We start from the raw sequence: 72,089 nt of genomic DNA, 5'->3' as shown, positions 1-72,089 counted from the left end.
AGACTTAGGATTCGTTCCATAACTATATGGAACCCTATGATAACTAGGCACATCCTTCTTAGCTTTTGGTTTGTATCCCAAACCTTTATGGCCATTGGATGTCTTTGATTTTCCTAAACCTAAGTTATGCTCACTTTGCCCTAATAGGATATTTTCCATCATTTTTAGGGTCTTCTCCATTTTATCAAGTCTTGACCTCAAGACTTGATTTTCTCTCACTAAGTCCTTAGTATTTGATTCATGAGCATTTTTGTTTCTAGGCTTGTATCTTACATCCTTAGAGTTATTGCCTAGGTTTTTACCTACAATCCTAGCCTTAGGTGTAGTAGTTTTAGCATGAAAAGCTATATGTTTTTCTTTAACGCTATCATGCTTTCTATTTTCATAGTAAATAGCATTAAAATGATATAAATTTGAACTATCATGCTTTTTACCATAATGTAAAGGAGTAGGCTCAATAAATGTTACCTTCTTCTTTACCTTAGAGGCTCCCCCTTGACTAGAGCTTCCTCCATGAGCCTTGACCACCTTCTTCCCCTTAGGGCATTGACTTCGGTAATGCCCCTTTAGATTGCAAGAGAAACACACGATGTGCTCCTTGCTCTTCTTTGTTCCGGGGATGGTCTCCTTGGGCTTCTCCTTGCCCTTTTGTGCCACTTTGCCCTTCTTCTTGGCCAATTTAGGGCATTTGCTCTTGTAGTGCCCACTTTCCCTACACTCAAAACATATTATATGATTTTTATTTTTAATTGAAACATTTATACCTTCTTGTATAGGGATGGCACTTGCTCCTCCATTTGATATTTCTTGAATTTCGGAGGTGGCACTATCTTCTTCTTCTTCACTTGACCCGGATGTAGACGCTTCTCCTTCTTCTTGATCCGGCGTCACCAAGAATTGCTCCCCCTCAATCCTAGAGGTGGAGGCTTCATCATTTTGAACATGAAACAAGGAGTATGCTCCCTCCTTATTCCCTTCGGTGCATTCCCTTGAGGATGAAGCTTCTTGGATTTCCTCTTCTTCGGAGGTTGAACATCTCTCAACCTCGGAATCCTCCTTTTGGTCTTGCTCCAAAGAGTCACCCTCTTTGGATTCTTCATGATCTTGTACAGTGGAGGGGATCTCTTCATGAAGCTTGGCCAATTTGCTCCAAAGCTCCTTGGCATCTTCGAATTCTCCAACTCGAGCCAAGATGTGGCTAGGCAATAAGTTGACCAGAAGCTTGGTCACTTTGTCATTTGCCTCGCCCCTTTGAATTTGCTCTGAGCTCCATCTGCTTTTCTTTAGAAGCTTGCCCTTGGAGTTCGTTGGAGCTTTGAAGCCTTCCATTAGAGCAAACCATTGCTCTATCTCCATCATCAAGAAATTTTCAATTCTTGATCTCCAAGAATCGAAGCTTGTGGATGTGTATGGTGGAGCCACCCTTGTGTCAAATCCAAGTCCATCTTGGAATTGCATCTTGAAGTTGAGCTTGATAGAATCTTGAACTTGAAGAATTTGCTCCAACTTCTTCACCCTCTAGCTTTTCTTGATATGTTTGCCCCTTCCGGCGGTGATTCCGGTGAAGAGCAACCTTGCTCTGATACCACTTGTTAGGACCAAAAGTAGCTAGAGGGGGGGTGAATAGCTCGTCGCGTTCGCTCGTTGCTCGGCGTTGCTTGTTCCTTCAAAGATGTGCAGCGGAAAATACAGAAACAAACACACAACGCTAACACGGTTGGTTTTACTTGGTATCCACCTCACAGGAGGTGACTAATCCAAGGATCCACACCAACACACACACCCTCCACTAAATAAAACTCTCCTTTGTGGTAACTACCAAGGGCGGAGAAGCCCTACAATACTCAATACAAGAAGAGAGGGAAAGGATACAAGAAATACAAGCTTACAAGCTTACAATGAGTACAAAACCCTAACCCTAGCTTCTCTTCTTGGCTTTGATCCGCCTCTTGACTTGGAGAGCTTCCAAGATCCTTCAAGAACTGGCGATCTGAGCTTTGTGAGCGCTGTGGAGGAGTTGGCGAGAGCTCTGGAGTGAATCGGAGAAGTGATACCGCAGCCATCGAACGCCTGCAGCTATAAACGACGCCAACGGTCGGATCCCGATCGATTCGAATGTTCCCAATCGATCGGGGAGGCTTTGGATCGATCCACGGATCGATCCAGAGCGCCTCTGTGCTCTGGAAACGCGCCTGGATCGATCCACGGATCGATCCAACGCAGCCGCGTCCCAATCGATCCACTGATCGATTGGGACCTCTGGATCGATCCACGGATCGATCCAGAAGCTCTCTGTTCGCTGGGACAGGTCTGGATCGATCCACTGATCGATCCAGAGCCTGGATCGATCCACTGATCGATCCAGCACTTGGTTTTTGTCCAAAACCAAGTCCTAAACCTCCCAAACCAACATCCGGTCAACCTTGACCTGTTGGTATGTCATGCCTAGCATCTAGTCACTCCCTTGACCTGCTAGGACTCCCTTACCAAGTGTCCGGTCAACCTTTGACCCACTGACTTTTCTCTACACCAGTCAATCCTTCGACCTACTTGGACTTTTCTTTCATGCCAAGTATCCAATCAATCCTTCGACCTACTTGGACTTCCCAACACCTGATGTCCGATCATCCTTGATCCATCTGGATTTTCCCTGCCCGGCTTTACTCACCAGGGCTTTCACCTAGCTTCACTCACTAGGGTTTTCCATCTGCCTAGCTTCACTCACTAGGACTTTCACCTAGCTTCACTCACTAGGGTTTTCACTCTGCCTAGCTTCACTCACTAGGACTTTCACCTGGCTTCACTCACCAGGATTTCCATCTGCCTAGCTTCACTCACTAGGACTTTCACCTGGCTTCACTCACCAGGATTTCCATCTGCCTAGCTTCACTCACTAGGACTTCCTTCTGCCTGGCTTCACTCACCAGGACTTCCTTCTGCCTGGCTTCACTCACCAGAACTTTTCTTCTGCCTGGCTTCACTCACCAGGACTTTCATTTTGCCTAACATCCCAGTTAGGACTTCCCAGTCAAGTATCCAGTCAACCTTGACCTACTTGACTATTCTTCAATCAATATCTTATTGTCAAACATCTAAACCCAAACCAAGACTCAGCTTGGTTACCCAGGTCAACCTTGACCTGAGGGATATTGCACCAACACTTCTGAGTGCACAACATCCCCCTTAATCCTCAGATTTTTCATTATTTTTACTATCCCAAGCAGTCCGAGATAGGCACCTTCTTGTTTCAATCTCGGATCGACTTGATTTTCTTTGATAAGATGCCTACCTCCAACAAGCACTGGAAAAACTATTTTTTCTTTTTGAGTCTTCCCGAGTCGCCACCTTTCCGAACCCAATGGCAAACTTCTCCGCCACCTCCCCCCGACCTGAAAAGGTATAGGACCGAGTCCGCTTTTCTACACGTGGCTAACCTGCTGGTCAGCCTGAAGCTGGACATCCACAAGCCGCTGCCTGAAGGGATGCTGTATCTGTTTGGCTTAAGCCCAATCCGAACGCGGCTTCCGAACGACCCTGGTAAGAAATAACTTTCTCTCCTTTTTTTTGAGTCTAACTGATTTCTTTTCTCTTTCTTGCAGTTGTGACCATGATGAAGTCGGTGGTGCTCGGCATGCTAAAACGCAAGGCTGCCGAGATAGAGGCTGTTGCAGCGTAGGAAGCGGAGACACCCGGCATCGCCCCGATCGGCTCTCATGAAGGCGAGAGCGAAGAGGCGCAGACGGCGGGCGATGCGTCTGCCGCTCAAACCATCACTATCGATGCAGCAGGAGAAACCGCTCCGTCGAGTACTCAACTGGCCACTCGGCCCGAGGAAGCCGGGTCTTCCGATGACGAACTTCCGATGGTTGGACGCAAACGCCGCCGAACGGGCACACCCACCCGCTCGGCCACCTCAGTCGTACACGTATCCGAGCAGATGGACGATCCCCCTCCACTGGCTCCGTCGACTATGGAAGCGCTATCTTCCGACCGGACCCCATCTCAAGGAGATTGGCCTTCCGACCCCATCGTTGTCCAGCCCTTGAGCTCACTCCCTCCTGCTTAGTGATAAATCAGGCGGTCTCTTATACGCTCCGATCCGGTCGGCCAGTCCTCTGTCCCTTCAGCGTCTGTTCAGTCTACCCCGGGTTGGCGCAGGACCATCAAGGCCCTACTCCGCCTACCGACAGAGGAATATCTGTAGTCGACCGAATAGCCGACGAGCCCCGAGCATCAAATAACCATCAGTGGACCCCTCGTGAAAATCTGGGAGGACGCTCGAGCGCACATTGCTTTGATGCCTCCGGGGCTGCTCGGCAACAGTCACCTACAACAGGCAACCGGGGTAACTTTCATTATAACCTTCTATTTTTCGGTTCGGCTCGGTAATGACCCTTTCCCTTCCGATCTAGTTGCAGTATTGGGTGGAAAGTATTGCGGTAAGCAATGCTTGGCACGCCTTAAAGAGGAGTTCAAAAAGCTTAAGGTCTCTGGTGGGGATCCCCCTCAAGGCCCTTCCTATGCCAAGCTGAAGGCGGACCTTGACAAGACCACAAGACTGTTGGAGGCTGAGCAGCACAAATCTTCCGGTCTACAGACTAGGGTGAACCAGCTCGAGACCCAAGTTAAAATGTATGACAAAAAGATCCGTTTGGCGAACACCAAGAAGAATAGGGCCATCACCGACCTGGAGGCAAAAAATGTCAAGGTCCGAGCGCTCGAGCAGAAGGTCAAGGAGTTAACTGATCTGATGAACGCTGGGAAAGCTGGTCGCTCGGCGAAGGTGATCACTGTTCAGGTCGACTTGAAGGCCTTTCAGGACGCACTTGAGGCCTCCCGAGCCGCCCTCAAAGAATATCAGGGGGCCAAGGCGAGTCGGATGGCTGTTGCGCAGCAGAACTATATCCGTTCGGAGAAGTTCATAGAGAAAGCCTGCGCTTAGCTTGTCCATGCATTCGAGCTGGCTATCACTACCACGGCTGACTATATGAAGACAAAGGGTCGCCTTCCTGAGAATTTCACCATTCCGGTCCGTGACCATGCAAACCACCTTACCACGGTCCCTGATGAAATTTTTGCTTATCTAGAGTAAAATCGTGGATGTGTACTGGCCGTTCGGCCTATTTCACTGCGTGTACTCGTCGTTCGGCTTATTTTGATTAATGAACTTTTTTGGCCTTGTTTGCTTGTTCTATCGTTGTGTATATCCGAGCGAGTTATCTGATCCCTTGATTGCTACTGAATTCGTGAGCCTTCCGTCTTTTGATCTCCGAGCCGCTGCTCGACAATCGAGTAAAGGACCACCTCTTTTCCATAGGACCTGTCAGATTGAAATGATGCCAAGGCGGAGTTTTATAGTAGTCGTTCAACTCTGGCGTTTACTGTCGTTGCTCGACGATCTTCAGGCCGGAAGATTTATAGTCGCCGATTCAACTCTAGAGTTTAACGTCGCCGCTCGACGGTCTTCAGGCCGGGAGGTTTATAGTCACCGGTTCGACTATAGAGTTTAACATCGTCGCTCGACGGTCTTCATGCCGGGAGGTTTATAGTCGTCGGTTCGACTCTAGAGTTTAACGTCGCCACTTGACGGTCTTCATGCCGGGAGGTTTATAGTCGCCAATTTGACTTTAGAGTTTAACATCGCCACTCGACGGTCTTCATGTCGGGAGGTTTATAGTCGCTGGTTCGACTTTAGAGTTTAACGTCGCCGCTCGATGGTCTTCATGCCGGGAGGTTTATAGTCACCGGTTCGACTCTAAAGTTTAACGTCGTCGCTCGACGGTCTTCATGCTGGGAGGTTTATAGTCGTCAGTTCGACTCTAGAGTTTAACGTCGCCGCTCGACGGTCTTCATGCTGGGAGATTTATAGTCGTCGGTTAGACTCTAGATTTTAACGTCACCGCTCGATGGTTTGATAGAGCGTAGCTGTTAGGCGCAAATTTGTTATACCCTTGTGTTTCATGATTTCATTCATGCAGTCAAAGGGTACCGAAGAACAGAAATACACAACTGATTGCATCGACGCACCTTTCATTCAGCTCGGTACGGCTGGAGATGGATAGCGCTCCATGGTCGTTCTAACTGTCGTCTGTCTTCATCTTCCAGGTAGTAGGCGCCCGATCGGAGCTTCTCCATGACCTTGAAGGGCCCTGCCCAGGGAGCTTCCAGCTTGCTCACATCGCCGACCGGCTTTACCTTCTTGCATACAAAGTCTCCAACCTGGAACGCCCTGGGAATTACTCGCCTGTTGTAATTCTGCTTCATTCTCTGCCGGTACGCCATTAGCCGGACGGCTGCTTTGGCTCGCACCTCGTCTATCAAGTCCAGCTCCAGCTGCCTCCGCTCGGTGTTACTCGCGTCGTACTGTTGCACCCGATCAGATTCTACTCCGACCTCCACGGGAACGACAACCTCCGCTCGTACACCAAGTGAAAAGGCGTGACCCCCGTTCCCTCTTTAGGGGTAGTGCGGATCGCCCATAACATGCTTGAGAGCTCATCTACCCAGCTGCCCCCGACATGGTCGAGCCGCACTCGAAGAATCCGAAGGATCTCTTGATTGGCGACTTCGGCCTGCTCGTTACTCTGCAGATAGGCCATGGAGGTGAAGTGCTGCTGAATGTCGTACCCCTCGCACCATTCTCGGAGTTGCTGCCCGACGAACTGCCGTCCATTGTCGGATACGAGCCGACATGGAATGCCGAACTGACATATTATGTGCTGTCAGATGAACTTCTTGACCATCTGCTCGGTTATTTTTGCTAGCGGCTCGTCTTCAACCCATTTGGAGAAATAATCCATTGCCACAAGTAAAAACTTCCGTTGCCCTGTCGCCCTAGGGAAAGGTCCTACAATATCTATGCTCCATTGATCGAACGGGCATGATACTATAGACGCCTTCATCTCCTTAGTGGGTTGATGGATGGAGTTGTGATATTTCTGACAGGAAAGGCAAGGCAAGTGGCGACGATTCGAGCGGCATCTTCCTGAAGGGTCGGCCAAAAGTACCCGGCTAGCAGAATCTTCCTTGCTAATGAGTGGCCACCCGGGTGTCCTCCACAAGACCCTTGATGCACTTCTTTCAGTATATAGTCTGCATCTTCCGAGCTGACGTACTTTAGCAATGGTCGGGAGAAAGCTTTCTTGTAGAGCTGATCCCCGATGAGGGTGAACCGACTGGCTTTCCTTCTCAGCGACTGGGCCTCCTCCCGATCGGATGGCGTAGCTCCTGTTCGCAAAAATTCCATTAAGGTCGTCCTCCAGTCCCTTGGGAGCACGAGGCCTTCCATCCTGTCAATGTGAGTAATTAAGGCTACATGCTCAGTTGTTTGTTGGATGACGATCGGCGTTATTGAACTTGCAAGTTTGGCCAATTCATCCGTCGCCTGATTCTCTACTGGGGGGATCTTCTGTATGACAACCTCGCCGAAGTTGGTTTTCAGCCTTTCGAAGGCTTCCGTGTAGAGCTTGAGTCTGGGGTTGTTTATCTCGAACGATCCTGCGAGCTGTTGAGCGACAAGCTGAGAGTCTGAGTAGATCATTACTCGGCTCACTCCCACATGTCGAGCAGCCTGCAATCCTGCTATGAGGGCTTCATATTCTGCTTCATTATTGGTTGCCCGACAGTCCAGCCGGACGGACAGATGCATCCGCTCCTCTTGGGGAGAGATCAATAGAATACCAATATCGCTCCTGAGCCGAGTGGATGACTCATCCACATATGCTCTCCATATAGCTTCGGGCTCGGGATTCTGCACTTCGGTGAAAAAATATACCAGCGATTGTGCTTTAATGGCCATGCGGGGTTGGTACTGGATATCGAATTCACTAAGTTCGGTTGTCCACTTAATCAGCCGTCCGGTTGCCTCCAGGTTGAGCAACACTCTTCCTAGAGGGTTGTTTGTCATAACGATTATCGTGTGCGCAAGGAAATAAGGTCGAAGCCTCCGAGCGGCGAGGACTAGCGCAAAGGCAAGCTTTTTGAAGCCAGTGTAGCGGGACTCATCGTCCTTTAGAATGTGACTCAGAAAATATACGGGTTGTTCTTTGTCGTCCTGCCGCACTAACACCGAGCCTACCGCATGCTCAGTCGAGGATAAGTAGATGCGAAGCGACTCGTCGGTGTTAGGCTTAGCTAATACAGGCAAAGAGTTTAGATAAACCTTTAATTCCTCAAACGCCTGGTCGCATTCTCTGTCCCACTGGAATTTGGTGGCTCGTCGCAGGATTTTGAAGAAAGGCAAGCTTCGATCGGTCGTTTTGGAGATGAACCGCGACAAGGTCGTTATCCGACCGGCAATGCGTTGTACTTCCCTCAAGTGTTTGGGGGGTGGCATGTCCTGTAGTGTTTTCACTTTGCTGGAATTCACCTCTATGCCCCGCTCGGTAACGATATATCCCAGAAAGCGACCACTCTATGCTCCGAACAAACACTTCTTGGGATTTAGCTTATATCTGTACGTCCTCAGCGTCTGGAAGGTTTCCTCTATATCTACACAAAGGTTGGCCGCTTAGATTGATTTAATAAGTATGTCATCAACATATACCTCCAGGTTTCGTCCGATTTGCTTTCAGAACACCTTGTTCATGAGCCGCTGGTATGTGGCACCGACGTTCTTCAGTCCGAACGACATTACGTTGTAGCAGTAGGTGTCGTCCACCGTAATGAAGCTCGCTTTCTCCTAGTCTTCCCGGGCGAGCGGCACTTGGTGGTAACCCTGATAGGCATCCAGCATGCATATCAGCTCGCATCCAGCGGTCGAATCTACAATCTGATCAATTCGGGGCAACGGGTAAAAGTCTTTTGGGCACGTCTTATTCAGATCTCGGAAGTCGATGCAGACCCTCCACTTATTGCCCGACTTGGAGACCAGCACCACATTCGCGAGCCAGCTGGGGAACTGCACCTCCCGTATGTGGTCGGCCTCCAGGAGTTTCTCGACTTCCGCTCGGATGATGACATTCTGCTCCGCACTAAAGTCTCACTTCCTCTATTTGACGGGCCGAGCGTCCGGCCGGACATGGAGCTCGTGCTTCGCGACGATCGGCGAGATGCCTAGTAGCTCATGTGTTGACCACGCGAAGACGTCGTGGTTACGCTGTAGGCACCTGATCAGCTCCTCCTTCGGGCCCGTCTCCAGGTCTGATGCAATGAATCTGGTGGCCTCCGGTCGGCCATCCTGGATCTGCACTTCCTCCTTTTCTTCATATACTAAGGTGGGAGGCTTTTTGGTTATGGTGTTTACCTCAAGTCACGGCGTTTTTCAAGCGGACTTTACCTTAGCTCGAATCATCTCCACATAACATCGCCGGACGATCAGTTGGTCTCCGCGAACTTCTTCCCACCTTGTCTTCCACGGGGAATTTGATCTTCTGACAGAAAGTTGAGACGACCGCCCGTAACTCGTTGAGAGCCAGTTGTCCCAGTATCACGTTGTAGGCGGAGGGGGCATCGACCACGATGAAGTTAGCGGTCTGCGTCCTTCAAAACAGCTCTTCTCCTAGCTAGATGGCCAACTTGGTTTGCCCGACCGGCTGGACCTCATTGCTAATAAATCCATACAGCGGGGTTGTCACGGGCAGCAGTTCAGCTCGGTCGATTTGCAGTTGATCGAACGCCTTCTTAAAAATAATGTTGACCGAGCTACCTGTATTGATGAATATGCGGTGAATAGTATAGTTTGCTATTACCGCTCGGATGATTAGTGCGTCCCCATGCGGCACTTCAACTCCTTCCAGGTCTCTGGGCCCGAAGCTGATCTCGGGGCCCCGTGCCCGCTATTGACTGCAACCCACTGCATGGATCCTTAGCTGCCGAGCCTGCGACTTTCTGGCCCGGTTTGAGTCACCGCCTGTTGGTCCACCAGCAATGATGTTGATCTCGCCCTGAGTCGTGTTGCTCCTGTTTTCTTCCTCCTGAGCGGAGGATCTTACTCGCTCCTGCGAGACTCGGGGATTAGCCCTTGGCTGATGATGATGTTGCCGTTCGGGGGACTCCCTAACCACCCGTCGCCCGGTACTTTGGTGTCGATGGCGTCGATCGGGTGAAGGTGATCGTCGTCGATAGCTTTTCGACGCCGGATGAGCAATCAGGCTGAGACTCTGACAATCACGGGTGTTATGGGTTGCTGACTGGTGGAGTAATAAAACATGGGAGTCCATACCTTTCCTTTTTTCTTGGACTGATCGGCTGCCACATGTTGGACAGCGTGCGACCTTGTTTCTTGATGAGGGCACGTTCTTTCAGCGCGGGGTCCTTTTGGTGGCTGATGGCTAGCTAGTGGCTTCCGTTCGGCCAGAGCTGAAGGCTCGGACGGGGCTTCTCTCCTCCTGGCCGCCTGAGCTTCTTCCATGTTGATATATCCATTTGCCTTCTTTAGCATGTGGTCGTAGTCGTAGGGCGACTTCCGGATGAGCGAGCGAAAGAAATCCCCGTCGACTAAGCCCTGAGTGAAGGCATGCATCATTGTCTCAGATGAGACCGTGGGGATATCCATGGCTGCCTGGTTAAAACGCTGGATGTAGGCTCGGAGGCTCTCTCTCGGCCCTTGCTTCATGGAAAATAAGTTGACGCTGGTCTTCTGGTAACGTCGGCTGCTGGCAAAGTGGTGGAGGAATGCCGCTCGGAAGTCCTTGAAGCTCCGAATCGATCCGTCCGGCAACCTTCGGAACCAACGTTGTACGGAGCCGGACAGGGTGGTGAGGAAGACCGTGCATTTGACTCCGTCGGTGTATTGATGGAGAGTTGCGGCATTGTCGAACTTACCGAGGTGGTCATCTGGGTCGTCGGTTGTACCGTTGTACTCTCCGATCGCTAGAAGGGCGTAATGCTTTGGGAGCGGGTCTTGTAGAATCACCTCAGAGAACTGACGATTGATCCGCTCGGGAGATGACTCGGTCCGAGGCGCCTTCCCCTTCCTTGCCTCCTGTACGGACGCTTCATCGCATGATCCTTGGTTGGCTTGGGCCAGTTTGGACGGAGTTTGGAACAGGGCCCGATGGAACGAAATAGGGTCGGGCGGCGCGTCTCCTGTGGTGTCGGTCTGCCCCTTATTCTGTGCCCAAGTGGAGTATTATTCCGGTCGATCTTCTTGCGCCACTCGGCCTCTTGATGCCGAAGTCGCCAGCTGCGCCAGTCGCTCGGCTAACGCTCTTTGCTGCTGCTGCTCCACGATTATCGCTGCTCTTGCCTCGATAAGAGCATCGAGCTCCTCTTGAGAAAGCGCCACAGTGTGTGGTCGTCCAGCTCCTTCCATCTTCTCCTCTCGGATTCAGGTGTGTTCCCACAAACGACGCCAATTTGATCCTGTCCGAGAGTCGAGTCGACGGACGCTAGGGACGTGGCGCTCTGTGCTGTCTTCGGATGACCTCCAGATGACGTGGACCTCCGGCGAACCTGCAACAAAGTTGAGCCGGGAAGGGGTTCCCGGCGACGACCCTCCGACGCTCAAGTCATGCAATGCAAGATGAAGTAGAAGCATTGTAACGAGACTGTAGGTACAGTGAAGAATCTCGCATACCTCCATCGAAGTTTGCGAGTCCTTATATAGGATCCCTGGAAGGCGCGTGCACGCTTCTTGAGGCGTGCACGCTCCTCGAAGCATACCTCGGAATGGATGTGTCAGAAAAGTATGTCTGACGCCATACCGCAACCGTCCGAGCATATCTCTGACATGACAGTGGAAACTTCTCTCGTACGATTCTCTGTCCGGTTCGGCTGCCGACCATGCTGTCTGTCGGCGACACACGTCTCGAGAAGGATATTACCAACTGCCCCTTTTGTCCTCTACTGAATTTTCTGTCGGTTACTAGGTCGAGCGGGAGGGCCTGAACTTATACAAAAAAAAAAAAGATAATGACTCATTGAAGGGGAGGTACATGAGAATGAGTTATTACCCAATTTCAAAAATTCATTCCCTTATTTGTATTCCTATTCATATAATCTAAACATTAACAATGACAATCAATGATTCTCATTTTTATTCTTCACTTTTATTCCCTTAAACCAAACGTCCCCTAAGCATTGGATGACCTTCGCAGAATACAACTATGTGAGTGCTCTGTTTATTTAGGAGAAAGAAAATAAAAATTACAAAAAAGAAAAATGAAGAGTTATTATTTTTTTTACTCAATAGATAGATAAATTTATGAATCGATAAATTATTTTTTATTATTTTTTGTCGGCCAAATTGGGTGGAAAACAATTCTCTCCTTCTAACAATTATTCCTTGGGACCGTGATCAACAGCCCTGCATGACGTCATCTTCCTGTTGGTGGCTTTGCGAGGGCGCTGTGCGCAGCGACCAAGCAAGCGCCAGCGACCTCAGAGGTTGCTCGTGGTCGGAGGTTGTTTGCGCGAGCGAACTCGGCCTAGGGCAAGCATGAGCGACCTCTCACGAGGCCAATGGCTCCCAGAGGGCGAGCGACCTCGGAGGTCGCTCACCAGGTCGATGGCCCCACGAGGGCGAGCGCGAATGACCTCAGAGGTCACTCGCGGGGCCAGCGGTCTTGCGAGGGCGTGCGCAACGTCGAAGGTAACCCATGATTCTCTTTTATTTTTTTTTCTTTTTGATGCAGTTAGAATCTCCACTTCTTGCTGCCCATACCTCCTCTTCTGCCGCAATACTTCAATTAGAGTTCACACTATTAGAACCTTCCTTCTTCGATCCCCGCACTGTCCTCCTACCAACTCTCGAGTGCTTCGCAACCTTTGTTTGTGAACTAGTACACTACCAAACCACTGGCCTGAGCAACAAAATCAGCACCGGTGAGCACGAGCTGGCATCGTCGACTTTGCCCCTTTGATACCCAAGTTAGTGACAGGTTGAATAGAAAAAGTGCCTCCCATAAGGAGAGGGCCTGAACTCATACAAGAAAGGCTTCTTCGGAAAGACCTCCGGAGCTCGCCTGTTTCAAGGAAAAAAGAGGTACCGGAGGAAGAAGGAGATTTGTATGAAGATGATGATGATCCTTTTTCCCCATCGTTTGCCCTTTATAAAAAAGGGCGTCCACTCCGATCTCCTGTACACCCCTCACCTTTGTTTCCTCACCTTTCTGCAACATGGGCCGCAGGCGATCCTGGCGGCAGGGGGTCGTACCATAGTGTTAGAGACACGCCATGTCACACCTCGCCGCAGGTTGCCAATAACGTGGGACCAAGCTTCAAGTGCCACCTGGTAGCCTGTCTCTTCCAGCCTTTTCTGGTTTGCCCTCGGTTCAGTTGGCCGTTGTTCCCTCGAGGGAGGTCGAAAGGAACAAAGCGTTGAAAGTGACTAAGTTATGCGAAAAAAATATCTTTTTGGATTGTTCCAGTAATGCGCTTACCAGGGCCCCCCGATAGGCCGTTGGTAAGCATGACACCCTTTGAAGTACTAGAAATGGGCAATTGGAAGGACGAGACCTAAAGAAGATACCTATGTAAGGGATATCTTCGCTGACCTGGAAAATGGGCTATGGATGCCCCTAGCGGAGGTGCTCTTGTGTCTTGGATAAGACACGGAGGGTAGAGCTGAGAGGGGGCTTAGTCGTGGTGAGGATGTACCAACGAAATTGTTCTCAATATCTTATTTTTGAGTCCATGAGGACTTGATCATAATGAGGATGTACTCAACAAGATTGTTCCCTGTTTATTATTTTTAGAGCCCGTGAAGACTTAATTATGAAGGGGGATGTACTCGATAGGGTTATTCCAATATGTTACTTTCAGAGTCCATGGGGACTAGGTCATAATAGGAATGTACCTGACAGGATTATTCCTGATTTGTTACTTTCAGAGTCCGTGAAGACTTAATTGTAACGGAGAGTTATCCGAGAGAGTTGTTCCTAATCCGGTAGCATATGACGGCTTAATCTTAATATCCGTGGGGACTTTGATCTACAGTAATTCTCAATGTTGAATTATAAAGTGATGTTCTTAGAAGATTAAGTTAATCTAGTCTATTGTGCGTTAAATGATTTATTTTATAATTTGAAAGTCTAATCATTGATAGTTTTGTCCGAATCTTTAGGCGTTTAGAACATGTCGTGTGTGATCCTATTTTATAGGATCTGGTGTGATCCTAATCTTATTTTATTGGTAGGTTAAAGAATTTTGATGTAAAGGCTATATATATGCTTTTTCCTTCTCATTAGGGTGTGAGAGAGTTTTCTTATATTCCATCTTTCAAATAATTATTGTTGATAATTTCTTCACGTTATTCTTCATATCAAGAGTTTTCTTCACAGTTAGTCATTTCAATTCACTTGGAATGACAAAGTTTTTATCTTGTCGGTTCTGTTTTCTTGTTTACATGGTATCAGAGCCTGGTTATTTTCGTGAAGAAGGTTATTGCTCTCTCGATATGGAAGGCGCTGGTCGTGTAGCGGGACTTGGTTTGGAATTATTAAATCAGTCCAACTATCGAATCTAGAAGACATGTATGGAGTCATATCTCGTTGGTGAAGATTTATGGGATGTCGTTTCCACTAATGGAGTTGTCGCTCCAGTAATATCACCGAGAACGCAGAAGCGTTTAAGAAATGGAAGCAACAAAATGATAAGGCAGACTTTGTTTTGAAGAGAACCATTTCTCATGGAATATTTGAGAATATAATCGGATGGGAGTTTGCCCGTGAAATTAACTCTTGATCGGTTGTCCAATAAAAGGAATGAGGCTCGATTGCAAATGCTCGAAAATGAGTTGGCAGATGCAAAGCAAGATGGTATCTCTATTTCTGAATATTTTCTCAAAGTAAAAAATTTATGTTCAGAACTTTCTCTTCTAAATCCTGGAGAATGAATCTCGAAAGCAAGAAAGAAGCGATATATTATTTGTAGTCTTTAGCCTGAGTATACTCCACTTATCACTTCAATTCAAGGATGGGCTCAACAACCATCACTAGAAGAACTTGAAAATCTTCTCTCGTCACAGGAATCGTTGGCCAAACAAATGGCTACAATGAATATTAAGGAGGAGTCAAAGAGTACCTTGTTTGTTAAAAAAGGAAATTTTTATAAAGGAAAAAGTCAGATAGAAGAAGGTACTCCAGATCATTCAAATGCACCTAAGAAGACGTTTAAATGTTACAGGTGCGGCAAGCTTGGTCATATTAGAAAAGATTGTCGAGTTAAATTGAAATAAAAAAACTATGCAAATTTGGACGATGTGGCCAAAGAATCTGAAAAAGAAGATGACTGGAAGAATTGTTTCCTTATATTATTGATACTCAATGGAAAACATGCTTAATAGCAGAAGGAACTCCTCACACAAAGCATCCAACCAAAAATGAATGGATTGTAGATTCTGGTTGTGGTCATCATCTTACCGGAGAAGAATCAACTTTTTCATGTTCTCAGTTACATGATAGTGGCAGGGGTATCCGCTGATAATACAATTCATAAAATTCAGAAAGAAGACGTCATTGTTATTGACAACAATCCTGGAGAATCAATCACACTAAAAAGTGTATATCATGTGCCGAGGATACAAAAGAATCTTTTTTCTGTTGGAAATGCGGTGGATGCTGGAAACTTCATGCTCTTCAGATCGCGAGATGTAAAATTTCTTCGGAACGTCAAAGAAATTAAAGCAGACGTTGTTCACACTGGTACACGTGTAAATGATTTATTTGTTCTATCTGCATCAAATTCATACATTGAAAATATGAGTAGCAATGATAATTCCTCCTTGTGGAATGCAAGACTTGGTCATCTAAACATGACTAAGTTGAAGGTTATGATTTAGAGGAAATTAGTTGATGGTTTGCCTGATCTATCAAAGGTTGAGAATGACAAAATTTGTAAAGGCTGTCAGTTTGGAAAGACACATAGACTTCCTTTTGAGAGCTCAAATTCACGATGCACAATTCCCCTAGAACGAATCCATAGTGATTTGATGGGTCCTACTCGAACTGCTTTTTATTCTGGATCTCACTATATGTTGTTGTTTGTGGATGACTATACGCGGTTCACATGGGTTTATTTTGTGAAACACAAATTAGAGGTATTTTCAAGATTTCTGGAATTCAAAGAAACTGTGGAAGAAGAATTGTGTAGAAAAATCAAAATTTTGTGGACAGATAATGGAGGAGAATTCTGTTCAAATGAATTCTTCTCATTTTGTCGAAATAATGGCATTAAAAGAGAAATGTCATGTCCGAAGACGCCACAACAAAATGGAGTGGCTGAAAGAAAAATTAGACATTTTGTGGAGACCTGCAAATGTTGGCTGCATGCGAAGCATTTATCCAAGGAGTTATGGGCAGAAGGTATGAAGTGTGCAGCTTATGTTATTAACCGGGTGCCACTCAGTCCAACCAACAATAAGGCACCTTATGAATTGCTCTTCGATGTTAAACCAAACGTGAAGTATTTTCGAGTCTTTAGTTCAATCTGCTACGTTCATGTGTCTGAGTCTCAAAGGAGTAAGTTGGATGCCAAAGTAATTAAATGTATTTTCATCAGTTATGACGAACAAAGAAAAGGCTGCGGTGTATGGATCCTACGACTAACAAATGTGTTATTTCTGGCGATGTTATCTTTGATGAGATTTCTGTCCATGACTCTACAGCTGTCTATAAGGAAGAAAATGATACAATAACTTTGCCATTATCCCATAGCTTAAAAAATGTATTTGAAGAAAATCAAGGAGAAAGGAAGAACTTGCGTTCTATTCAAAACGATGGTTCTCAAGAGGAGACAATCAGCCAACGCCCGAGACGAAATATTGTGCGACTGTCTCATTATAGAGATGATAATTTTGTCACAAATTTTTATTGCTTCTTTGCTAATCCTATTGATGATGACGAACCTTCTTCTTATGTTGAAGCTAAAGGAGTAAAAGAATGGGAAGCTGCCATGAAAGAAGAAATGGATGCTTTGCAGAAAAATCAGACGTGGGACTTGGTTCCTAAACCCCCGGAAGTGCAACCGGTTTCTTGTAAATGGGTCTTTCGAATAAAGAGGAAGGATGATGGGAGCATAGATCGATTCAAAGCAAGGCTAGTAGCTCGAGGTTTCTCTCAAAAGTACAAGGAAGATCAGGGTCGACCCTGAGGCATGTCACCGAGGGCGACGACTATATATATAGTTTGTTTTAATAAAGGTTAAAAAGATTAAATTATATATATAGTTAGAATCTTTTTAATAAACGTTGAATATATGTTATTAAAATTTAAGAAAATACTTTTAAAAAAATGAAAGGAAAAAAGGAATGGTCGAATGGGTCGCATGTTTCTTTTCCAAGACAAATTATCCTTTCCAAGGCAGTACAGTAATGTTGAACGTTTTTACTTTGAACCATTGAAGCAGCACCTTTTCATCCATGCTGTGAACCTTTGAAGTAGCACACCTAACACCTTCGATCCTTGCTTTGAACGTTTGAAGCAACAACTTTGATCCTTGCTTGAACCTTTGAAGCAGCAATAAAGATGCTGTGAAAAAAAAATGAAGGAAGCTCCGGTTCCGGTACTGTTTCTCGTTTTCTCTTTATTTATTTTTTTTTTCTATTATCCTTTTCGCACTATTGTTTTGCAAAATTTTTCTTTCTGTTTTCTTGATCGATCATAGTCATGTGATTTTATCCTCGCAACTGCAAGTCCACACTCTGCCATTTGTAGCCTGTAGGAGTCGGAGATCTTCTTGATCAAGAAAGCTGTCAATTTTGAAGTTGGAGAGTTACCGAGCACAATTTCATCTGGGAAAAATCAGTTTGGATTTGCGCTTGAAAAGTAAAAACCGTCATCTTTTGAATCTGACCAGTGATCATGTCAACAGGATTTGTAATCAAATTCCAGTCTCATCGACTCATCGTAGTAGGTAAAAAATTGCTTTGCAATATGGTGCAAGTAGTTTATGATTGCATATGGTTTTAGGTCTAGTATCTTGATTCTGAACGCCATATCTGATCCTCAGATTCATACAAGAAAAGTAACACCTAGAGTGTGATTTTTCTTAGAATTTGCATACTTGTCACAGTCAGAACCTATCTCGAGAATACACTCTTTTTTCCTTTTGCAAGTTCTTGCATCATGATTTCTGATATCTAACTTTTTCCGACAAACATTAATCCGAGTAAAATTAGTTTGGGGCACAAAAATTCTTTGTTCAACTGTCAGTCGAAAAGTGGAAGTGATGGCTCATTAAATCCATCCTCCTTATTAGCTAATGGTCTTGTTTTGGGAGAAATGGGTATTTTAGGCATGAGTCTATTTCCGAGTTTGTTTTGGTTGAGAGTTGAGACCTTTTTAAAAACGACATTAATCCCTTGTAATCCCTTTGTCTTGGTGCTATATCATGCAGTGTACCTGATCTTATAATAAAATGGCTGAGTGTTTTTTTTGTTGTTGCGACTTCTAACATCTGTTTCACTCTTGTAATTTCAATTATTTTAAGCACTATCATACTCAGTAAAAGGTTCTTGCAGTGAACCTGATCTGATCAGTGATCGTGTCAATAGGATTTAGAGGCCATTTTTGGGAATTTTCAGTCACAGTGGAGGTGATTTACTGATTTTGTTTCTCCCTTTCATAGCTTTTGACTTTGGTTTCTAGATGGTCGAGTCAGTGACTCATGTTTGAGTTCCTCTAGGGAAGAAGTGTTTGGATTTATGCTCGAAGAGTAAAACTGTTGCTGTGTTACGAGTTCCATCTCTCAGCGATCTTTGCCTTAGATCTGTTGTTCAGCTGGAAATTATTGCAAAAGTGACATCTATCGATTGATTCAAGCACAAATCAGGTTTTATTGCTCTTTTACTATTATTGTCACTACTTGTCTTTATTTCGTTGCTACTTGCTAGCTTTGTTTTTAGATTTGTATGTTTTTTTTTTACACTTAAAATTTGTATTACAAGCATGTTTTCAAAGAAAAATCTATCTGGGAGTCAGAAAAGAAACAAAAGAAAAAGAGTATAAGAGATTATTAAAACTTAGAAAGGTGCTCTTCATAAATTTTTTAAAAATAGCTCTTTAATTGAAGATTCAGTTGATGAATTACAAGAAGAAAATCAAGAACTAAATGATTATGCAATAGATGAGCAACAACTAAGTAATCAAGAAGAACTAAATGATTATGCAACAAATGAGCAACAACTGAGTAATCAAGAACTTAATAATTATACAATCAATGAGCAGAAAGAATTGATAGAAAATGATGACAATAATTATGCAATGAATGAGCAAGAAGAATTGAAAGAAAATGATGATAATGATTTGAATGTAGAAGTTGATAATATAATTGAGAATGAAAATGAGTTAGAAAAAACTGGTCATGTTTTGGATATATATGATCCAAGATCTTGGGATAACATTGATAATAAAACAAGAGATCTTTTGGTAGAGAATGGTCCTATACGAGAAAGTAATCTTAAGTTTACTATAAATGAGTTTTCGAGACATTTTTCATATTCTTATTACACAAGAAAACTACCAAATGGAGAGAATCAAGATAGAAAATGGCTTGTATACTCGAAAGATGCAAACAAAATATATTGTTTTTGTTGCAAATTGTTTAAATCAGTGAAAAATACAAGTTTGTTGGCAAATGAAGGTTTGAATTATTGGAAACGTATAAGTGATAGACTTAGACAACATGAGAATGGTATTGAGCATATTACTAACATGAGAACTTGGATTGATTTGGAAATTAGATTGAAAAAGAATGAAACAATTGACAAAGAGATCCAAGTGCAAATTAAGAAAGAGAAAGAACATTGGAAACTTGTTTTAGCTAGGATTATTTCTGTTGTGAAATGTTTTGCTAAACGTAATTTGATTTTTCGTGGGAATAATGAAAAATTTTACTAAAGTAGTAATCGTAACTTTTTGAGGCTATTTGAATTAATTGTAGAATTTGATTTGGTAATGCAAGAGCATTTTAAACGCATTCAAAATAATGAGATTCATTATCATTACATTAGTCATAAAATCAAAATGAGTTGATTTTTATATTAGGTTCTAAAGTCAGAAGTACTATAATTGAAAAAATAAAAGAGGCAAAATATTTTCCAGTGATACTTGATTGTACTTCAGATGCAAGTCACCATGAGCAAATGACTTTGATAATTCGATGTGTGGATGTCTTAACTTGTCCTATAAAGGTAAATGAGTATTTTATAAAGTTTTTAAAAGTGGATGATACATCTGGGTTAGGACTTTTTAATGAATTACAATCTGTTTTAGAAACCCTCGGACTTGATATTGATAATGTGAGGGGACAAGGTTATGATAATGGTTGTAATATGAAAGGTAAAAATCAAGGTGTACAAAAGAGATTTCTTGAAATAAATTCAAGAGCATTTTATATGTCATGTGCTTGTCATTCTCTTAATTTAACAATTTGTGATATGGCAAATTCTTGTGTTAAGGCTGTGTCATTTTTTGAAGTTGTGCAGCGCATGTATACTTTATTTGCTAGTTCTACAAAAAGGTGGAAGATTTTACAAGATCATGTTCATCAATTAACTCTAAAGTCATTGTCAACAATAAGATGGGAAAGTCATGTTAATAGTATCACAACCATAATAACTCAGCCAAATGAGATAAGAGAAGCTAAGACTAGGAGTGAGGCTCAATCTTTAGTAACACAAGAACTTGAAAGTTTTGAATTTTTGTTGGGCATGACTATATGGCATAATATTTTTAAAAAAATTGAATTGATTAGTAAAAAGTTACAATCTAAAGATATGCAAATTGATATTGCAATAAAGATTTTGAGAGGATTGATTTCTTATTTTGAAAGATATAGGGACGAAGGTTTCCAATCTGCTATGACATTAGCGAAAGAGATTGCATCTAAAATGGAAATTGATCATATATTTCCTCAAAAACGTACAATTCATAGAAAGAAACAATTCGATGAAAATTATCATGAAGAGATTTCACAATCTACAGAAGAATCTTTTAGGACTAATTATTTTATTGTTGTCGTTGATATTGCTATTGCCTCTTTAAAAAGTAGATTTGAACAATTAGAAATCTTTGAAAACATTTTTGGTTTTCTATTCAATACTAAAAAATTTCTTTCAATGAATGATAATAGATTGTATGAGTGTTGTAATAATCTTCAAGTTGCTCTAAAATATAATGACAAGTCTGATATTGATGCTGATGATTTATTTTTCGAATTGCAAGTGCTACAAATGTATTTACCAATAGAAACAAAGTCAGCTTTTGCAGTTCTTGAGTTTGTAAAAGTCTTATATTATTTTCCTAATATTTCCATTGCTTATAGAGTTTTGTTAACTATACATATTACTGTAGCATCAGCAGAAAGAAGTTTTTCTAAACTAAAATTGATAAAATCTCACTTGCGTTCAACTATGTCTCAAGACAGATTAAATGGCTTGGCAATTTTAAGCATTGAAAATAAGGTGTTAGAAAAACTTGATTTGGAAGACCTTATTGATGATTTTTCTTCCCAAAATGCTAGAAGATCTAGATTTTTTCAATGATTACTTGATACTTGTTTTGTTTTTGTATTTGCAGGGACTGCACTTTTGGATAAACTTGGGAAATATATTTTATATGGTGTTGTATTTTTTGGAGAATCTTGAGAAATATATTTTGTATGGAGTTCGTCATATTTTAAATAAAATATATTGTTTTTTAAGTTTTATCATTAAACTCTATTCAAATGTGTGTTAGCAAAAAAAAAAATAATTATAGAGCATCTTTTTCTCTTTTCGCCAAGGGCCCCTAAATGTCAGGGTCGGCCTTGGGGAAGGCATTAGCAACCAGCCTGGGTTGTAAATTGTGGCAGTTGGATGTTAAAAATGTTTTCTTATATGGAGAGCTTGATAGAAATATTTATATGGATCAACTGCTTGGATTTGTGTCTGAGTATCATCTGGATTTTGTGTGTAAGTTGAAGTAGGCCCTCTACCGATTAAAGCAAACTCCACATGCATGGTATGGAAAAATTGCAGAATATTTAAGATTCTGCGGATACGCAGCTTCTGAAGCAGATTCAAGTCTCTTTATCAAGAAACGTCAAGGACTCATAGTGATTATTCAGCTGTATATGGATGACATAATTCTAACAGGTAGCAATTATGCAGAGGTCACTCGTCTTCAAGAGAACTTTCGTTGCGATATGAAGAAATTTGGGGAGCTCAAAAATTTTCTTGGGTTGCAAATTGAAAATCTAGAACAAGGAATTTGTGTGTCTCAGTTCAACTATGCTAAACGGCTCATTGAGAAATTTGGATTGATTGATGGAAAGAAATGGTCTACACCACTTGATGTGAGTGCAAGACTTCGTCGTGATGAAGGAACATGTTTATCGGACCCTCGTCCCTTTCGTGCACTTATGGGAAGTCTTATTTATTTGACAATAATAAGGCCAGATATTGCCTTCTCCGTCGGTATGGTTAGCCGATATATGCAAGAGCCACGGAAGCCACACTTTGAAGAGGCAAAGAAGATCCTAAAGTATGTTAACTCTACTCTTAACCTGGGTCTATTTTATAAGAAGGGTGTAGAGTTTTCCTTGCAAGGATTTGCAGATGCTGATTTTGGTGGAGACTTGGATGATCGAAGATCAACTTCTGGTTTTGTATTTGTGTGAAACTACAAGTATATCATGGTGTAGCAAAAAGCAACGCTCGGTATCTCTATCCACGACTGAAGCAGAATACAAAGCATATGCTCATGCCGCTCAAGAGTGTATATGGCTTCGTAGACTCTTTGAATATTTGCACATACCCATTGATCAACATATTCCTATTCATGGAGATAATCTAAGTGCAATCAAGATTACTTCTAATCCTATCTTCCATGCAAGGACAAAACATATTGAACTTGAGCATCATTTCATGTGAGAAAGTGCTCGATGACATTATTGATATAATTGCAATTAAGGGTGAAGATAATATTGCCAACATTTTTACAAAATCACTTTCGAAGGGTGCATTCGAAGATCTGCGATCAAAGCTCGGATTAGTTATAAGAACATCACTTTAAAGGGGAGTGTTGAATTATAAAGTGATGTTCTTAGAATACTAAGTTAATCTAGTCTATTGCGTGTTAAATAGTTTATTTTATAATTTGGAAGTCTAATCATTGATAGTTTTATCCGACTCTTTAGACGTTTAGAACGTGTTGTGTGTGATCCTATTTTATAGGATCTGGTGTGATCCTAATCCTATTTTATAGGATCTATGATAGGTTGGAGAATTTTGATGTAAAGCCTATTTTATTCTCGTTAGGGTGTGAGAGAGTTTTTTTGTATTCCATCTTTCAAAAAATAGATCCATTACCTTAGCGATGCCCCTAGTGTCGGCCCTTGTATTCCATTTTTCAAATAATTATTGTTGATAATTTCTTCACGTTATTCTTCATATCAAGAGTTTTCTTCACGGTTAATCATTTAGATTCGCTTGGAGTGACAAGGTTTTTATATTGTCGGTTCTGTTTTCTTGTTTACACTCAAGTCATGTGGTCAACGACTAGAGTCCATTGTGGCAAAAAGACGAATACGCTCGCCCCCAGTACCTCCACCAACTCATCCCAGGGTCAACATAGAGGAGGTAAATTACGAACGACTACTAACCTTTGAAATAATGACTAGCACATAAGAGATTTATCTCGGCAGGACCAACATGAACTTTAGGACACCGATCATGATCTATATCATTTATTTTTCTCTTTCACTCCCATACGTAGAGAGCTTTTCTTTTCTTTTCCCTTTCTCTCACATTTCCCTATCGATTTTTTTCCACCGTCCATTCCTTAGCCTTAGCATCTACAGGATGGATACTGCTTCCAAATGACAAAGAAGGCATCTCCACCACGACCCCCATTCCATTGGATTTATTCCCAACTCAGCACAGCAGTTTCCGACAATGGCTCGATTGTTAGGGTTCTTGTGGAGGCAGCTTGATTGAGATTCACATGAAAGTTCTAATATTTGCATTAAATGAAAAATGAAAAACCTTCTGATCCAAGGCTTCTATAGTTACAGGGCTTTTCAAATGCCAAACAGTATTTGTGAAGCATGAATCCATAATACGATACATAGGTTCATGTAAAACCCCAAACCCTGTGCCACAATACATACTATAAATTTTAGTAACAATTCTCTTTGATAAAGCTGCGAACAGATTCCATTATGGATCACGAGAAGTCTAAATTATGATATTAATCGCCTCGGAAATTAACTTTTATTAGCATCAAACCCGAAATCTCACACCTTTAGATGATCAAAAGTTGCCGTTCACAGTTCTTCCTCCATCCGCACAGATGACTTGCCCATTGATGTAGCGCGCGCCGGGCATACAGAGGAACGCTACCAGCGCCGCCACCTCCTCTGGCTCCCCGATCCGCCCTGCCGGAATGCGATGTGTCTCCATCGCCACGAACGTCTCATCCTGCAGCGCCTGCCTCAATCCAACAACAACAACAACAACAAAAATCATTTTTAATTTCCGCTGTCAAGAAGCCTCAAGAACTCAAAAGCTGCTCGAGTTAAAGGCTTTTGATGTTACGTGTTCGATCATGGGGGTTTTGATGGTTCCAGGGGCGACGCAGTTGGTGCGGATGTTATCTCGCGGCCACTCGCAGGCGAGGCTCCTGGTGAGCTGATTCATCGCTCCTTTGGTAGCGCCGTACACGGACAAGCCGTCGACGGCCATGAATCCGACGACGGAAGAGATGAAGACGATGCTGCCGTTTCCCGACGCCTTCAGAAGCGGGTGCGCGAGCTGGGAGAGGTAGAAGCCGGATTCCAAGTTAACGTTCATCACGAACTTGTAGTCCTCCGCAGTCTGCTCCACCGCCGGCTTCACCACTCCTGTTCCGGCATTACAAACCTAAAGCCAAAATTTAATTTCAGCTTTCGTGAGTCTGAAGAAGAAGAGGTCTCAAATTTCAGATCCAATCGCTCACAAGAATATTGAGCTTTCCGTCGAAGGCGGATTTGACTTCCTCGATCAGTTTCGCCCTGTCGGCCGGCGAGGAGACGTCGCAGACGGATCCCGAGACCTTTAAGCCGGCGGCGCGCCATTGCTGGAGGGACTTGTCGAGGTCGGATTGGGTGCGGGAGCAGGTGTGGACGACGGCTCCGAGTTGCCCTAATTCTTCCACGATTCCGCGCCTGCGGTAATTAACGGTGAGAAAGCATGACGGCAATGATGCATCGAACATCCATGAGAAGCAAGAGAGCAAATATCGCTACCCGATTCCTTTCGTGCCGCCGGTGACCAGCGCAGTTGACCCGAGAAGAGACCACTTCTCCATGGATGATTGCTTCAGGCGTTTCGTCTAAGGATAAAATTAGGTTTGTTTTATTTCTCTGCTTCGGTCGGTGGAGCAAGATTACAAGACATTTTATAAACGGCTTTTTACGAAAAGGATTTTTTTTATTTACCAACAGTCCTTAATTTTAAAACTACAAAAAAAAAACACTAGAAATAATGTTATTCTCTTTATGCCCTTCTCGTCAATAACTTAAATCCTCTCTCGCCATTTTTTATCCTCTCTTTTCATAATTAAAAAGAGTTTAATATGTTTCTATAGTAGACGATTTGATATGATTCCTTATTAAACTCATGATGATCTAATATTTTTTTATATTAGATCTATTTTAAATTTGATATGATCCAATATTAGATCCAATTTAGATTTGATATTTTTCATATTAAATATCCATCGAGTCTAATATTTTCTTATATTGGATCTATATGATAAATATAGTGTCTACGCTGGATTTGATATAATCCAATATTTGACGTATGTATTGAAAAATAGTGTGAGATTTAGAAAATTAACGGGAGAAATAAAAAGAAAATAATACTATTTTGTAATATTCTTTTTGATAATTTTAAAATCAAAATATTTTCTTTTGATAAATAAGGAATCGTTTCCCTTTTTTTCCTTTTTAAAAAAAAAACCGTTTTATAAAAGAATCGAGGTTAAATATAAAACGCTCAAGCATCTTGCCTCCCCCCCCCCCCCCCCCAAAGTTTGGCATCTTTTGCGCTTTGCTCTATCATGTTTTTTTTCTACTTAGCTGTATCAGCTATCCGTCCTGGGGGACAAAATGGTATTGGAAAGGTTGTAATTATGTAAGCTCTTAGGGCAAAAGTGAAATTTTCCAAAAAAAAATATGAAGGATTGATTATTAAATTGGTCACTAGTTGGAATGCCACCTACCATCACGATTTTTTTGGCGGTCTTCGCTCACCTACTACCTCAATTATTTTTCTTCAAAAAAAAAACACATCTTCTAGTAAATAAAATTATTATACATTTATTTATCGGATAGAGACTGATTGAGGAGAAGTGTTCTCGCTATAATTTATTTCAGAAATGAATGCTAAACAATTAGTAGGTATAAAGTCTATTATCAAGGCTCCCCACTCTTTCAATATTATATTAGACTTTAGCCTTTTAGGTGAAGATTTCAGCGAAACCCAACTTCTCGGCCACTAATTGTGACAAGCAAGTTACTTTAAATCTGTTTTATTTTATATCAGATATTGATATTTTACCATCCGTTTAATTTTGAACTTGAAATCATCTTTCGTTCATCAAATAATTCTAAAACATAATATAACTTATAACATAGCACTCATGTATCATTAGAAATTTGATCACGGCAAATATGCCTTACATGGAAATTGAAACCTCATTGATTGGGAGAAATGTCAAACGGGATTGGTTGATGTCATAAATTAATGTGGTGCTTACTTAGGTGTAAAGAAATGAATCTTATGAGAAAAAAAAAATCTAGATTTGATTGTTAAATATAATTGGGTATCTAGATTTAATTTAACTGGATTACCCATACACATCTTATTTAGTTAAATTCACCAGTAATTTTTGTTTTTAACGCATCAGAGTATATATATCAATTTTTCTGTAATCTTTCTAAAATTTAAAATAAATTATTACTTTATTAAATTTAAACCATCATTATAAAATAAATTTATTAAATTTAAGAACATGATATGAATGCTCTTTAGCGTGCCATGGCTGCGCCTCTGACCACGAACCGCCGTTGGCATAAAAAACTCAAAGCAAGCAATCACGTCCGGCACTCCTAATCTCAGTGGAGTTGAATTCAAATGAATGGTGGAGGTGGACGGCCATATCTCAGAGTTGAATCTCCCATTATTGTCAGAAAAAAAAAGTCAAAAAAGAAAGTCGCAACGTACAAACTTTTCAAATCATCGTACATGACAATAATTATCTTCTGACAGTATCTAGTTTTATAACCGGCTCAAACCAATATAACAAAGTGAACAGGATGGCAAGATCAAACCAATATTAAAAAGATATTAATAAAGTAAGAAAAATACACAATTAAAATCTGCGATATTGGCTGTGGGACAATGAGTGACGCGCGCAGGCCGGCACCTCTATGACTTTAGTTTATTCAAGAAATTAAATACCGAGACTTAAAAAAAACTACTAACTTAAACGTCCTAGTGTTAATTACTCCATCCATAAGATTGAATCCTCAGATCCTAAACCATTTGCTAGCTTGTGCTTTAAATCTTGTGTTCAGTTCATTTCCAAACTAAACTTTTATATTTTCTATCAATTATTTTAAATTTAATATAACAATTAAATTTTTTAATAAAATATAAGATTCGTTCAAATATAGAATTTTAAATTTACCTTAGTTCATTATATAGATTATTTAAAAAGAGTATTCCTTCTCATTTACAGGCGTGTCTGATGGTGGAAAAACAAGAAGAGTGATTTTTATTGGACATACCAACGAAGTGGTTTATATGTCCTTTTCATTAAACGCAGACGTTGAAAATGGACACGACCCGATTCCTTTATCCGAAGAAAAAAATATTCAAATCGAACCACTCATAATGAAACAATTCCAGTTCAGACCTTCGCCGTTTCTGTTAAAAAAAAATCATCATACTTTCTCCTGCTCAATGCACCAAGACAACCTTTTCGACTCAGTTCTAATGTAAAAAATATTGTTCAATCTTTTGATATATGTATCTCAATTATTGGTTATTGGAGTAGGAAGGTAGGATTGTTTGGTGGTATTAGTTATCATATTCTCTCTCATTGTTCTTTTTTCCAATCCTTTGCTCAATCAAAGGCGTTGTTCAATCAAGCGTTGCTATTAGACCTTGACAACCAAAGTTAGAAAAAATATTTATAACAGCATTGTCAGAAGCCATTCACACCAAAAGATCTTGAAGACAGGTCATGACGTTTGGCTTATGCAGCTCTATGGGTTGAATTCTCATGGTATATAAAGAATAATGAGAATATCGAACTGCATAAATTGCAGGAAAATGAACTATAAGCCGAGCTACCAATAAAAAAAAAAAGTGGCCATTCACAACCATATGCTACAGAGACATCAGTATAGTACCACAAGAACAACTAGCAGCAGATATTTGGCTTCCAGGTAGATAGAGCAAAAACTGTCCGACCCTTCCAACCTTGCAGTAGCCATCGGCTATCTTGATCCACAACAAAGTCCTTGTGGTAGTAGGATTTCACCCTATCTTTCGCTTTCTTCAGTATATCGGTGTTCAATGGTAGCTGAGTGAAACCTACTCTCAGGTTCCTTACTTGCCACAGCTTGTAGGTCTCTGGTCTTTCTGTTAGGATGTATACTAAAAGTCAAGCTTTTGGTATAAAATATTTATCTAGAAATAAGAATTACATTGGTCAAATGTTTACATTTATGATAAATGTAGTTGTTCAGTTAATTTATATTGTAGATAACATGGTGTGTGGTGTCACACACAGAAGATTATGTTATCAGTACCTTATAAATTATAAACAGTAGCTCACGACCATGATGGAAAGGAACAAATCATTGGAAGGTCGTAGTGTAATTAGGTGTTAGTTTATCTTAACTATATAATTACACTAGTACACTAAGAGTGTATTGAGTAGGACCATTTGAGGTCGTTCCTTTTATACTGACTTAATGAAGGAACAAAGATCTCAGTTATTATGGAAGTGTGTGCTCTTAATCCTAATATAATAACAAGCACATATATTTGATATTTATTTCTTTAATTTATCAATGGGTGAGATTTAGTTCGATAAATCAATAAGCCCGATAAGTTGGGAAATGATATCACTTATAGGGTGTGTTGTTGATTATAGAAGGAAACTGTGTCCTAGTGATCTAGGTTGAGAATGTCCCCAAGAGAAGCTCATAAGGATTGTCATGTTAAACCCTGCAGGTGGACTTAGTCCGACATGACGATGAATTTGAGTGGTACTACTCTTGGAGCTAGATATTAATTAAGTGAGTTGTCAGTAACTTACTTAATTAGTGGACATTTGTTATCTTAAACACAGGGAGACTAACACACTCATAATAAGAAAGAGCCCAAAATGTAATTTGGGATTGGTGCGGTAGTTTAATAATAGTTCTTTAGTGGAATGAATTATTATTGATAAAATTAAGTTGTGTGTTCGGGGCGAACACGGGATGCTTAATTTTATCAGGAGACCAAAACCAATTTCTCCTCTCGGTCCCTATCGTAGTCTCTAGTATATAGAGATTTATACCCACCGCATACCTACCTTCTTACCCATCCAATGGGGCCGGCCAAGCTAGCTTGGAGCCCAAGCTCGGGCCGGCCAAGACCAAGTGGATGAGCCATGTAGGTGGCCGGCCACTATAATATTAAAAAGGATTTTTATTAAAATTATTTCTTATGTGGATATCATGATTTTAAAAGAGAGTTTAAAAATTAAAATTTCCTTTTATAGCTTTCTACAAAAGATTAAGAGAAGAGATTAATCTCTTTCCTTATTTGTAGTTTAAAAGGATGGTTTTAATTTTTGGTAAAAACTTTCCTTATTTGTAAATCATCTACATGTTTAAAAGAGAGTTTAAATTTTGAAATCTTTCCTTATTTGTTGATTAAAGGAGGATTTTAAATTTTAAGAAGACTTTTCTTTTTAATCATGTTCATGATTTAAAAGAGAGTTTAAAATTAAATATTCTCTTTTATAAGTTTCTACAAAAGATTAAGAAAAGATTTGATATCTTTCCTTATTTGTAGATTAAAAGAGATTTTAATTTATAGAGATAACTTTCTTTTTATCCACATGTTTAAAAGAAAGATTTTAATTTATTAAATTTCCTTTTTATAAACCAATCATGAAGGGATAAAAATTATTGAGAAATTTTTATAAATTTCTGGAAGCAAATAAGGAAGTTTTAATTGGTGTTTAAAATTTTATTTGCTTGGAGATTTTATGGTGTGGCCGGCCATTGCAAAATTGAAAAGAAAAATTATTTTTAATTAAATAAATTTTCCTTTTCAATGGCAAAAGAATTAAGGAAGTTTTTATTAAATTTTCCTTATTTGGCAAGATCAAGGATTATAAAAGAAGGGGTAGAGGTGCCTTCATGGCGAACAACCATATTATTCTTTTCCTCCATCTTTTCCTTGGTGTGGTGGCCGGCCCTTCCCTTTCTCTTCTCTCCTCTTGTTGTGGCCGAAATCTATCATCTCTTGGAGCTTGGAGGATGTGGCCGGATCAAGGAAGGAGAAGAAGGAGAGAAAGCATGCATCCCTTGGAGCTTGGTTGGTGGAAAATTCTTCATCCTTTGAAAGTTCTTGTGCTTGGCCGAAACTTGAAGGAAGAAGGAAGAAGGTGCCTAGGTGGTTCTCATCTCGGAAGATCATTGCCCACACAACGTCCGAGGTTAGAAGAGGAATACGGTAGAAGATCAAGATGTCTTTCTAAAAGGTATAACTAGTAATTTTTCTTTCCGTATCATACTAGTTATTTTTGGAAATAATACTAAATACAAGAGGCATACGATTCTAGTGTTTCAAATTTGTTTTCGATATAGTGTTCTTTTGTTTTTCTTTTCCTTGTGATTTGATTGTTTTTTTTGGTTGACCTAAAGTTATTTTAGGAAATTAAATATTAGCTTTCCTTAAAAGGTTTTATCTAGTCGGTGGTGGTTGCTCCCATATCCAAGAAGGCCATGTGCCTCGCCACGTCAGTACTGGGAACCAATTTTGGAAATTAATATTTAATGGAATTAATAACTTAGGTGATTTGGATCAAACGTGTTAAGTTCCGCAGGAGATCCAAGTCAAAACCTAAAAGAACAAATAGATTAAGTTTTGGATCAAACGTGTTAAGTTCCGCAGGCGATCCAAAATTTAATTTAAAAGAACACATGATAGCTAGGAAAAGGTTCAGACCTTTGTACAAAATTTTTGTACAGTGAAATCTCTAGGTTTTCCGAGTAGCAACCAACACTTTCCACCCTTTCTCTACCCTCGCAAGAAATCACATTGATGGCTTCGATCAGCTGCTTTTGTCTCGTCCTCACGTGGCACGTTCGTCTCGATCATGTCAAACAAGGAAGAAAATTAAAGTGGAACAAAGCCTCCCGAAAGCGTGTTACGAAGAAGGGAGCACTGTACGTGCCATTCAAGATGCCATGGATAAATACTTGCGGTATAGTGTTTAAGACCCTATCTCTCGGATTGTCAATCACAACTGTTTCATCCATCAGAGTCCTTAGCCGATACAAACAGTTGACGACCACCATTTCATCTTCTTCGATGTTGAGATTCTCCACTTTAATGGTCTCCCAACTGGCAGCTGATCCCGTCCGAAAACTGAGTCAGATGGAGGTTGACTGTGCTGTTATCGGCGTTGACGAGAGTCGTTGAGCTGTGTTGCTAGCGCTGTACTTCCTACAAGGGCTACCGCAGGAGGATGACGGAAGACGATGACTAGGACTATGAGGTGGAGGTCTTTTGCGCACACTCAGACAAGCACCCAAGTCGTTAGAGACCAAGAATCAAGGAAAAAGTCTTTGGGTCAGGTCTTCCGATGCTCAAGTCAGGTACTTTTTCCCCAGAAGCACAGTGAAACGAAAGGACGAAAGGTAAAGGACGAATGTGAAAAGATGAGTGACCGTACCTACGTAAGGGAGAAAGCCTCCCTTTTTATATGTCAGTGAGTACTTCTGGAGTCTGACAGGTGTCAAGGAATGTCGGGTGTCAGGATTTGTCTGACGGTGAATGACACATGACATCTTTCTATAGGCCTGAGGAGGGATCGGTGGACAATGAGCCCTAGACTGTTAGCATATTCCCTGACATGCGATGATTATTCTCTGACAGATTGTTACGATTCCCTACCTTGATTGTTGTATAGTGTGTGCCCACCCAGATCTGTTAACCCTGGACTAGGTCCCCGTACCTTCAAACCTTGACCTGTGGGTACAAACCTGCATTCCCTAGCCTGTGTTTGTCGTCCCATAAATCCATATATGTATGTCCAGTCCTGCATTTACCATTCGGTAAATCCAGACCTGCGCTTACCGCCCTGCCCATCGAGACCCTTGCTTGCCGTTCCTTAAGTCTCTTCCTGTATGCACGACCCCGCTCCATATTTTATCTTATAAGTCCTGAACCGTACGTCTTACTCCACATATCCTGTTCTGCATATTTTATCCTGTAAGTCGAGATCTGTAATCTTTAGTCCGTCTATCCTGACCTGTACGTCCTGGTCCGCATATCCTGTTTTGCATGTCTTATCCTGTAAGTCCTGACCTGTAAGCCTTAGTCCGCCTATCCTGAACTGTACGTCCTAGTCCGTATATCCTATTCTGCACGTCTCATCTTGTAAGTCCTGACCTGTAAACCATAGTCCGTCTATCCTGAACTGTACTTCCTGGTCTGTATATCCTGTTCTGCATGTTTCATCCTGTAAGTTCTGACCTGTCCTGTAAGTCGTGACCTGTAAACCTTAGTCCGCCTATCCTGAACTGTACGTCCTGATCCATATATCCTATTATGCATGTCTTATCCTACAAGTCCTGACCTGTTCTGTAAATCCTGACCTATAAACCATAGTCCGCCTATCCTGAACTATACATCCTGATCCGTATATCTTGTTCTGCATGTCTCATCCTATAAGTTCTCACCTGTCCTGTAAGTCCTGACCTGTAAACCATAGTCCGCCTATCCTGAACCATAAGTCCTGGTCTGTATATCCTGTTCTGCATGTCTCATCTTGTAAGTCCTGACTGTTAGAGTGTATACTAAAATCCTAACTTTTGTATAAACATTTTTTTATAAATAAAGAATCATATTGGTCAAATGTCTACATTTATGCTAAATGTAGTTGTTCAATTAATTTATATTATAGATAACATGGTGTGTGGTGTCACACACAGAAGATAATGTTATCAGTTCTTTTTAAATTATAAACAGTTGCTCACGACTAAGATGGATAGGAACAAACCATTGGAATAGTCGTAGTGTAATTTGGTATTAGTTTATCTTGACTATAAAATTACACTAGTACACTCAGAGTGTATTGAGCTGGACCATTTAAGGTAAGTTCTTTTTATACTGACTAAATAAAAGAACAAGACCTTTGTTATTATGAAAGTGTGTGCTCTTAATCATGATATAATAACAAACACATATACTTAATATTCATTTCTTTAATTTATCAAAGGGTGCGATTTAGTTCGATAAATCAATAAGCCCGATAAGTTGGGAAATAGTATTATTTATATGGTGTGTTGTTGATTATAGAATGAAACTATGTCCTAGTAATCTAGGTTGATAATGTCCCCAAGAGGAGCTCATAAGGATTGTCATGTAAACCCTGCAGGTGGGCTTAGTCCGACATGACGATAAAGTTGAGTGGTACTACTCTTGGACTAAGATATTAATTAAACTGAGTTGTCAGTAACTCATTTAATTAGTGGGCATTCGACATCTTAAACACAGGAAGATTAACACACTCATGATAAGAAGGAGCCCAAAAATGTAATTTGGGTGATGCGGTAGTTCAATAATAATTTTTTAGTGGTATGAATTATTATTGATGAAATTAAGTTGGGTGTTCGAGGCGAACACATGAAGCTTAATTTCATCAGGAGACCAAAACCAATTCTTCCTCTCGGTCCCTATCGTAGCCTCTTATTTATAGAGAATTATATCCACCAAATACCCACTTCCTACCCACCCTTAGGTGGCCGGCCAAGCAAGCTTGGAGCCCAAGCTTGGGCCGGCCAAGCCAAAGGCTTGAGCCAAGTAGGGTGGCCGGCCATAGCTTGGAGCCCAAGCTTGGTGTGGCCGACCATATAAAATAAAAGGATTTTATTTTTTAAAATATTTTCTTATGTGGAAGTCATGGTTTTAAAAGAGTGTTTAAATTTAAATATTTTCTTTTATAGTTTTCTACAAAAGATTAAGAGAAAGGTTTGATATCTTTCCTTATTCGTAGTTAAAAGGAAGATTTTAATTTTTGATAAAACTTTCCTTTTATGTAACTATCCTCGTGATTTTAAAAGAGAGTTTTAAAATTAAATCTTTCCTTTTATAGTTTCTACAAAAGATTAAGAGAAAAGATTTGATATCTTTCCTTATTTGTAGATTGAAAGGAAGATTTTAATTTTGAGAAAATTTTCTTCTTTGTAATCATCCACATGTTTTAATAGAGAGATTTTAATTTATAAAAGTTTCCTTTTATAACCAACCATGAAGGGAATTTTTAAAAAGAAATTTTATTTTTAAAATTTTCAGAAATAGATAAGGAAGTTTTAATTTTGTGTTTAAAACTTGTCTTATTTGGAGCACTTGTAGGGGCGGCCATGAGAAGGGTTAAAAGGAATTTTTAATTAAATTTTCCTTATTAACCAATGGCAAGGAAAATAAGAGAATTTTAATAATTATTAAATTTCCTTATTTGCTAAGACCAAGGAATATAAAAGACAGGGTAGAGGTGCCTCACCTCACAACATCTCTTCTATTGTTTCTCTCTTCTCTTCCTTGGTGTGACCGACCCTATACTCTTCCTTTTCTCTTTTTCTTTAGTGGTCGGTGCATCCCTCTCTTGGAGTTCTTGTGGTGGCCGGTTCTTGCTAGGAGGAGAGAAAGGAAGCTTTGTTCCAACATCCCTTGGAGCTTGATGGTTGGTGGTCGAAACTTGCAAGAAGGAAGTGTCTTGATGGTTCTCATCTCGGTAGATCGTTGCCCACACAACGTCCGAGATAAGAAGAGGAATACGATAGAAGATCAAGAGGTTGTTGCTTACAAAGAAAGGTATAACTAGTAATTATATTCCGCATCATACTAGTTTTCTTTGTATAGATTTTGAAATACCAAACACAAGAAGCTAGTGATTCTAGATTTTCAAATTTATGATTCGAAGTTGTGTTTATTTTATTTTTTTTTCTGATCTTGTGATTTGATTGTTCTTTTTGGTTAAACCAAGGGTTACTATAAGGAAATTAAATATTAAATTTCATTGAAAGGTTTTGTCTAGGAAGTGGTGGATGCTTCCATACCCAAGAAGGCCTAGTGCCTCGCCATGTTTAACCTTGAAGCTAATATCTAAAATTAATATTTAATTGAATTTGTAACATAGGTGAATTTGGATTAATAATGTTAAGCATCGTTTGCGATCCAAGTCTAAACCACTAAGAACAGATAAGTTGAATTTGGAATCAATAATGTTAAGTTCCGTTTGCGATTTCAAATTTAATTTCTAAAGAGTATAATAGGTTGTTAGGAATGGTTCAGGACTTGTACAAAATTTTTGTACAGGGAACCAGTACGATATTCCTAATAGCAACCAACACTGACTTGTCCTGTAAGTCCTGACCTGTAAACCTTAGTCCGCCTATCCTGAACTGTACGTCCTACCTTCCAAATTCCTACTTGCCATGTTGGTCTAATCCTTGAATGTCACATAGGTCCGTCCCTGATCGTCATGTAATCTTGATTTTTTACCACCACGTAGGCTGGACCTTTGATCGTCACATAGACTTAACCTTTGACCTCGACGTGGACTTGACTTCTGACCTCCACGTGGATTAGACTTCTAATCACGTTGGCTATCCGATCCCTCTATCATGCACCGTATCAAATGACATTAAATTCAAAAAGAATGTTAAAACTACGTGCATAATCAGCCAAGCGCTGCCCTGTTGCAGCAATCACCACTGTCGGCGGAATCCATGCGGGCCTGGAAGAAAGACACCTTCATGAAACATGGCCACTGGAAGCCGTAGTATATGCCAAAATCTATAATGTGCAATTTTTCTGCCTTCTCGAACACGTTCAGAATTGTCTGGGTAGAGAAGAAATGAGAAATCTTCTTGAAAGGACAGGCAGCCAAATAAAGCTGGTAAGCTTTTAGGATCTCAGAACTTGAAGATGTGTTGCCGCCAAGCAATGATAGAACCGACTTCCAGTTCCAGCGAGGCGAACCTTAAGGCCACCTGCAAACCAATGGGTCATTCTCTGGTTTGCATTTGCATTGGGTGAAGAGTGTTGTCTGATTTGCTTCAACAATTTATTTGTCGTTCTTCGATCATCTGCTGCCACAGTTTGGGCACAATGAATGAGGAGAGTACGATGCCCCTCTTTGAGATCTTCTTCCCTAGACCTTTGCGACCATTTGATCCTTTGTTGTGGCTGCTATGAGAAATCTTGCTCACTTCATTCTGTAATTTTACGCGGAGTTCATCAACACGCTTGGCGCACTTTTCCCCGTCGAAAAGTAAAATCTCATCAAACATTTCCGTGCGATGAGTCTCATATGAGAAAACTGCTGATTGCTTGCTATTCCTACCTTCCTCCAAATCCAATTCCTTTCCGTCGGGCTTTTTCCAACCCCTTGAAAAATGATTGCATCGTTTTTTCTCCATGGCTTCTTGGATCTCAATCGCCTTTTATTCTTTTATTGTTGTAGAGGTGAACAGAAACAATTAGCCTCTATGTTGATCGCTATCTGGTCATCACTTCGAAGGAATTTTCTTGCCTCCTCAAGTTCTTTCTGGAATTGCCATGCTGGCTGGGTCATGTTAAGGAAATCAGGAACAAGAAGTGTGCCTAGAAGAGTTCCCTCCACCGTGTTGATTGAGTCGCCGAAGTTATTTCTGGAGGGCAAAGAGCACTGCAAAGAGTAACCATCGAAGATAGGGTTGGCCTGTAGCAGAGAATAATCAAGAGAATCGTACGCCCAGCTATTCTCAATGAGAGTTTTATCGTTGGAACTTCCGTGGGGGTTAGTGACGCTGTCATTCAGACACTGTTTGAAAAATTACTGGAGAACAAAGCAGATTGATGACGCGGTGATGGGAACTTTTCACCTAGGATCTCATAGAAGGGTTGGCTGTTTCAGATAGGCAATGAAACTTATCATCTATGTTTCCCTCCATGAACATCTTATTAATATCTTTGAGAAGAATATCAGAGAAAATCTCAGAGTCCTCCAAAGAATTTACTTTGGCCCTGGGACTCAGTGAGGCTTAAAGGTTAGAGTTTGGGGTGGTCGAATAGGAAAGGGGTAACCCAGGGCGAATATCTGAAACAGTGAGGAAGCTACTCTCATCAGAGAAATGGTTCATTCCTTCAAATTCCAAGCTACTGAAACCATTCCTCTCCAAGCAGGGATGATCATAGCTAAAATCTCTGTCCAAAATAGCAGCCATAGTACCATGTGGGATGGAGTACTCGAATCAGTAGCGGAATCAGAAATAGCAGCAAGAGAACTCTCCAGGTCTAGAAATTCCTTCTGGTGTGAGATGGATGTCGTTGGAGCTTCTTTCATTAAGATGCCATTTGCAGTGACCGGGTAAAAGTAATGGTCCAGTTTCTAAGCCATTCCAATCCGGTGACGAAGATTAACTTAACAAATCAACCAACTTCCACAACCCAATATCTTTACATGTGAGAAACAATAACCACGAACTCTAGAATCATCGCGAGGGTGTTGGGGACGAGCGATTTCAATTTTTTTATCACATGTTAACATTAGTAAAATGTCTTCTCAGGACGGTCTAGTGACTAGCGTATGAGGTGTTGCCACCATGAGATTTAGGGTTCGAATCTCGACAAAGCCGAGTGAAATGCCCTCTTATGTACTAATCACTATTCCAAAGACTAATAGTCGTCCGTGATTTAACTCCTCAGTATTGGCTATGGGACGAGTTGACAGAGGCACTGGGGGCGAGCATATTCGTCTTTTGTCACCATGTTAACATTAGTAAAACGTGATTTACCTTTTTCGTGATGACCTGAGGTCGGGTGCGGCGAGGTGCTGGGGACAAGCGATTTCGTCTTTTTACCACATGTTAACATTGGTAAAACGATCTCACAGGGATCATCCGAGATGATAAATGATGGTATGCTTGTCACATGAAGTTGCGAAGTCGAATCGCAAGACTGTCGGGGCGTAAATCCTTGGACCCTATGTAACTCATCCCACCATCACTTATCCTCTCGGCTATCGTAATTTACTTCCCTTGTGATGGTCTGAGGTCGGGTGCGACAAGGACACTAGGGACGAGCGATTTCGTCTTTTACCACATGGTAATATTAGTAAAACAGATATGTGAGTACAAAATAACGTATAAGAATTCACAGACACGTTACAAGAGCGCAAAAGAACCTCTTTTAGGAAATGAACATCAAATTTCAGAACAAGATCCAAGCGAACACAAACCTTAAGATCTGAAAAAGAAACAGCAATCATACCAAGTACGAACAAACGGGCAAGGAACATAGAGATCAAAAGGAAACAAAACGAACCACTTTACTCATGAACCAGTGGCTAAATCGAGGAAGAAAGGGGCAAAGATGGAAAGATCAAATCTCGATCGAGGTCGATAAGATCGAACCTCGATCGAGGTCGTGGGTGAGCCGGAGAGAAAGTAGTGGCGCCTCCGTCCCTTGCGAGAGAAAGGCTGCTTTGGTTGGCCTCGATCAATCGGAGAGGACATTTGGGCCTTTGTACGCCTTTTTGGCCCAGGTGATCCAACCTACAAGGACATATCGTGGAGTCAAACTGAAGATCTCAGTCATTCATCGTATAAATATTACTCAGATCAAACGGTTAGTAGTCCGTTAGGGTAATTCCGTAAATAAAAGCATTAGGAACCCCATTTGGTATTTAATGAATCGCGTATCTGCTCCATTAGGGTTTTTGGTCACGTCGCCGGGTCGGCTGTTGCGTTTTCTTACGTCCTCGTCCGGAGTAAGCCTGTGACGAACGGAAATTTGTATTCATCAGCGATAGGGTCTCTCGCTGATCGATTGTTGTCCTTCTTTTGTTGTTGCTAGGGAGTTCACATTCTTCTACATCCAGGCCTTGCAATGGCCCCCCCTCAGCCGAAGACCGGTCTCTTCGTCGGTCTCAATAAAGGGCACGTTGTCACCAGGAGGGAGCTGGCTCCTCGACCTTCCAGCCGAAAAGGGGTAATGAATTAGTCCAAACTCATTTCGGAATCGTTTTAGTGAATAATTTGATGGCTTTAGATGGACTTCAAGACTTATCAGGAATAGTTTGATGCCGTCATTTTTAGAGTGCATTTGGTTTTCAAATGTATGCATCTGCTGCTCTTCATGTTCTGTTTGAGAGAGAAAATAGACTGATAGAAACCCGCGCCTTATGTCTTAGGAAATTAGAAAATAGAGGGAAAGAGGATGATCATTTTGAGGGGATCCACCTCTAATAGTTGAAGGCTTTTATTTTACTAACTTACTTCCGTAATACTTTAAGGACTATATAATGATTTTATTTATAGGCATATAAGAGTGCCTTGTCAACAATTAAAATACTAATTCCTAATAATAATTTCTGATAATAAAGTCTTATAACTAATATGAGAATTTTTTTTTTAAAAATACTTATTGTACCAAATGACCTACTTTAGAAATAATAAAGGAAGTTAATTTCAAGTTGAAGTTTGAATAAATCCCTTTTTAGGTTCATAATAGCTGGTTGAAGAATTTCCAAGAATTCAATATTCTCTTTCAGAGCTATAATTATCTTAAGTTTTAGCTGTTACCACAACTTGTGATAATGTATTCCTTTTGGTTATCAAAGGACTAGTGCCTGGAATTAATGTTTTTTTTACTTTCCATTTGTTCTTTTATTCATATGTATTAGGCATTATGATCTAGTGTAACTAATATCGGATTATAATCTGTTAGAAAACTAGCAAGAGAGTGCATTTTGTTAGGAGTTTGATCAGGGAAGTGGCTGGTTTTGCTCCTTATGAAAAGAGGATCACTGAATTACTGAAAGTTGGAAAGGATAAACGTGCACTGAAGGTTGCAAAAAGAAAGCTAGGTACACACAAGAGAGCCAAGAAGAAGAGAGAGGAGATGGCTAACGTTCTCCGGAAGATGAGGTGAATATGAATAATTCATAATATTTTTCATGGTTCAAATTTTGTTACGTGGTTCTTTTTTTTTTAAATTTTTCTGCTAAAAGTCTATTATGGTAGTTGGTATTCATTTTATTTAATTTTAGTTTTGCTTGGGTGTTAGATACTGCTTTGGAAGTCCAGTGAATGTGGATTCCAGGATCTTGATTACTATTATTGGAACAAAAAAATAGTTGAACTAAACGCAATTTTCTTATCTTTCTTTAATCTATTGGTGATTGATTTGGTTGTTTATAGTTTTTACTTGATTTCTTAAACCTTTCACAGTCGATTCATTTCACCATGGAACAATACTGCTTTTTCCACTGAGTTTGATATTTGAATATTTTGAAACATAATCAGCGTGGTACACATCAATATCCAAGTTTCAACCATTTTAATGCTGTATTGTTTTCTCACCCCAATTTTGTTGAATATAATGCCAATTAGACTCTTTAAGCTCTGTTCACCATCGAGCTGTGGCTTCTTTTTGTTCATTTTTCATTTTTATTTTTAACTTAGTTTTTTTCTTTAAGGCACTTATTTCTTGTGATCTTTGAAGTTCAAAACTATATTTTTCTATCTTGTGAAACTGTATGACGTAAGCAGGAAAAAACATAGGTTATATTTGATAGAGGCAAATGAAAATGGAAATGAGAATGATATATAATGACAAGTGAAATGATCCATTCCACTTATATGTTTGGTCTGGATGGACTGATACACTAAATGATTCATTTTATTTTGGTTAATTGATCTACATGCCTTGTGCTGCCTGGCTCCTTTGCCATTCCACCAAGCTCATACTGTTTAGGTTGCTTGTTTTGTATGATTCGATTTGTCTAGTTCCTGGTGGGTTGTCTTGCCCATCCTGGATTTTCTAGCTCTATCTCTACCACCCATTCATCCTAAGTTGCCTGAACAATTTGGCTCAAGTTACCTAATCCATTGGACCCTATCTTCTTGGTAAAATGGTCTGATCAGTTCAGCTTGTTTGATTCACAAAAATTCAGCCAATTTAATCAACTCCTTCTGATCCTTCCAACTCGTACGTTTGTTTGGCTCATTTGATCCATTTGACTAGTGGACCACCTGGCTTGGTTTGTCTAGATGATTTGGTTATCACTTCCTAGCCCTCCAGCCTGCCACTCTACCAGGCTTGCTTACCTCACTTAACTCGTCCTCCTACAACACATTAAGTTTGATCTGCTCATCTTGCTTGTTTGACTTGTTCGTCTTGTCTAGCCTGGCTGTCTCTTGTGCTTTGACCTGTTTAGCTCATCTTGCTCCATCACCCTGCTCAATGCAGCCAGTCCATATAATTAGATTGGACCTGTTTGTCCATATAATTACTTTGGAGTCATTGATTGCTACTGTGGTTGATAGTGCCAAATGGCCTATTCAAACTTTTAAGAGTATGAAATGGATGGATGCAATTGTCGCCCCAGCTTCCACAAGGATGACTGATAAAATGTTGGATTGAAAATCTTTATGGAGGGAAAATTGATGCACTAGTCCATAGTTGATATATAATGTTTCTTTGAATTAAGTTTTCCAACCTTTTCCTGTAAACTCCAATTTTTTTACTTAGGTCATTTCAAATACAGTTAGCTAGATTTTTGAATAACTATTTATTGTAGCTTGTAAATGCTAAATTAGAATCTTGACGAGAAACACTATAAGGGAAAGGTTTTAAATTTAACAGAATAAATATAGAATACATGAAATTTAGGTTTAGTACTATTAGACGTAGTTAGATAATTGTTAAGATAGAAGATAACGAGTTGTCTGGAATTGAGAGTTTTAAATATGTAGGATTATTTTTATAAAACGATGGAGGGATTGAGAGAGATGTTTTATAGAATACAAGTAGAATGGTTGAAATGAAGGAGAGCGTCGGATGTTTTATGTGATCATAAAATACTTCTAAAATTTAAAAGAAAGTTCTATAAAAGTACAGATAAATCTTTTATGTTATATATTAAATTGAATGTTGGGCTATGACTCAAACACATGAACTGAAGATGAAAGTTGCAGAAATGGAGATGTTAAGGTGGATGTGTGGACATACGAGGATGGACAGAATAAGAAATGAGAGCATTAGAGAGAAAGGCGAAATTGCATCTATGGAGAGAAAATTTTAAGAGACATGACTAATAAATGCTTCAGTTAGGCGATGTGAAAGTATGACAAACACGCGCATCAAATAAAGAAGAGGAAGACCAAAAAGGACTTGGTTAGCAAATTTATTTAAGTATAGATGATATAGTAGAGGATAAAGTCCAATGATATAAAATGATCCATATAACTTACCCCAGTAGTGGGATAATGTTTGGTTGTTGTTGTGGTTGTTGTAGCCAGATTGATAATAATCTTTTTCAGCTCAAGTATATGCAAAGACTTTGGTCTCCAGTTGCTGAGCATTATATCTTGATCAGCCTGGATCAAATTGCTGATTTCTGAGCAGCTGAAATTTCAGTATAAACTCAAGATCCAGGATTATTAGAGCGACTTATTAGAGTTTTGCTAGCAGTTAAAGGCTCAGTCTCAATTCCCAGAGCCGTAAGGTTTTTGTTGATAGCAAAAACACTATTAACATTGCTTACAAATGAAATGTTAACATAGCTTAACTTTGTCATTCCTTGCCCTATCAGACTCAGCATTGTGCAGAGTAGGTGTTCTAACTATGGTTTCCTTTCTACAATGGTTAGTCAAGAATACAATTGGACGCCAGAGGCTGGGGCTTGAATCCCAATTAGGTTTTGACTGATAGAAATGATTGGTTTGGTCTGTATTCGCCGCCCAATTAAATCTTTTCTTGGATGCCGATGTAACTTAATGCCAAAAAGCTCAACTCTAATGGAACAATAGATTTTATCCTCGTTTGACTTGAAAAATAAGCAGCAAGTAATAAGTATTTTCATTGTATATTATTTGACATCTGACATACTGTTCATGCTTCAGTTTTTAAACTTCTAACCATTATATACCTTTGGTTCTCAGGTCTGCTGGGGTGAGCGATAAGAAGAAGTAATGCTTCTCACTGCAAACTTTAGAAAATGACTTTGTTTTTAATCGCAGATTTTCTTTATCTATCAGCAAGTTGTGCTTTTCTGGCATATTTTGGTTGACAGCCTCATGTGGTGTTTGGTTTCGTAAGAACAGTTCGTAGTCACTTGGGCAAACTATGCTTTTGCCTACATTATTCACACTCATGGTTATATTGGATATTTATTGTTTTCCGAGATTTCTCTAAAATTCAAGCTTTGCGATTTGCATTCTACTGCCCAATCCATTTCGATGGGCCACCACATCGGAATCCAAATCATCATACGGATTGAAATTAAAGGAAAATTTGTATTTATTCTCCAATCATAAACAAAATTTTACAGGCAGTCTTATTGTTAAAAATTTTTATTTTCACTTATTAATAATTGATATCAATTTATCTAATTGTCCTTTATTTATTTTAATATAAAAATTTAAAATAGTATAATTTTCTTAAATTTAGTATATTAAAATAAAATTTAATATATTTTTCATTAAATTAAGTATGATTTTTTTTTTATCTCAATTGGATAAAAAAATATTAGATAAAAAATATTAGATTTTTTTTAAGTAGTATTCAAATAGATGAGAAATATATTAATTTTTTTAAATGATGCTGAATTTAAAAAAAATTATATTAAGTAAAAGAAAAAATTATTTAATTTTTCACTTTGTAATTAAATATAATGAATATCAATTTATCTAATTATCTCTCATATTTTTTTATGTATAAAAAGTTATAATGGATATCAATTTATTTAATTATCTCTCATATTTTTTTAATATAAAAAGTTTAAAAATGAGTATAATTCTTTTTAAATTTAGTATATTAAATTAGAATTTATTATATTTTTTTATTAAATTGAGTACTATTTTTTTTCATTATATTAGATTCTTTTAAAATAGTGTTAAATTTAAATGGAATTATATTAAGTGGAAAAAATTATATTAAATTTGATATAATATATATTTGATTCTATTTTAAAGTGTTAAATTTTAAAAAAAATATATTTATTCTTAGATTTTTTTTATTTAAAAAAATGAGAAGTAATTAAATAATAATATTTGCATGAGAAAAATTAAAGTAAATAAAATTTTACACAGTGGAGATAAAGGTATTTGAAGATGAAGATTATTGAAGTTCCATTTAGAGATTTTTTTAAAAAAAAATTACCGATGAATTAACTGATATTTGGATCTTACGGCCTCGCCAATTACAACCTTTCAATTTTGAAGCATGCTTTTCCAAGTTCTACCAAAAAGATGTACTTCTGTTCGAATAAACTTTAAATTAAATGTTTTATCTTAATTTTTTCAAAACGAATCGAATTAACATATAAATTTAATTAGTCCAAATAATTTATTTGAATTGAATTAATTGTCTATTAATTAAATATTATATGTTACAACGTAACTTCTACCGATTAATTATTATTATTTTGTTAAAAACTACGTTGAAATTAAATAATTATATTCTAGAATTTTCACGAGTAAAAATTGGAGTTAAAATTATTATATAGAATTAATTTCTTTGATCGTTCTAGTATAAGTAGACTTTAATCATTTCTAGAGCTTGAAAACTTATTTAAAATTTTAATTGTATCTAATAATTTGAATAAATCATTGTAGTCATTATAACTAACCGCAAATGACTAGGAGTTTTTAATAATTTGAATAAATCAGGAACCAGCCAAGTTAAATCCAATCCTGCCAGACCTACTTTTTCATATTTAAAATTTTTAAATAATTAAAATCTTATATTATTAAATTTTTTATTATCAGTAACTAATTTAATATTTTTTTGTCAAAAAAAAAAAAAACTGGTGAATTAACTAGGCGATAGATATGGGCCAAGCAAGGCCTAGTTTCAATCTCTCTTAAGTCGCACCAAAATTAGGAGTGCTGTTCTGTTGATGAACTGTCAAGCAAAGCCATCAACAATTATCACAGACCACACTTCATTGTCGACACTAACGATTCAAAAAAATGCTAAAGGACAACACTTGTTCGAAATACTATAATCAATTCTTTTTCAGCTGGAATTGTCAGACAGAATCTTGCAAGAATTAATAGTCAGAGTTCATACAAATGGAAGTCATTAATTTGGTTCTCTAAATATCATTCTTGTGGCATTGCAGCTGCTTCACAACAACTGCACTTGTTGCGTACAGCCAAGAGTCAGAAATAAGTTAGGTAAGAGTAATGTATTCAAAAAGCTGACATATCTTCCTTAATCATGGCGTGTTTCATATATCTTTGAATATGATTTCCCTAGACCTAGCTTGCAACCACTCAGCCTACTTGCAACACTCCAATTTCTCATTCTTCTGCCATCTCTCACGGAATTTAAGCTACTTTTTCCTTATATGGTAGTATTCATATCATTCTAAAATGTATTGCATATTTCTACCAAGATATGCTTTCAATTAATATGCAAAAAAGGAAGAAAAAAAAAAAGAAAAAGAGAGAGACAAATCAGCAAGAGCAAGAAAGAATGATGAATTGTAGTTGAACATTGTAAAGAAATTAGTTTTACCTTAAGAAATTCAGTAGAAACTCTGGGATTTTTATCTAGTGACCACTGCAACACTGGCTTTTACAGGAGCATTTATGTGAATGAAATGATTGATGGCACATGGCTACAAGTCAGTCCTACTTTTTGCCTCAGTCTAGTTACTAAAACATCCCAACTGAGAACCAATTTTAAAAAAATAGTACTATTCCATGTTGATTTTATCAAGCACTTAAGCAAAAAAACTAACTTGAAGAGAGAATAAGTACATGAACATAGGTTTAACCTCTAATTAACAAAGGAAGTAACAAGCAAGCTCACTTGAATAGTATAGGAGAAGACAATGGCATCACCTGTGAGGAGCTTGAATGCTGTTGCTTCTCTCCGTCTCTGGTCTTTCCGATCACTATGCTGATGAAATTAGTTTCATCTCCTTCTTCCTCATCATAGCCTATGCTTTGCTTTTCCGAATTGTCAACCATTTCACCACTTGCATCAGCCTTTTTTGCCTCTTCCATTTGGATCTTCCTGTAAAATTTTAGCTCAGCATCCTTCAAGAACTTGAATTTGGGCGACGGAGAGGACCACATCCTGGTAAAGTCTTCTTCCTTTGAGGATTCAAAGAGGGGGTTGAAATTGAATCCACTTCCTGTGCGACAATCCAAGGGACTCATGGGAGGGGAAGTTGTCAATGGGGTGTGATCAGAAGAGTTGAACAGATCACTCAGGCTCTTTCCACCATAGCATTTGATGCTTCTCCTTCCTGTGGACCTGCCATCCTCAGACTCCATGTCCTCCTTCGTCTCCTCTTTGATGGTGAAGAGAAGCCTCGGGGGGCCTCCGAGGTTGTAGAGCCTCATCAGCTCTGCTTCCACGGTGTCTTTGCTAGGGTTTAAGTGAAGTTGATCAGATTGGGCGGCTAAGTCCACTGAAGTAGAACTCTCTTGCTGGTGGATGACCATGGGAGACGGTCTTTTCCAGGTCCAACAGAAGGGATAGTGAAGTTGCTTGATAGGGATGTTAGAGTTGTCCTCAATGGCTCTGTTGTTTCTCTTCTTCCTCAAGAACATGTAGACTTTTGCAAGTAGAGCAAAGACGAGTAAAATTGACACGAGGCTCAAACCAGTGATCAAACTAGATAAAGATCGCATTTTTTCTTTCTCTCTCTAAAATCAACAAAGAAAAAGCAGTAGAAGAACAATAGTTCGAAAACGAAACCCTAGATATAGGTTAATCTGACCATATCTGCGACAATGCGAAGCCGGTTTTGGAAGAACTTTTCAAAGACGGATCGAGACAACCAAAGAGGAAGAAAGGACCCAGAAACTAGATCGGCAATGTTTCAAACCCTAGACTCCTCACACGCCCTACGAAAACGGATCCCTTGAGAAGAGAAAACCATCACAAAAAACTCACAATTTGAGACTCGTGTCCATGGCGAGAACTAGAAGAAAACGCAACCGGTGACAAGAAATCTCAGCTTTTGCTGAAGATAACAAAGGAATCACGACTACGCCACGAGGATTTTTGCCAACTTGAGAGAATTGACAATCAGAATTCTTCTGCGCTTCGCATGGGAGTCGTTTACCTGCTTGATTTCTGCGACGAGACTGCGTTGATTTCGAGAGCTCTCCACATGGAGCGGATGGTGAAGTTGCTGTGTTGTCCAACGACGATGGATCAAAATAATTCAAAATTATACCTAAAAACAAAGGTAATTTTGATCCGAAGGTTTATTTTCTTTAAAAAAACCCTAAGGTTTCATTAATATTAAAATTACTAATGAGTGAGTTATTTAGATAATAATTTAGAAGCACAAAATAGGTATTTTAAATATTAGTAAAAACTTAAGGGTCACATGGAAATATATGTTTATCCCGCTATTTACAAATTTACCCTAAAAATATTCAAAATAATAACGAATTGGAAAGAGCCATCTGTGACGCTCCTTTTGGACATGTCAGCGAATGGTTCCCGTGAATTTTCTTTTGTTAAAATTATTATATATTTTTAAATTACGCGCAAAATATATCATTTAAATATATTTATTGATATTCTTGTTTCATTGGTGACTTGGCATGTTCAATCCAATGCCAGTCACTTTTTAAATTTAAAAAATAAAGGAAAATATAAAATAAAGAAACAAATAAAAAAAATTGATAAAAAAGCATAAATATACGGCCCTATATATGTAACCTTTCAAACCGTGCCGCCGCTTTGGGTTATGGTTTCTCCACTGCCAGTGAATTAGGTTTCCATGATCATCGCCGGCGACAAATCAAACCGGCGACCTGGCAAATTGGCCCAAGAGGGCTCCCCGGCCCCTACTTCTCCTCCTCCCCGCCAGAAGACTCTCTGTGTCCGCCGTATCCCCAGCGGCCGAGCCCTCCTCACATGGCGTTGCTGCCCTCACCGACCATCCCGACGCCCACCTCTCCCTCTTCTCCAAGCTGGGATTCTCCGTTCTATCCGCCTCAGGAACCGGACGATCTGTTCACTGCTACTGCCTTCGGCGCTTCCTCTACCTCAGCCTCTTCCACTGGAACACCCTCGTCCATATGTGGTTCGGACTTGGCAACCCCGTCGGTGCACTATACCTGTTCGATGATTTGCCTGAACGAAATGTTTCTTCTTGGAACACCGCAATCTCCGGATGTGTCCGGCTGGGCCTCTTCGCCAAGGCTGTTGACTTGTTCCGACGGATGAGAGGTGAAGGTATCCTGCCCGATGGGTTCGTACTTGCCAGCCTCTTGACTGCATGTAATCGGTGGAGGAACATGTCTGGTCGAGGGATTGAGATTCATTCGTTGGCGTTGAGACTCGGGTTGACCAGAGATGTGTATGTCGCAACTTCTCTGTTGCACTTGTATGGTGGTTGTGGAATGGTATTTGATGCTCGGAGACTGTTTGAAGAAATGGATGAGAGAAATGTTGTGTCTTGGACGGCTTTGATGGTGTGCTTTTCCGCGAATGGGTATCCTTGTGAAGCCCTGAGTGCTTATCAGAAAATGAGGCGAGAAGGTGTAGTGTGCAACCCAAATTCTTTTGCTACAGTGATCAGTTCATGTGGGTTGCTCGGGGAAGAGAAACTGAGCCTCCAGATTGTTGGGCATGCTTTGGTTTGGGGATTTGAGACTGATGTTTCAGTGGCAAATTCTCTGATTACGCTGTTTGGCAATCTGGGAAGAACAGGAGATGCTGAAGCCATATTTCATCGGATGACGAAACGAGATACCATCTCATGGAATTCTATGATAACATTGTATTCTCACAAAGAGTCTTGTGAAGAATCATTGCAGTTGTTTTCTGATATGCGCCACCATGGTCTGCTACCGGATGCTACAACCTTATCTAGTTTAATCTCTGCATGTGCTTGTTTAGAACACTTGGAATGGGGAAGAGGTGTTCATGCATTAAGCATTATTGATGGTCTGGATTTGTTTGCTTCAGTTAGCAACACACTAATTAACATGTACTCGATGTCAGGTAAGCACAAAGAGGCTGAACTGCTGTTTCGGCACATGCAACATCGGGATCTAATCTCATGGAATACAATGATCTCAGCCTATACTCAGAGTGGGTTTTATTATGATGCCTTAAGGCTTTTAAGACATTTGCTTGAGAATAAGAAAGAGAGGAACCATGTGACCTTCGCTACCTCAGTGGCTGCATGTTCAGGTCTTGAGTTCTTACTCATTGGAAAGATGATTCATACCCTTATAATTCATCATGGCCTTCAGGAAAATTTGGTTGTAGGTAATGCTTTAATAACTATGTATAGTAATTGCAAATCTATGACAGAAGCTCAGTGGGTTTTCCATACAATGCCCAGTTGTGATGTAGTTACATGTAACACACTTATTGGAGGCCATGTAGAGAACGAAGAACAAATAGAGGCAATGCATGTGTTCACATGGATGAGAGAAGCTGGAGTGGAGGTAAACTATATCACCATTGTCAATATTCTGGCAGCTTTCTCAAATGTGCATGATCTGAAATATGGAAAGCCCCTGCATGCTTACACAGTATCAACTGGGTTAGAATCTGAGGTGTACGTTAAGAACTCACTTCTTACAATGTATGCAAAGTGCGGTGACCTTGATTCAAGTGTATACATCTTTGATGGATTGAAAATTAAGACTGCAGTTTCGTGGAATGCTATGATTGCATCAAAAGCTCACAATGGTCAAGGCGAGGATGCTCTTAAGCTCTTTATGGAGATGCGGCATGTTGGAATAGAACTTGATCAATTCAGCCTCTCTGGGGGGCTTGCAGCTAGTGCAAGCTTGGCATCCGTAGAGGAAGGGCAGCAATTACATGCCCTAGTCACCAAACTTGGTTTTGAGTCAGACCTTCATGTGATCAATGCCATTATGGATATGTATGGAAAATGTGGGAAGATGGATGATGTGCTAAAGACTCATCCTATGCCAATGAAAAGATCACAACAATCATGGAATATTCTCATCTCAGCTTATGCTAGACATGGCCAGTTTGAGAAAGCTGAGGATACTTTTAGAGAGATGTTAGCAATGGGACGGAAACCAGATTATGTAACCTTTGTATCCCTTCTCTCGGCATGTAATCATGCAGGGCTGGTGGACAAGGGTCTTGCTTATTTTGAGTCAATGAATGTAGGGTTTGGCATCTCACCAGGGTTGGAACACTGTGTTTGCATGGTTGATCTGTTGGGACGCTCAGGAAAACTTACTGAAGCTGTGCAGTTTATTGAAGACATGAACATCTCCCCTAATGATGTCATATGGCGCAGTTTGTTGTCTTCAAGTAGAATTCACAGAAACCTTGATGTTGGTAAGAAAGCTGCCATGTGTCTTCTTGAATTGGATCCTCTAGATGATTCAGCTTACGTTCTTCTATCGAATGTATGTGCCGTTAATGGAAAGTGGGAAGATGTTGATAGACTGAGAAGGAAGATGGAGTCCATCAACTTGAAAAAGAGACCAGCTTGCAGTTGGATTAAGATAAAGAACCAGGTTAACACATTTGGCATCGGTGATAGGACACATCCGCAGGCAAACCAAATCTATGCAAAGTTGGAAGAGATGCTGCAAATGATCAAGAAACTGGGCTATGTTGCCGACACCTCCTTTGTATTGCATGACACAGACGAGGAACAGAAGGAGCAGAACTTGTGGAGCCACAGTGAGAAGCTTGCCTTGGCTTATGGTTTGATGAATCTTCCTCGAGAGTCAACAATAACGGTATTTAAGAATCTCCGGGTTTGTGGGGATTGCCACTTGGTTTACAAATTGGTCAGCCATGCCATGAATCAATATATTGTGCTCAGGGATCCTTATAGGTTTCACCATTTCGCAAACGGAGTGTGCTCCTGCTCAGATTACTGGTAGCAAATACACCACGCTGGATACCGATAGTTGATACAAGATCAATTTTGTCATACAAAGGGAGTGACAATTTTGTCAGCATGCAAGGCCGTAATGACGATATTGGATTCAAGTCAAGTTTGAATTTGAGCTCATGGATATCCATCTTATTTACAGATTCCATAGGCACTCACGAATTGCGGCACTTGTTTATCACTCAAAAGTGGATAGTATGTACAATGTGTTTGTTCAATTCATTATTATCTCTTATTTACTGAGAGCGTGTCTTATGTAAATGGGAGCCAACGGTGGTTGCCCAGTCAATGAGGTGACCTCGTTTGACAGCATATGGTGTGTCAATCATGTCAACAACTTAAAGAGCCATCAAATTTGGGTGGAGTAATTCACAAATAATTCAGAATGGCATGCTCGAGTTGGAGCGTCGAAACAAATGGGAAAAAAAATTAGCATTTGATCCAAGCGGTAACATTGCTCTTGGAGTCATAGGCCAATTGATAAGATGGAATCTTAATATCGATTCGTCCTAGCTCCTAGTGCATTTAGACCATCCTTCTTCCTTTTTATAATCCGTTTTGTGATTTCAAAGTCTTTTAAGTGTATATATTTTTTAAAGACGCTGAATTAAAAGGATGAATATATAAAGAATAAAGAAAATGAAAAAATATATATTATTGTTTGAGTTGTCTTGTTGAATGGAAGTAAATGAGACCATTTTCTTTGGCTACGAAGAACAAATGTTTACATTTTGATAATTTGACTTTGGCTAAATGTTTAAATTGCGCCATCAAAACTCTGGAGGGACATATACAAATTTTCAACACTTACTTCAAAATTAAAGTAAAAAAACTATGAAAAATTTATTTTATTAGGTTTATGATGCAGAAATACTCTCATTTATGAACAGTTTCTTACAATTTAAAATAGTTTATTTTTGTAAAGACACTATATGACTATTTAAAAAAAAAAAAGAAAGAGGAGCATCTTTTTTCTAAACAAGAACATTCATTGACCAAAGGGAGGGGACTCTTACTGAAATTTGCAGGAGAACCCCCATGCCTGTGAAAGCTAAGATGGAGAATATCAATCATAAAATTAGTTTCTTGTAATTTTAATAATCTCTACTTCACAAGATCGTAATTATTCTATATATTTGACACGAATAATTAATCACAACACACAATTTTTTTTTGAGATTATCTTTGAAGCGTGCTTTACGAATTCTTCTCTACACTGGATCTATGCTTCAAACCTTCAAGTCTTCTCTAGTATTCTCTCAAACTCAAATGTTGAATTATTATGTGTGTGTGGTCACAATTTTCTACCCGATTACGTTATTTATAAAGTAGCCTAGAAAAATAAGATAATTCCAAACCAAAATATGTAGTTATCTATTTTCTATAAATTAATGGATTATCAAATCATATCATATCTTATCATATCAAAAAGATTCTGATATAAACTTTCCATAGATAATGACATAATTATCCAATTAATTTATTCATACAAATTTCATAAATTATAACTCATATAATTCAAAGGGACTTGATCGGAGCCAATTAAATTAAGATGTAATAAATTAATTTGATCTAATCAACTCATGATTAATCAAAATAATTTATTAATCTTATTCTACTCCACTAAAAGGATAAAATCTCACTCTCAATTTAATTGAAATCACTTGAAGCTTAAAATTGATAATCAAATCCTCTGATTGATCAACCCAACATATCACCTCCGTCGATCAATTAGAATATCTAAAATTGGGTATCATTTCCATATTGCCCCTATTAGATATTCATAACTACTCAACCCTCATCTTCTCTTTGACAGTCTCATGTGATCGCATCACATAATAAATTCAGCAAGAATGTTGAATTATTGAGCTTAGATTTTATTGTCGTTTAGGACTCGTGAGTTCATGATCAACAAAGTGATGAATTCCATATTGCGAATATATGTTCTTTGTTATTTTACTTTAATTCTCAAAACATCGAGATATTGACCAATAGTATGATCTTATCCATTGATGTCTCAAAGAACTTCAAGTTAGTAATTAAAGTTTATTATCTGCTCAAGATTGAGGTGGTATGTACGACAATCAAGTGAATTTGAATTAGTATGATCAAATCAAATTCAAATCTCACATGGTCCAGTCCAATACAACCAAATGTATCCCTAATTTTATTACTAAGCCAAAGATAGACTTCAATAAAATTAAGACGATTTTATCAAAATAATTTGTCCTTATTTATTTATTGATCATGGACAATAAAATTTTTGGACTGAATTACAAATTGAATCTTTCTGTATTTAACGACTTAAACACTCAATTTATAATAATACAACAATCCAATGGGCATATGCAATGCTAAAAATAAATTTATTTAAATAACTAAACAAAAATTATTTTAATTTTAAAATGTCATAACAAAAGTACTCGATGAGAACTATACTATCGAACATTATTCTTCCATTTGTCCTAGAGTAAATGAGACATGTCTAGTACACCCATATTTTGAATATGCTCCTCAAAAGCTCTAGTAGTTAAGCTTTTAGTGAAAGGATCAGCAAAATTTTCAGTAGATGTTATCTCGTACATTGTCACATCTCCTCGTATAACAATATCCCTCACTAGGTGATACTTTCGTTCAATGTGCTTTCCACATTGATGATTTTTGGGTTCTTTTGCATTTGCAACTACACCACTATTATCAGAGTACAAAGTAATGACCTTTGATGCAGAAGGAACAACCTCAAGACTCTGTAAAAACTTTTTCAGCTAAACAACTTCTTTCACTGCTTCACAAGCCGCCACATACTCCGCTTCCATTATGGAACCAACAATGCAAGATTGCTTGATACTCCTCCAAACAATTGCACCGCCACCCAATGTGAACACAGATCCTAATGTAGACTTACGAGAGTCTCTATCAACTTGAAAATCAGAATCAGTATAATCCACAGGTGCCAATTCTGAAGCTGAATAACCCAACATATATCCTCTAGTTCTGCGAAGATACTTGAGAATATGCTTTACAGCAATCCAATGCTCCGGTCCTGAGTTTGACTGATACCTAGTTACAATCCCAACAACATAACACATAATTGGTCGAGTGTATAACATAGCATATATGAGACTTCCTACAGCGGAAGCATAGGGAACTCATTTCATGTATTCCACTTCACTTGGATTCTTGGGATTATGCTCCCGTGACAAGTGAATTTCATGCCTAAAGGGTGTTTGACCTTTCTTGAAATTTTGCATTGCATACCTCACCAATATTTTATCAATATATGAAGATTGAGATAAAGCAATTTGCTTGTTCTTTCTATCTCGAACAATTTGGATACCTAGAACATAATTTGCTTCTCCCAATCTCTTCATATTAAATTGTTGAGTCAACTATTTCTTAGAAGATGTCATCACCCCTACATTATTCCCAATTAGTAGGATGTCATTCACATATAACACGAGAAAAATCATCTTGTCATCTAAATTTTCTTATAGACACAAAGCTCATCAAGATTTTGATCGAAACCATAATCTTTCACAACTTGATCAAATCTAATGTTCCAAGACCTAGACATCTGCTTAAGTCCATAAATAGACTTTTTTTAGTTTGCATACTTATGCTCTTGACCATTTTGGATAAAACCATCTGGTTGCACTATATAAATGCTTTCATTAAGATTTTCATTAAGAAATACTATCTTGACGTCCATTTGTCACACTTCATAATCAAAATGAGCTACAATAGATAAGAGAATCTGAATAAACTTTATTATAGCCACTGATGAGAAAGTCTCATCGTAATAGATTCCTTCTCCTTGGCTAAAACCTTTGGCTACTAATCTAGCCTTAAATGTTTCCACTTTTCCATCTTATCCTCTCTTTCTCTTGTAGACTCACTTACACACAATAGGTTTTATCCCTTCAGGCATATCTACAAGGTCCTAGATAGAGTTAGTGTACATGGATCTCATTTTTGATTCCATAGCACCCTCCAATGGTTAGCGTTGACATCCTTCATAGCTTCTTTGTACGTGATGGGATCCTCCTCTTGTTCGATGGAGACCACATCAAATGATTCTCCATAGAGCAAGTATCTAGAAGGTAGTTGAATGACCCTTTCACTACGTCTAAGTTGTGGAGGTTCTTGGTTGATTGGAGTTGATTGTCATTGTCTCAAGTTCTCTTCTTGACTATTTTCCTCATTCTCCATTCCGATATGAGAAGGTGATTGGCCATTGAGAACAATATCTTCTACCACTTCATTTGTTCGAAAACTATTGGTTAGTGGTGGTAGAAATGTGAATTCAAACTGAGTAGGTTTAGTGTAGATCTTTGGGATAGATGATTTGGCAATCTCTTCCAAAAGAACCTTACTCTTTGATTCATGCTCTTCTATGTATCTGTCCTCTAAGAAGGTTACATTTGTACTCACAAATACCTTCTTATTTTGAGGACTATAGAAGTAATATCCTCTTGTTCCCTTAGGATATCCAACAAACATGCATAATTATGACCTAGATTCCATTTTATCCATCTTTCTCTTCAGCACATATGCAGGGCATCCACATATCTGAATATGTCTTAGATTAGGCACACACCCATTCCACAATTCTAGGGGTGTCTTAGAGATAGACTTACAAGGAACTATATTCAATAAGTATATTGCAATTTGAATAACATATCCCCAAAAGGATGTATTGAGCTTAGAGAAACCTAGCATGGATCTAGCCATACATAACAAAGTCTTATCTCTCCTTTCAGAGACACCATTCTATTGAGGAGTAGCTGGCGTGCTTAATTGGGATAACATCCCATTATCTGATAAGTATGTTCTAAAGTCCTTGGATAGATACTCACCACTTCTATCTGATCGAAGTGTCTTTATGCTCTTACTCAATTGTTTTTCCACTTTTATGTCTGAATTCTTTGAATTTATCAAAAGCTTCAGATTTGTGAGATATTAGGCAAACATAACCGTATCTAGAGTAATTATCAATGAAGGTAATGAAATACTCAAATCCACCTCTAGCTTGAACAATAATTGGTCCACATACATCAGTGTGGACTAATTCCAAAACTTCATTTGCTCTATTTCCTTTAGATTTAAAGGATCTCTTAGTCATCTTACCTTCCAAACAAGATTCACATAGGCAAGTTTTGCATCTTTAAATCACTTAAAGGACCACCCTTTACCAACCTTTGAATCCTATTCAGGTTGATATGACCAACTCTTAAATGCTACAAATAAGTTTTATTATTGGGAGATAATTTTATTCATTTGTTAGATTCAATGTGATGCAATGAGTTGTAAACAGGTTTTAAAACATACAAATCATTATTCAAATGTCCCTTGCATATAAGCGCTTTATTTAAGGTAATATCAACTATCATTTGTGAAAATTTTGTTAGAGTGTATACTAAAAGCCTAGCTTTTGGTATAAACATTTATCTAAAAATAAGAATCACATTGGTCAAATGTCTACATTTGTGATAAATGTAGTTGTTCAATTAATTTATATTGTAGATAACATGGTGTGTGGTGTCACACACAGAAGATCATGTTATCAGTACCTTATAAATTATAAACAGTAGCTCACGACCAAGATGGAAAGGAACAAACCATTGGAAGGTCATAGTGTAATTAGGTATTAGTTTATCTTAACTATATAATTACACTAGTACACTTAGAGTGTATTGAGTAGGAGCATTTGAGGTCGTTCCTTTTATACTGACTTTATGAAGGAACAAAGACCTCAGTTATTATGGAAGTGTGTGCTCTTAATCCTAATATAATAACAAGCACATATATTTGATATTTATTTCTTTAATTTATCAATGGGTGAGATTTAGTTCAATAAATCAATAAGCCCGATAAGTTGAGAAATGATATCACTTATAGTGTGTGTTGTTGATTATAGAAGGAAACTGTGTCCTAGTAATCTAGGTTGAGAATGTCCCCAAGAAGAGCTCATAAGGATTGTCATGTTAAACCCTGCAGGTGGACTTAGTCCGACATGACAATGAAGTTGAGTGGTACTACTCTTGGAGCTAGATATTAATTAAGTGAGTTGTCAGTAACTTACTTAATTAGTGGACATTTGTTATCTTAAACACAGGGAGACTAACACACTCATAATAAAAAGGAGCCCAAAATATAATTTGGGATTGGTGCGGTAGTTCAATAATAGTTCTTTAGTAGAATGAATTATTATTGATGAAATTAAGTTGTGTGTTCGGGGCGAACACGGGATGCTTAATTTCATCGGGAGACCAAAACCAATTCCTCCTCTCGGTCCCTATCGTAGCCTCTAGTATATAGAGATTTATACCCACCGCATACCCACATTCTTACCCATCCAATGGGGCCGGCCAAGCTAGCTTGGAACCCAAGCTAGGGACGGCCAAGATCAAGTGGATGAGTCATGTAGGTGGCCGGCCAAAGCTTGGGTCCCAAGCTTAGGTGGCCGGTCACTAGAATATTAAAATGGATTTTTATTAAAATTATTTCTTATGTGGATATCATAATTTTAAAAGAAAGTTTAAAATATCCTTTTATAGCTTTCTACAAAAGATTAAGAGAAGAGATTAATCTCTTTCCTTATTTGTAGTTTAAAAGGATGGTTTTAATTTTTGGTAAAAACTTTCCTTATTTGTAAATCATCTACATGTTTAAAAGAGAGTTTAAAATTTGAAATCTTTCCTTATTTGTTGATTAAAGGAGGATTTTAAATTTTAAGAAAACTTTCCTTTTTAATCATGTTCATGATTTAAAAGAGAGTTTAAAATTAAATATTCTCTTTTATAAGTTTCTACAAAAGATTAAGAAAAGATTTGATATATTTCCTTATTTGTAGATTAAAAGAGATTTTAATTTTTAGAGATAACTTTCTTTTTATCCACATGTTTAAAAGAAAGATTTTAATTTATTAAATTTCCTTTTTATAAACCAATCATGAAGGGATAAAAATTATTGGAGAAATTTTTTATAAATTTCTGGAGATAAATTAGGAAGTTTTAATTAATTAAAACTCTCCTTGTTTGTAGCTTTTATATGGTCGGCCAAATAAAATTGAGAAATAAAATTATTTTTAATTAAATAAATTATCCTTTTCAATGGAAAAAGAATTAAGGAAGTTTTTTATTAAATTTTCCTTATTTGCCAAGACCAAGGATTATAAAAGGTGGGTAGAGGAGGCTTCAACGCTAACGACTCTATTCTATTTTTCTTCCTCTTTTCCTTGGTGGTGTGGCCGGCCCTTCCTTCTTCTCTTCTTCTTCTCTTTGTGGCCGAACCTCTTCATGCTCATGGAGTTTTAATTGGTGGCCGGATCTAGCTTGAGGAAGAAGGAGAGAAAGCCTACATCCCTTGGAGCTTGGTTGGTGGAAAAGATCTTCATCTTTTGGAAGCTTTGTGCTTGGCCGAAATTTGAAGAAAGGAGAAGGTGTTTTGGTGGTTTCTCATCTCGGAAGATCGTTGCCCACACAACGTCCGAGGTTATAAGAGGAATACGGTAGAAGATCAAGAGGTTTTTCTAAAAGGTATAACTAGTATTTTTCTTTCCGCATCATACTAGTTATTTTTGGAAATAATACTAAATACAAGAGGTATACGATTCTAGTGTTTCGAATTTGTTTTCGATATAGTGTTCTTTTGTTTTTCTTTTCCTTGTGATTTGATTGTTCTTTTCGGTTAACCTAAAGTTATTTTAGGAAATTAAATATTAGATTTCTATAAAAGGTTTTATCTAGTCGGTGGTGGTTGCTCCCATATCCAAGAAGACCATGTGCCTCGCCACGTCAGTTCTGGGAACCAATTATGGAAATTAATATTTAATGGAATTAATAACTTAAGGTGATTTAGGTCGAACGTGTTAAGTTCCGCAGGAGATCCAAGTCAAAACCTAAAAGAACAAATAGATTAAGTTTTGGATCAAACGTGTTAAGTTCCGCAGGCGATCCAAAATTTAATTTAAAAGAACACATGGTAGCTAGGAAAAGGTTCAGACCTTTGTACAAAATTTTTGTATAGTAGAACCTCTAGGTTTTCCGAGTAGCAACCAACAATTGGTATCAGAGCTAGGGTTTTGCCTCTGTGTATTTGGCATTAGTTTAATTATGCACATGTTATACATAATTTAGGCAGGATAATAGTAGGATGTGCTAACTTTGTGGATGCAGGATCTAACTATTTTGGCTTATAGTTATTATGTGTGTGATTGGACCCTTGGACATGTCAAGGGCATTTTATTGTGTGTGCATGATTGTATTATAAAATACAGCAGGAGCTGTATTTAGTTTTATTAGGATTTTATTTTTGATCTAGTTACATGTACATTCCTTTTATGGAATATAGGATCGATGGATGTAAATTTTATTTTATGTTCGATCTAGTTTACATGTACATTCTTTCGAGGAATATAGGATCAAAATGTAAAATTCTATTTATGTCGCGGATCGAATCTTGCAAAGTGTGGAACCTTCTAAGGACCAGAGGCGCAGCGGAACTAGGAGCAAGATGGATGCGACAGCTAGACCCGGTGGCAGTGGCCAAATATGGCAGCAGCTTGGGATGACAACACACGGAGGACAACAAGAGATAAAAGCCATAATAGTTGAAAATTAGATTTTCTATTTATTGCTTTTATATTGTGCTGTGTGTGCATGTTAGTTTACATATTTAGTAGGCTAGCATAGTTAAAATTCCTCATTTATAAATAACTAAGTGGGAGAGGGATTTTTAAGTAAATCCCATGGTCTCCATTACTGGTTTGTAAGTGATGCAAACAAGCTTGCGCGTTGGCTCTGAGTGCCTTCCTCCATAACGGATGAGCTTGTTTGTGGATCACTAGAATAGACTTCCATTTTTGGATGACTATAGGAAGTTAATTAAGAGCGTGTGATCTTCCCCAACGGAAGGGGCATAATCTTATTAATGGACTTAGTGTCAAGTAATGGTATACACTTAGACACATCTAATAGTATCCTCCCCATCGGAGTCACTGCTATTATTTGTGTGACCAAATAATACCAACTATTAATTTTATTTGTCAAAAAGTTAGGTTGACAAGATAATAAAATTAATGGGTTAAAACCCTCCTTTTACAAATGTTGAATTTGTATACGTCCACACTAACGTGGCATGCAAAATTCACGGTGTTTGAGGTGTTGGTGAATTTAAATAATATTGTTTGAGGAATCAATATTTTTTTTAAATTCAAAAGTTTTTGACCAAATATTTGATCAAAGACAGATCAACTATTAATTTTATTCGTCATAAAGTAAAGTTGACGAGATAATAAAATTAATGAATAAAATCTCCTCTTCGATTTTGTATAGTACAAAAGTCATACAAAATTCATGGGGATTTTTAAGGAGTTGATCTTGACCAAGTATTTTTGTGATTCTTAGGATTTAAAATGTTTGTCAATCCCCTAGTAGTCATACTATAAGAAAGACTTAGTAATCCCAATTGTAATGATTGGAAATATGACTTGGACATTAAGGTAGACTGTCTTCTTAGAACTAAGAACAATATAGGTGTATTTAATTCATTAGTTGAAGCATGTTTAGTGGTGTTATCTACCAGAACCTGAAGTGTAGATACAGATGCCATTAATCATGTCCGCAATTCATTGCAGGGTTCCAGGAAATCCGGCAACTAAATGAAAATTAAAACACCGTCTACATGGGCACTACTGTAAAAATGGTAGCTGTTGGAGTGGGAGATGTTTATCTTTTGATAAGAATAAAACATGGATTTTTGAGTAATTGTCTTTACGCACCAAGTTTAGAAAGAACTAGTTTTCAGTTTCTAAACTATTCAAAGAACTTGATATTCTGCCTCTTTTAATAACAAAGTTGTTATTAAGAAAAAGAGGGAAGTTATCTGTTCTGGTACGTTGGTTGGCAATTTATAAATCCAATAACTCTCACGATGCAACAAATGGAAATTAGTAACACATCTTCTAACTTTAAGAGAAAGTAACCTTCGAAAATGAACCAATTATATCTTTGGCTTCTAAGGCTAGGTTATATTAACTTGAGTAGGATTCATTGGTAGCTGATGAACTTGTGGGTTCATTAGTAGTGGAAATCTTTCCAACCTACGAGTCTTACTTGGAAGAAAAAAATAACCAAGAAGCTTTTAAGTCTAAGGGGTATGAAGTCAAAGATATATTGGAATTGGTTCATTCTGATTTGTGTGATCCTATGAGCATCCAGGCAAGAGGTCGTTTCAAATATTTCATCTATTTTATAGACAACTATTTGAGATACGGATATATTTACTTGATGTGTCGCAAGTCTAAGTGCTTTGATTAGTTCAAAGAGTACGAGGCTGATGTGGAGAAACGACAAAGTAAAAGTATCAAGACACTACGGTAAAATCGTAGTGGCAAATACCTCTTGGAAGAATTTAGGAGTCATTTATCAGAAGTAGGGATTCAATCCCAACTAACTGCACCTGGTACACCCCAACTGAATGGTGTAGGAAAAGGAAGGTATAAGACTCTTATGGAAATAAGTAGATTGATGAGTTATTAAGAATATTATCAAAATCATTTTAAGGATATACTCTGGAAATGGGAGTGAATATAGTACCTTCTAAAGTCAGAACTCTCTACTCATATAGAATTGTTGAATAGGCGTAAGCCTATTTCGAAGCATATTCGGATTCGGGTAGTCCAGCACATATGCAGAAGAGAGACAATGATAAGTTGGACAGGAGTTCACTTGTTTGTGGGTTATCCTAGTGAAATGAAAGTAGGTTTATAGTCTTAAAAATCAGAAGGTCATTGTTAGCATCAATGACTGATTTTTAGAAAAGGACTATGTAATAAACCATGTGCCCATAAGAAAATTTGTTCTTAAGGAAATAATAAAAGGCATGTCTAATCTAGTACCAACTGTACAAGATGAGATACCATAAGGAAACTGTAACACGTATCACAAATGATACACAATTGCAGAAAGTACCTTGTCGTAGTGGGAGGGTTGTTAGGCAACTTAAAAAGATTCATGTTTTGGGAGAGTTATTGGACTCGATCCCTGGAGGACATGAACCTGATCTCCGGACATATGACGAAACACTCCAAGATAAAGATGCAACATCTTGGCATAGAGTAATGAATAACAGAATTAGAATATATGTATTCTAATAAAATCTGGAAGCTTGTAGAACCACCAAATGGTGTAAAAGCCTTTGGGTGTAAAAAGGTCTATAATAGGAAAAGAGGGATAGAAAGGAAGGTAGTAACTTTCAAAGCAAGGCTTGATGAAAAAAGAAACTTTTTCACTGGTAGCCATGCTTAAGTCTATCCGGATTCTTTTATCTATTTGGCAGGTGGATGTCAAGACAGCATTCCTTAATGGAAGTCTTAATGAAAGCATCCATATAAAGCAACCAGAAGGGTTCATTGCAAAGGGCTAAGAGCATCTTGTGTGCAAGCTCAATCAGTCTATGGACTGAGGCAAAGCTTCAAGGTCTTGGAACATCCGGTTTATCAAAGTAATCCAGACCTATGGATTTATTGAGTAAACGGATAAGTCTTGTGTATACAAAAGGTGTGATGGAAACGTGATGGTATTTCTTGTACTATACGTAGATAACATTTTTGGTAGTTGGAAATAATATCAAAATATTGTCAGAAGTAAGGGTATGGTTGTCCAAATAATTCGATATAAAGGACTTGGGAGAATGTATATATTTTTGAGATTAAAATAATAAGGGATCGAAAGAAAAAATATATTTTACTTATCCCAAGCTTAATATATCGGAAAATTCTTGCTCGTTTTAAGCATGCAAAACTCCTCGAAAGGTATCTTACTTTTTAAGCATGGAGTGTCTTTATCTAAAGAGATGTCTCCGATGACATCAAAGGAGATTGAGGACATGTAGGTAGTTCTTTATGCTTCGGCAGTTAGACAACCTAATGTATGTTATGCACGATATCAGAAATATGTTTTGCCAAGGGCATAGTTGGCAGATATCAAAGTAACCCTAGACAAGGACATTGGACTGCAGTAAAGCATATATTAAAGTACCTTAGAGGCGCTAGAGATTATATGCTAGCTTACAAGGCAGTTAATTCGGTCCCTGTGGGTTACACGGATTTTGACTTCCAATTGGATAGGGACAATAATAAGTCGACCTCGGGGTTTTTGTGTTTACTTTAGGAGGAAAAGTCATAACTATGGAAGAGTGATAAGCATAGGTGTTTTTCTGGACTCCACCATAGAAGCTGAGTATATGGCAAGCCTCTGAGGTAGCCATAAAAGCTGAATGACTTAATTACCTCAAGATAGACTTAGATATGATTTCTGGTTTGTCCAAAGATTATTACAATTTATTGTAATAATAATGGTGCAGTAACAAACTCGAAGAAACCATGAGTCTATAAGGCAAGTAAACACAATAGAGCGCAAGTACTACCCAATACGAGAAATTGTATAACGAGGAGAAGTTGTTGCCGCCTAGATTGCATCAGATGATAACCTAAGGTCCTTAAGGCAAGAGTTTTTTGAAAGGCATGGGAATCAGATGTATGACAGCAGATATGGCAGCTTAGTCTTTTAGTATAAGTGGGAGATTGTTAGAGTGTATACTAAAAGTCTAGCTTTTGGTATAAACATTTATCTAAAAATAAGAATCACATTGGTCAAATGTCTATATTTGTGATAAATGTAGTTGTTCAATTAATTTATATTGTAGATAACATGGTGTGTGGTATCACACACAGAAGATCATGTTATCAGTACCTTATAAATTATAAACAGTAGCTCACGACCAAGATGGAAAGGAACAAACCATTGGAAGGTCATAGTGTAATTAGGTATTAGTTTATCTTAACTATATAATTACACTAGTACACTTAGAGTGTATTGAGTAGGATCATTTGAGGTCGTTCCTTTTATACTGACTTTATGAAGGAACAAAGACCTCAGTTATTATGGAAGTGTGTGCTCTTAATCCTAATATAATAACAAGCACATATATTTGATATTTATTTCTTTAATTTATCAATGGGTGAGATTTAGTTCGATAAATCAATAAGCCCGATAAGTTGGGAAATGATATCACTTATAGTGTGTGTTGTTGATTATAGAAGGAAACTGTGTCCTAGTAATCTAGGTTGAGAATGTCCCCAAGAGGAGCTCATAAGGATTATCATGTTAAACCCTGCAGGTGGACTTAGTCCGACTTGACAATGAAGTTGAGTGGTACTACTCTTGGAGCTAGATATTAATTAAGTGAGTTGTCAGTAACTTACTTAATTAGTGGACATTTGTTATCTTAAACACAGGGAGACTAACACACTCATAATAAGAAGGAGCCCAAAATGTAATTTGGGATTGGTGCGGTAGTTCAATAATAGTTCTTTAGTGGAATGAATTATTATTGATGAAATTAAGTTGTGTGTTCGGGACGAACACGGGATGCTTAATTTCATCGGGAGACCAAAACCAATTCCTCCTCTCGGTCCCTATCGTAGCATCTAGTATATAGAGATTTATACCCACCGCATACCCACCTTCTTACCCATACAATGGGGCCGGCCAAGCTAGCTTGGAACCCAAGCTAGGGCCGGCCAAGATCAAGTGGATGAGTCATGTAGGTGGCCGGCCAAAACTTGGGTCCCAAGCTTAGGTGGCCGGTCACTAGAATATTAAAAAGGATTTTTATTAAAATTATTTCTTATGTGGATATCATAATTTTAAAAGAAAGTTTAAAAATTAAAAATTTCCTTTTATAGCTTTCTACAAAAGATTAAGAGAAGAGATTAATCTCTTTCCTTATTTGTAGTTTAAAAGGATGGTTTTATTTTTTGGTAAAAACTTTCCTTATTTGTAAATCATCTACATGTTTAAAAGAGAGTTTAAAATTTGAAATCTTTCCTTATTTGTTGATTAAAGGAGGATTTTAAATTTTAAGAAAACTTTCCTTTTTAATCATGTTCATGATTTAAAAGAGAGTTTAAAATTAAATATTCTCTTTTATAAGTTTCTACAAAAGATTAAGAAAAGATTTGATATATTTCTTTATTTGTAGATTAAAAGAGATTTTAATTTTTAGAGATAACTTTCTTTTTATCCACATGTTTAAAAGAAAGATTTTAATTTATTAAATTTCCTTTTTATAAACCAATCATGAAGAGATAAAAATTATTGGAGAAATTTTTTATAAATTTCTGGAGACAAATTAGGAAGTTTTAATTAATTAAAACTCTCCTTGTTTGTAGCTTTTATATGGCCGGCCAAATAAAATTGAGAAAGAAAATTATTTTTAATTAAATAAATTATCCTTTTCAATGGAAAAAGAATTAAGGAAGTTTTTTTATTAAATTTTCCTTATTTGCCAAGACCAAGGATTATAAAAGAGGGGGTAAAGGAGGCTTCAACGCTAACGACTCTATTCTATTTTTCTTCCTCTTTTCCTTGGTGGTGTGGCCGGCCCTTCCTTCTTCTCTTCTTCTTCTCTTTGTGGCCGAACCTCTTCATGCTCATGGAGTTTTAATTTGTGGCCGGATCTAGCTTGAGGAAGAAGGAGAGAAAGCCTACATCCCTTGGAGCTTGGTTGGTGGAAAAGATCTTCATCTTTTGGAAGCTTTGTGCTTGGCCGAAATTTGAAGAAAGGAGAAGGTGTTTTGGTGGTTTCTCATCTCGGAAGATCGTTGCCCACACAACGTCCGAGGTTATAAGAGGAATACGGTAGAAGATCAAGAGATTTTTCTAAAAGGTATAACTAGTATTTTTCTTTCCGCATCATACTAGTTATTTTTGGAAATAATACTAAATACAAGAGGCATACGATTCTAGTGTTTCGAATTTGTTTTCGATATAGTGTTCTTTTGTTTTTCTTTTCCTTGTGATTTGATTGTTCTTTTCGGTTAACCTAAAGTTATTTTAGGAAATTAAATATTAGATTTCTATAAAAGGTTTTGTCTAGTCGATGGTGGTTGCTCCCATATCCAAGAAGACCATGTGCCTCGCCACGTCAGTTCTGGGAACCAATTATGGAAATTAATATTTAATGGAATTAATAACTTAAGGTGATTTGGGTCGAACGTGTTAAGTTCCGCAGGAGATCCAAGTCAAAACCTACAAGAACAAATAGATTAAGTTTTGGATCAAACGTGTTAAGTTCCGCAGGCGATCCAAAATTTAATTTAAAAGAACACATGGTAGCTAGGAAAAGGTTCAGACCTTTGTACAAAATTTTTGTACAGTAGAACCTCTAGGTTTTCCGAGTAGCAACCAACAAATTTGACATAATATCCTTGTCTAAACAATAAAACAACAAAAATCAAATTTATAGTAATCTTTAGAACATAATAACAATGTCTTAAAAACAAATGTCTATTATTCAAAAAATAAAGATAAATAACTCCAACGACTCTTGCAAATACCACAACTCCTGTGCCAACTCTAAGAGTATGTTCCCCTTCATTGAGCTCACTGGTTACTTAGAACCCCTGAATATATTGCATATATAATTAGTGGCTCTAGAATCTACAATCCAAGTATTAGTAAAATCAACCACTAAAAAAGACTCAATAAAAGACAACTCACCACCACCTTGCTTTTTGGAAGCTAAGTATTCCGAGCAGTTCCTTTTCCAATGGCCCTTCCGTTCACAATGAAAATTATTGGTGCAGTTTGCACCAGCAGTCTAACTCAGGTTTTAATGAATGACAAGTGAGTTAAGTTAGATATTTTTATGATATGATTACTTTACCAAATGTACAGGAATTGATGGTCTGAAGGACCAGACACTAAGCAGAAATCCAGCTAGGTCCGTGGGATCGGATAGTTGGTGTGAAGTCTAGATAAATCAACGGGTCAACTAGTTATCTGGCAGAAAGATCGGTTGGGTCCGCGGGACCAGACAACAGACAGAAGTCCAGTTAGGTCTGTGAACCGGACAACTAGCATGAAAATCTGGTGGGTCAAGAGGTTAGTCAACAAACAACAAATTGGTAAGTAAAGGTAAGTCACTGGAGGAGAGTAACTAAGTGAGGACGCTTCCCGGTTGAGGGACATTAGGCGTCGACCTAAGTTAGGTCAATTTTGGATCCCTAATCTGAGACCTTGATTAGTTCCTGGTCCTGAGAGGGTAGGAGCTAATTACTACTTATTATCACTATGCTAACTTTGTTTTACAGGTTAGATGTTTTAAATTTAGACTAACACAACTTACAGGGCAAAAGGAGCAAAAATTCTTCGGATGAACAGTACCCAAAGGCGCCTTCAAGCATTGGAAGGCACATTCACACTGTTCATGGAAGGCGCCTTCAAATAGTACAGGGCTTGAAGGCGCCTTCCAAGAGATAAATTTTGGACCCCGTCGTAGATAAGGCATAGCGATGTCGGGATCAAATTTACCACGTTGAAGACGCCTTCAATGGCTATGGAAGGTGTCTTCCATGCCCTTTATAAGGCAGTCTTGACCAGGCATAAAAAAATAACTACTATATGAGCTACTACACGTCTATTTGAGGTTCTAATTGCTTTGACTTCTTGCTGTGACTCTGCTGTGAAGCTGCTACGCTCGACAATTGCTCTGAGGACTTCAGATCACGGCCGACAGATCGACACTGATACTCGTGCACTTTCACTTCGATCCCTATGTGTTGGTAACAAAGTCATTTTTTTGTATTTAATTTTTACAAACGGAAAGTGTAGTCTGTTACACTTTTCTGATATCTTTGTACTCGATCTCCTCTTCCGGAGGTACCGGAAGAAGTTTTTCAGTGGATTACCCATTGATAGGTCTGCGGGACCTGGATCTTGGAGTAGGAGTCGTCGAAGGCTCTGAACCAAGTAAATCGCTTGTGTTTGTATTATTTTTTATTTGTCTATTCTCTTATTCCGTTGCGTTCATACTTTGATTTGAAAACTGAAAAGAACGAGATTTTCAAAATCACGAGATTCACCCCCCCTCTCATGTGCGACCCAATCCAATAAGTGACATCAGAGCAGAATTGGTGCAACCACCAATAAAGTTAGGGGAAATTGTTTTTTTTTTTTTTTGAATTTTAGTTTTTTATATTCAATTTGAATTGGTAGAATTTACCCTTTCAAATAACGATTTCTCGTTCGATTCTTAACTCGAAGTTGGTGCAACACCACTCGAGTTCTTCAAAATTTCTTATTCTTCTTCTCAAACTCTGCTAATCCAAGACCAAGTCTTGGTACATTTCTTTAGTTTTCTATCTACAGCTCTAAATGGCCCAAAACAAAGGGCATAACACCATTCATTCCCCACTCTTCAACAGGGATGATTTCCCATATTGGAAGAAGTGGATGGAGGTGTACTTGAAAACTGACTTCTACCAATGGTTCAGCATCACCAAAGGGTATAAGGCGTCAATTGACAACATCAGTGATGCAATGATAAGGAGGGGCCCACCTTGGGAAAGGTCTTCGCTACAATGGAAGTCAAAGTCAAGGCGGTCAACACCCCGCTTTCACTGGCCGAGAGGGCGAGTGGTTCACCCGACTGAGGTATAAAAGGCACAATCCGACATCATCACTAGCTTGGCCACTAGCTGAGCTAGGACGCTCAAGATAGGAATAAACGCCAAGTGCCTGCAGAAGCAGGCCGAGCGACTACCCTGCTCGGCCTTACATCAATACTCAGATTAGCAGAGTAGAGTCATAGCCGAGCAGACCACACATGAACAGCGCTAATACAATCAAGCGGCTATCCCATTCGGTCAAGGTACGCGTACAACAATCGGACAGTGGAAGTATTTGTTGGTGTAGGAAGCATCCGACGATCGAACCCAAGTTTTGATAATGGCAAAGGGATTCAAAGTTAAGATTCCTTGTTATCTAACGTGCTTAAATAAGGTTTCAGGAAAAGTTCTAGCTGCGGTTAGGCAAGGTGAAAATCCTAAGGGGTGGTAACCTTAGGTCCTAGGGGGCGGTAACCCTAGGTGAAGGAAACCCCTAGGGGGTGGTAACCCTAGGTCCTAGGGGGTGGTAACCCTAGGTGAAGGAAAACCCCTAAGGGATGATAACCCTAGGTCCTAGGGGGTGGTAACCCTAGGTAGAGGAAAACCCCTAAGGGGCGGCAACCTTAGGTCCTAGGGGTGGTAACCCTAGGTGGAGAAAATCCTAGGGGGTGATAACCCTAGGTCCTAGGGGGTGGTAACCCTAGGCAGAAAGTCCAATTGATCTGGAGGATCGGACCGACACCAGGTAATCTCTCCTGAGGGAGTAGATGAGGACGCATTCACCGCAGAGAGAACAGTAGGCATCTGGTCGACCTAGGGTTTCCGGTCGAAAATCTGAAATCAGACTCGGACAGTCTGATGACTGTCACACTCTATATTCATACTGTCATTTATGTGCTAACTTTGTCTTGCAGGGTATGTTGTTATTTTGGGACTAACATGTCTTGTAGGTACAAAAGGAATAAGCTAAGCCTCGGATAAACAGTGTCCGAGGTGCCTCCATGGAGCTTGGAGGCGCCTCGGGTGCAAAGGAGCTGAAGTCTGCGCAGCAGTGCTGGAGGCGCCTCGGATTGAGCTGGAGGCACCTTGGACCAGAGATTGGAGTCGCCTTGGATTGGGTTGAAGGCGCCTTCAAGTGAATGATTTGCAACCAGGTCTGTTCTGATCCATGCGACTGACTCGGCTTGTTGGAGGCGCCTTGGATGGTCTTGGAGGCGCTCCAGCAGTGTATAAAAGGAGCTCTCGAGCAGCAAGTTAATGTTAGAGTTATACTAAAAGCCAAGCTTTTGTAAACATTTATTTGTTGAAATAAAAGAATCATATTGGTCAATATCTGCATTTATTTGTTAAATATAATTATTCAATTAATTTATATAGTAGATAACATGGAGTGTGGTGTCACACTCAGAAGATCATATTGTCGGTTCTCTATAAATTATAAACAGTTGCTCGCGACTAAGGTAGAAAGGAACAAACTATCAGAATAGTCGTAATGTAATTAAGTATTAGTTCATCTTGACTAATAAATTACACTGATACACTTTAAGTGTATTGAGTAGGACCATTTAGGTATGTTCTTTTTGTACTGACTTAGTAAAAGAACTAGACCTTAGTTATTATGGAAGTGTGTGCTCTTAATCCTAATATAATAACAAGCACATATATTTAATATTTATTTCTTTGACTTATCAAAGGGTGAGGTTTAGCTCGATAAATCAATATGCCTGATAAGTTGGGAAATGATATTACTTATAGTGTGTGTTGTTGATTATAGAAGGAATCTGTGCCCTAGTTATCTAGGTTGAGAATATCCCCAAAATGATCTCATAAGGATTGCCATGTTAAACCCTACAGGTTTAGGTGGACCTAGTCCGACATGACAATGAAGTTGAGTGGTACTACTCTTGGAGCTAGATATTAATTAAGTAAGTTGTCAGTAACTTACTTAATTAGTGAACATTTGTAATCTTAAACACGAGGAGACTAACACACTCATGATAAGAAGGAGCCCATAATGTAATTTAGGATTAGTGCGGTAGTGCGATAATAACTCTCTAGTGAAATGAGTTATTATCGATGAACTTGAGTTGTGTGTTCGGGGCGAACACGGGATACTCAAGCTCATCGGAAGGCAAAAACCAATCTCTCCTCTAGGTCCCTGTCGTAGCCTCATTATAGCCTCAAGTCCATCCAAATGTAAGACTCTTCTTGGTGTCCAAGAAGGGGGTCGGACCATTGCTTGGTGACCAAGCAATGGCCGACCACATCCTCTTATAGGGGCCGACCCTATTGCTTGGTGACCAAGCTTGTAGGGGCCGGCCAAGATTAATTCAAATAGGAGGAGTGTTTTGAATTTTTAAAATCTTCTCTTTGTAGAAAATTATAAGTTTTAAAAGAGAGATTTTAATTTTTAAAACTTTCCTTATTTGAATTAGGCCACATGTTTTAATAGAGAGTTTTAAAAGTTTTAAAACTTTTCTTTTTTTAACCATCCTCATGGCTTAAGAAAAAAAAGGAAGATAAGTTTTAAAATTAAAATTTTCTATCATCTTGTTAAAAAAGAAAATTTTGTAAGAGAAGTTTTAAATTTTAAAACATGGTTTTAATTTTTAGAACTTTCCTTTTTTAACTCCAATTTTAGGAAAGAGAGCTTGTAAAATTTTATAAGAGTTTTTCTTATAAAATTTTATAAAAATAAAATTCCTTTTTCCCCTTGATGAGGTGGCCGGCCACCTTGCTTGGTGCCCAAGCAAGTGGCCGGCCATATTAAATTATTTAAAATCATCACAAAATTAAATTTGGTGATTGATTCAATCAAGAGGAAAGAAAATGAAAAATTAAAAGGAAAAAGGAAAAACTCTTGGATGATTTTATTTTTTATAAAAGTTTTTCCTTATTTGCCTTGGGCAAGTAATATAAAAGAAGGGGTGAGGGGGCTTCATGAAACACAACTCTTATTCTCTTTCTTAGAGACCTCTTTGTGGCCGACCCTCTCCCTTCTCCCTTTCCCTTTGCTCTCTTCTCCTTGGTGGTGGTGGTGGCCGGATTTTAGAAGAAGAGGAGAAGCTCTTTTGGGTGGTGTTCATCTTGGAGGATCGTCGCCCACACGACGTTCAAGGCGAGGCGAGGAATACGGCAGAAGATCTCGAGGTCATTAGCTTACAAAGAGAAGGTATAACTAGTATTTTTCTTCCGCATTATACTAGTTATTTTTCTTTGTATGAATTCTAAATACAAGAGACAATTAGATCTAGTTTATCGAATTTATTTTTCAATTTTGTGTTTTCTTCTTTTTCGAATTTGTGATTCGATTGTTCTTTTTGGTTAACCTAGAGTTATTTAAGGAAATAAATATTAGCTTTCCTTAAAAAGCTTTGCCTAGGCAGTGGTGGTTGCTCCCATATCTAAGAAGGTCATGTGCCTCGCCATGCAATCCTGGAAGCCAATTTTAGAAATTAATATTTATGGAATTAATAACTTAGGTAGTTTTGAATCAACAGTGTTAAGTTCCGCTTGCGATTCAAATCTAAACCATTAAGAACAGATAAGTTAAATTTGGAATCAAT

The 72,089-nt window shown here is 38.8% G+C and overlaps 4 protein-coding genes and 1 pseudogene across 4 annotated transcripts; 2 read left to right on the top strand and 3 right to left on the bottom strand.

Moving 5' to 3' along the window:
* Positions 1–23,853: 23,853 nt before the first annotated feature.
* Positions 23,854–25,305, bottom strand: LOC122007799 (tropinone reductase homolog At5g06060-like). Its single transcript, XM_042563329.1, has 4 exons — positions 25,147–25,305; positions 24,858–25,065; positions 24,458–24,781; positions 23,854–24,349 (listed from the first exon to the last, which is right to left on the bottom strand). Exons 1-4 carry the CDS (start codon positions 25,206–25,208, stop codon positions 24,173–24,175), a joined length of 771 nt encoding a protein of 256 aa, XP_042419263.1. The 5' UTR covers positions 25,209–25,305; the 3' UTR covers positions 23,854–24,172.
* A 3,026-nt stretch (positions 25,306–28,331) lies between these two features.
* Positions 28,332–37,410, bottom strand: LOC122010583 (annotated as a pseudogene).
* A 1,418-nt stretch (positions 37,411–38,828) lies between these two features.
* LOC122007798 (60S ribosomal protein L36-2-like) lies at positions 38,829–43,386 on the top strand. Its single transcript, XM_042563328.1, has 4 exons — positions 38,829–38,954; positions 39,041–39,175; positions 39,914–40,113; positions 43,132–43,386. Exons 1-4 carry the CDS (start codon positions 38,874–38,876, stop codon positions 43,160–43,162), a joined length of 447 nt encoding a protein of 148 aa, XP_042419262.1. The 5' UTR covers positions 38,829–38,873; the 3' UTR covers positions 43,163–43,386.
* A 2,619-nt stretch (positions 43,387–46,005) lies between these two features.
* On the bottom strand, positions 46,006–48,246 carry LOC122010582. Its single transcript, XM_042567103.1, has 2 exons — positions 48,214–48,246; positions 46,006–46,854 (listed from the first exon to the last, which is right to left on the bottom strand). Exons 1-2 carry the CDS (start codon positions 48,244–48,246, stop codon positions 46,006–46,008), a joined length of 882 nt encoding a protein of 293 aa, XP_042423037.1.
* Positions 47,966–51,611, top strand: LOC122007797 (pentatricopeptide repeat-containing protein At4g21065-like). Its single transcript, XM_042563327.1, has one exon. It carries the CDS (start codon positions 48,247–48,249, stop codon positions 51,055–51,057), a length of 2,811 nt encoding a protein of 936 aa, XP_042419261.1. The 5' UTR covers positions 47,966–48,246; the 3' UTR covers positions 51,058–51,611.
* The last annotated feature ends 20,478 nt before the right edge of the window (positions 51,612–72,089 follow it).

Source organism: Zingiber officinale, chromosome 8A (assembly GCF_018446385.1).
Source record: "Zingiber officinale cultivar Zhangliang chromosome 8A, Zo_v1.1, whole genome shotgun sequence".
Taxonomy (NCBI): Eukaryota; Viridiplantae; Streptophyta; class Magnoliopsida; order Zingiberales; family Zingiberaceae; genus Zingiber; species Zingiber officinale.
This window is presented reverse-complemented; position numbering and strand designations above follow the sequence as displayed.

Coding starts and splice junctions, on each gene's coding strand:
- LOC122007799 (XM_042563329.1), bottom strand. CDS start 25,208: ATGGAGAAGTGGTCTCTTCTCGGGTCAACTGCGCTGGTCACCGGCGGC. Junction 25,066..25,146: donor GGCGGCACGAAAGGAATCGG/GTAGCGATATTT, acceptor TAATTACCGCAG/GCGCGGAATCGTGGAAGAAT. Junction 24,782..24,857: donor ACGGAAAGCTCAATATTCTT/GTGAGCGATTGG, acceptor TTTTGGCTTTAG/GTTTGTAATGCCGGAACAGG.
- LOC122007798 (XM_042563328.1), top strand. CDS start 38,874: ATGAATCGCGTATCTGCTCCATTAGGGTTTTTGGTCACGTCGCCGGGT. Junction 38,955..39,040: donor TTCTTACGTCCTCGTCCGGA/GTAAGCCTGTGA, acceptor TGTTGTTGCTAG/GGAGTTCACATTCTTCTACA. Junction 39,176..39,913: donor GACCTTCCAGCCGAAAAGGG/GTAATGAATTAG, acceptor ATAATCTGTTAG/AAAACTAGCAAGAGAGTGCA.
- LOC122010582 (XM_042567103.1), bottom strand. CDS start 48,246: ATGGACGAGGGTGTTCCAGTGGAAGAGGCTGAG. Junction 46,855..48,213: donor TTCCAGTGGAAGAGGCTGAG/GTAGAGGAAGCG, acceptor TGTTGATTTTAG/AGAGAGAAAGAAAAAATGCG.
- LOC122007797 (XM_042563327.1), top strand. CDS start 48,247: ATGTGGTTCGGACTTGGCAACCCCGTCGGTGCACTATACCTGTTCGAT.